This window comes from Aythya fuligula, chromosome 1 (assembly GCF_009819795.1).
Source record: "Aythya fuligula isolate bAytFul2 chromosome 1, bAytFul2.pri, whole genome shotgun sequence".
NCBI lineage: Eukaryota > Metazoa > Chordata > Aves > Anseriformes > Anatidae > Aythya > Aythya fuligula.
Window position 1 is genome coordinate 189804731 of NC_045559.1, and position 72089 is coordinate 189876819.

At 41.4% G+C, this 72089-nt stretch overlaps 2 protein-coding genes across 3 annotated transcripts; both read left to right on the plus strand.

Moving 5' to 3' along the window:
* The first annotated feature begins 1933 nt into the window (after positions 1-1933).
* EXPH5 (exophilin 5) lies at positions 1934-35222 on the plus strand. Of its 2 annotated transcripts, none has more exons than XM_032202557.1 (6): positions 1934-2063; positions 17993-18150; positions 20356-20500; positions 24970-25045; positions 26408-26534; positions 28392-35222. In XM_032202557.1, the coding sequence occupies exons 1-6, from the start codon at positions 1945-1947 to the stop codon at positions 33737-33739; spliced, it is 5973 nt and encodes a 1990-aa protein (XP_032058448.1). In that variant the 5' UTR covers positions 1934-1944; the 3' UTR covers positions 33740-35222. The 2 variants fall into 2 exon arrangements, with proteins under 2 accessions (XP_032058448.1, XP_032058455.1); XM_032202564.1 differs by having other exon boundaries at positions 24997-25045.
* A 4904-nt stretch (positions 35223-40126) lies between these two features.
* On the plus strand, positions 40127-55113 carry POGLUT3 (protein O-glucosyltransferase 3). The gene is made up of 8 exons (XM_032197896.1): positions 40127-40331; positions 45651-45848; positions 46882-47168; positions 47607-47823; positions 49229-49425; positions 50239-50433; positions 51461-51565; positions 52427-55113. Exons 1-8 carry the CDS (start codon positions 40127-40129, stop codon positions 52550-52552), a joined length of 1530 nt encoding a protein of 509 aa, XP_032053787.1. The 3' UTR covers positions 52553-55113.
* Positions 55114-72089: the final 16976 nt, after the last annotated feature.

Consider the following 72089-nt stretch of genomic DNA (forward strand, 5'->3'; position numbering starts at 1 on the left):
TGCATTGAAAATATTGTATGCTAACATACAACTTGGTGATTTGAAAAAAAAAAAAACAGATTGCTAGAAAAAAAAAAAAAAGATTTACAGAAACCTAAAAATATTGATTTCATTCTTTAACTTATTGTAGGATATATACAATTATAAAGTATGAAAATTTATGGGGGATGTGGACCCTTTCTTTATGAGGACTGTAGTGTTTTAATTTCTTAGTAAACCCATAAGAACACACATGTACTTTGTATGTACTCTGTATGTATGTATTTATGTATTTTAGAGGTTTGTATAAGAAGTAAAAAATAAAAATTTTATATATATATATAAAACATGACTTTTAAGGCAGCAGGAGGCATTGATGAGGCCCTGACTTGTGGCCCTGAAAAAATGCTCACACTAGTAACAGAAATCTTTTCAGACAATTAGCTTAAATCTGTTATTTTCAAACTGCCAGATTTGAGTCGAGTTCATTGCAGTGGATCTAGAGGAAAGTTATCATGGTCCTTCTCAGCCCTGCCAGTGTGATGCAGAATCACCATGAGCAATTGCTTCCCATACCCTGTAGGTGCCAGGTAGAAAGGGAGAGTGATGTCTAATCCTCTGCCTGGGAGACTTCCAGGAGAATGCCATGCACTCAGCTTCTTCTGCTGGAACATAGCCATGAAGGACACATGACGGAAAAAGTCTGCAACCTGATATTCCTTTTCTGTAGTTTCTTTCCAGCCCATAGGGAACTTCTGAAAGCAGAAAAGAAAATGCCAGATTGCAGGTATGATGGCTGAGTATGTAATGAAACAGTCACTCCACTGTGCTCAACACAACAGAACAGGGAGGACGGGATGTTTGCCCGAAGAGAGAAGATCTGTAAGCTGCTAATGCAGCAGTGATGACTGGGGTAACTCTTGCATCTTTTGAAATAACAGGTTTGGACTTTACCCAGAAGCGTGTCCTGTACCCTACTAAAAATCCTCTGCGTCTTTTTTCTGTGGGAGACACCTCCTCCCAACATCTTCTCAGCAGCATAATCCTTCACGCTCTCATTACGTTCATCAGTTGTCTCATAGCCTTGTTTTTGTTGTTTCGTTACCAGGAATCGGTAAACTCCTCTTTGGGCCAGACGAGTGATGCCAGAAGCTACACCAAAATCAGGAGCCTCCTGGAACCTGTTATTCCCGCTGTGCTCTGAGGTCCTTATTTCCACTTGCCCAACACGACTTCTAAGTGGGGAAGCATTCTTCGGCGGCCCCACGTCAGCCCGCTGTGGGGTGGGAAGGTGTCTGCACAGCTTGGCCCTGCTCCTGTTCATGCCATGCCCTATCCACCGCCTCAATTTTCCGTAGCAAGAAATGTGCCTGCTTTTGTGATCACATCTGTGGTTCGATCCCAAATAAAGCCCTTCTTTGACCAACGTATTTCAAAGGGCATTTCAGTACTAATATAATGGGTTTAGGTGGCAAGGGTCTGGTAGAGAGGGCAGTGGGGTGGGCTTTGTGAGCAGAGCCCAGCAGCTGCCCCAGGTCAGGGCAGATCCAGCTCCAGACAGCCCCAAAAGGGACCAGAGTTGAGCCATGAGCGATGCTGGCTGGGTGTCTGGGAGAGCAGACTGAAGGAAGGGCAAATCTTTTGTGCTCCAGCAGCTGGGAGAGAGGGCTGTGCATCTCCGCCACTTCTCCCCAAGGAGGGCGAACACCACAAACCCCTCGGCCGGGCCCCCGGCGCCTCACCGCTGCCTGGCGGAGCGGGGTTTATCGGGCCGGGGGAGGCTCTGGGGCCGCCTCTCCGCCTCTCCCCGCCCCGCTCCGCCTCCAGAGGGAACCGGGGGCGGCCTCCGGAGGGAAGCGGCGGTGGCGGCGGCCGGGCGCGGTGGTGCCCCGGCTCGGCCATGCCGCTGTGGCGCCGCGCTGCCAGGGGGCCGGCGCTGCCCCCCTGCCGGGGGTGAGCGGAGCCATGAGCGCGGCTTGCCGGGGGCCCGACCTCAGTTTTTTAAGCGAGGACGAAGCCAGGACGATTTTCCAGGTGCTGCAGAGGGACTCGGAGCTCCGGCGGGCGGAGAAGGACAGGGTCAGGTACAGCAGGCGGGGACGGGGCTGCGCTGCCCGGGGAGGGGGGACAGAGGGACCAGTCCCTGTGGGACCGGACTGGGCTCGTAGGGGTGGCTCTGAGCCACCTCTGCTGCTCCCCGGGGCTTCATGGCAGGGGATGAGGCCAGTTTGGGCTTTTACTCCGTCACTACTACAGGTAGGAAGGTGCGGGCTGAACGGCGGTGGCTGGGCAGCGGGAGCTGGGCGGGCTCCGGGGCTGAGCGCGGGGGGAGCCCAGCCCTTGGCTGAGGGACCTGCGGCCAAAAAAATGTGTTGGAAAATGGGTTATTTACCATTAGAGGTTATCATTTGCTTGAGGTACCCTGTGGGCAGCTTGCCTACAGGCAGTGTCCCCTCGGATTCACGTGAGCACTCCGAAGAAATCCTTCATGGTAGATATAGAAGGAATGTTAATGAGTAACGTTTCTGTCAAGTGGATTTTTGTACTCTGTGTTTTTTTAGTTTAGCTGGTGAAGCAATAGCCTGCTCTCGAATTAAAGGCTTTCACCTGCCACCGACTTTGTTCATCCATCTGTGTTCTTCCAACTTAGTTGGCAAAAAAAGTGATTTCTCTTCATGCAAAGGCTGTCAGAATAAGCTTATGGTATAAGAGAACATCTCTGGTGATGCTTTACGGACACAGAGTATACTTTAAATCCCAGCTGAAGAGATACTCAGAAGTTGGGAGAAGATAGGTGAAGTGTTTACCATCAAGGAGCCATGCTGAAATCTAGGTTAAACTCCTGGATCTGTCAAAGGCTTTGTATGTGTCCTTGGGCAAGTTTCTTAATCTCTTGAGCCTAATAAAAGTGCTTTCTTTCTCACTCCACTTGTCTACCTGGTCTTATTTAGACTGTAAGCTCTTAAGGCCAGGGGAGCCCCATCATGAGCAGACGGGTGGCAGCTCTGTGGTGTTGCTCTGTGCTACTATAATCTAAGTAATAACAGTGATGACCCTGGAGGGCCAAATCCTGCTGTTCTTATATGACCACAGTGAGCTTCAGAGGCTTGGAATAAAATTGCATTTGCTCCTCTTGGTCCCATATGACTCTATGACTGGGAGCCAAGAGGGCAGGCATTCTTATTACTGTTTTGATAATTAACTTTGTATGTATCTTTTGCAGTTCAAAGCTTTTAAAATAATGCCTGTGTGCTGTTGTAGCCCACTCCTGTGATGCTTTCTAAGTGTGATTTTGCAAATAGCTGATGCCATGAATCCAGTAAGGAGTTCAGGAGGTGATGTGCAATGGAAGAAGCAGTTTCATCAATACTATTTCTGTGTGTGAAGTCACTGAAGGGAGTTGTGCCCCCAGCTTTTCTTGGGCATGGTTAGAGCTGACCAGAACCAGGGAGCAAGTTAATGATAACCAACGGGCCCACTGGCCAAGTTAGTTCAGTGGCCATCTTTACTTACAGTATAGCATGTCCCTGTGTAGACCAAGCTGGTCTGGACTGATGGAGAGAATGAAGAGTTTGGTTGCAGACCGCAGGTCAAGTTCCAATGACCGCTTATGTGCGCTGTTTGGTGTCTGGTGAGTGAGCACACAGCTGTCTCCAGAAGTCTGAGAATATCAGTGAAAAATTGAGTTCCATTCTCAGATACAACTCACTGTGGAAGCAATAAATAAATAAATCAGAAACAGGCTTCTGTCTTTATACAGGCTACATTTGATGCTATGTAAGCAAAAACACTTAATTTTGAAAGACAAACGTTAGAAATAAGTTTGAGGTTCAGAAGATGGAGGCTGACATCTGGAATGGTTTATCTTGTCCAGCAAATTACAGCTGTGGTTCAGGGAAGTTGATTTTCACATACATTCAAATGTATTGCAGTGCACTGTAAAGTACCTACCAATTCCTCCTCAGGTGCATTGAGTTTTCAGCTGAATAACTGTGAGATTTCCAGGTGGAAATATATATTTATATATGTATATATTTTTAATATAAAAATATAAAATAAAAATATATTTTGTAAGAATATAAAAATAATTTTTTATAAAAAATATATTTTTTCTTGATGCTTACCTACACTGAAAGTTTGATAGGGCCACTGGATGTCTTTTTATCAAGATAGTCCAAGTCTCTGTGAAATGAGATGTATACTGGGGACGTGCTTTGGAAAAAGCCAGTCACTTTATTCAGCCCCATCTTCTCTTTTGTAGCCTTTGTATGGAGCATGAACGTGGTCTTTCCAGTCACTTGCGTGCATTCGTCTAGCTGTGGGCTCAGCCACAGAGCTGCACTTCGTGGTCTCTGCCCCCATTTCACTTGGCGCATCCCCAGCTCATCCTTTGGGTACCTCCAGCCCTTTCTCTGCTCCTTGGTGCTTGGCAGGCTTCACACCTTGGCGCCGGCAGGACCTCTCAGTTTTGCTTTTCCTTGTATACAGAAATGGCCTGTGACCTGTTGGACCTTCATTTGTTCTTGTTACTGAGGGCAAGCAGAGCTGATGCCGTTGGTTTTTTGCCCATTTTCTCCTTTCTAGTGCCCTCCCGTGGCCATGCTGAGCAATGCCTTTGAATTCAAGCCTTCAATTGCCTTTGAACAGCAAACAAACGTACCCAAGCTCCTTCTCCCACGAAACAGGTTCAGAGAAGCTGCAACAGTCAGCTTTGGTGCAACTCACATGACTGTACACTGCTATATACACTGAAAATAATACAGACAATAATTAGTACGTATTTCATAATTCAAAAAAAATGCACATTAGTTTTGGACTTAGGTAACACCCAGCTTCAGCATCCTTTGTTGTTCATCAAATCCAGTCTCACACATAATACCCACTTGGAGAAAATCTGTAAGTATCCGTGTGGGAGGAAAAAAAAAAAAGGAATATATGGTCTAAAAAATTTCTACAGGAAGTTCCAGCTGAATATGAGGGGGCACTTCTTTGCCGTGAGGGTAACAGAGCACTGGAGCACATTGCCCAGAGAGGTTGTGGAGTCTCTTTCTCTGGAGATATTCAAAACTTGCCTGGATGCCATCCTGTGCGATGTGCTCTGAGTGATCCTGCTCGGTAGGGAGGTCAGCCTAGGTGATCTTCAGAGGTCCCTTCCAAGCTTGGCCATGCTGTGATTCTGTAATAATAGTACTAAAAACAGAAGCCTAACTCAGTCACCAAATACTATTTAAATTAACTTGATTAGTGAAATTGATGACTTTGCAGATGCCTCTGGAAGCAGGTTCCTTCTCCCAGATATTCCAATCACAGTTAGATGCCTAGGGGAAGATAGGGAGGCATCCAGCTTGTTCAGAGGACAGTGCCATGTTCAGATGGGTCCCTAACAATTCGATTTCCATAAGGATAAAATGCTTGCTGTAGGTACAGGTAATGATACCACATGTCAGCTTTCAACAGACAATGAATTAGTCCTGAAAATCATGACATAAAAACAGATCTTATTTGATTTCTGGTTTCAAGGCTTCGGGGTACACCCTGATCAGGTTCTCAGGCTTTCTTCTACAGCTGCTGGGGACAGAAATTAAAAAATGTTTGACAGCTGATATTTGCATGGAAAGCCCCAGTTCCCAGAGGCTTAACAAACCTGTAGGTGCTTCTCCTTTCTGTCCTTTCTCCAAGAAGCTGATGGGCAGGGTAACCAGGGAGGATGCTTCCAGTCTCTTCAGGACAACCTTTCAGAGCCTGGCAGGTCAGAGAAGGACTGGCAGTCCCAACAGGAAGGCTCAGCAGCAGTGGGGCATGAAGCTGTAGTATTCAGAGGTGGAGCTGTTGCCTTTTATCTCCAGGGCAGCTCCTCCCTCTGCAGCGTGTGGAGAGGCAGGCAGTGCCAAAGCAGGTGTCCTTTCAGTCAGCTGTGGGGCTCCTGGTGATCTCTGACTGCTGAGGCTCGAGCTTGGTGTGGAGATGCTTCTCCCGTGCTGAAAGAGGGCAGGAAGTCAAGAGAAAAACAACCAAGACAAGAGGAGCACGGGGACATGGAGCCAGCTACTTAAAAGAGGCAGCAGGTAGGGGGTCTGTGGCTGTGGCATGGGGAGAGCTGGCTAGTACATTTGCAAGTGATCAAAAAAATGAATGGTTGGGAGTTACAGCACAAGAGAGGGTAAATAGAGAGTGGATTCAGGCGGGCAGAAGAGCTCTGAGTTCTTTAATTGTTAACTTTTAGGAGATTCATCAGTTTTGTATAATGGCTCCTACTATAACTACATACAGTGGCCTTCTGCCATTTTAATTTATTAATCCCTGAGAAAAAGGCAAGTACTATTACCTAAAAATGGGAAAATAACACTGAAAGTAACAGAGCATGAGTAAGTGAGCAGGGAATTGAACCGACTTCCCCGGTCAGCAGTTTACTAGCTAGATCGTGTTTCTAGAAAAAAACTACGCCTACATTGTGTGAGGAATGTTGTTTGCTTGTTTTTTAGTAGGAAGAATGGAAAAAAAAAATATTACCAGCCCTAGAAAGTATCTTGGGCATCAGCCACTGTTTATGAATGGGAATTGAAGGACAAAAAAAGAAAAAAAAGAAAAAGGAACTCTGGAGAGAAGAGAGCGCTTGTTCCTTTTTCTTTAATTTGTTTTGCTTATTTTCACGTTGTTCTATGCTTTTGCTTTTGTATTTGCTTTTGCAGCAAAGGGGAGGTTTGTTTTCATTTTATCCTCACATTTAAAGATGAAAGTAAAGTAAATTAATTGGGAGATACACTCAGCACTACTCACCACTCCTCTCTTGGTGACCCATTAACAGTGTATAAATCACGTGAATCCTCTCCATACTTTACTCTAGGCCGTCTCCACAACAAATCATGTGGACATAGTTATTTTTTTTACAGGAGCACAACTGTTCTCACTGCCTCGCAGTAGATCATTTACTGAGTTCATCCTTTGTTGCAACTAATTCTTCATTGTATTCTGTTGGCTGACGTTTACTCTCACAGATCTGACTATAGGTGACAAAACACTGCATAGGTAATGTATTTTTCCACTTTTTTTCTGTACTTATAACGTCAGATTGCAGCCATACTCAGCCCTGTTTTGGTGCTTCCATTATTTTGACTTGTTTACATTTTGAGAGGTCTGACAGTGCATTCTATAACCCCCAAAGTAATTTTGGCTTATGCACAGACCTGTTGACTCTTGCAGCCTCGTGAAGACTAAGAATAACTTCTTGTATGTTAGAGATTTAGATTAGGGGCCCAACTCCTTATAATGAGAACAAATTTTTAGAATCAAAGCACTCATAACCGGCATGGGTGAGGAGCAAGACACCAGGACACCAGCACTTGGGTACATTGCGGTTTCATTGGCGCACCCTCTGTGAACAAAGCATTAATAAAGAAATTCTTTCATAAGAGATACTCCACCCGGTACGTTTCAGGGCACGATTGCCTTATTGTGCCTTGTTTATGAAGGAGATGCTATTATTATTTACTCCTGATACTGTGCCACTGGCATGGTTAGTGGTTTGTAAAGACTTAGGAAAGCAGGTCCTTGAAGCCCTGAAGTGCTAATATGTTAAGTAAGTACAAAGAGAAGTAAAATGGCAGGAAGGACTGTGATTTAAAAGTCTCTTCTCGGTTTGGTAAACAATTACATGTCATAAATAGTCCCACCTTTGGACTCCCCTTGTTTGAGCGCAGGTTGTTGACCGTAACTGGAAGCAAATGGTTAATTTGCTTATCAGGATACCACCATAATTGTTCCTCACAGCTATTTTTGAATAATAAGCCCTTCACAGAGGGGCTCGAAGTAGAGGGCAATGACTTCATGTGAGCTGAGGAAGGGCAGGTGGATTACAGGCTGCTGTGGGGCTGCAGGGGAGCAGCTGCCATTTTCTGTTTCGGTTTTAGCCGCGTCGATCTGTTCTAGGTAACCTGATGTCTGTTAATACGTTTTACGTTTACAGAGCAGGCTCCACATAGCATTGCTGACAGATCTCTGGTCTTGTCTGTTCACAGTGAATTTATTTCAGTGTCACAACAGATTTCAGTGTTACGACAGCTGTGTGCTCCTTTGTGTTTCAGGGCCAGGGTTTTCTACAGCACGTGTGGTGGCATGTGATCCCAGGAAGGCTTTTAATGGTGTGTTGAGTTCGGAGGAGCCTGTCTGGTCCAGCACTTGTCTGTGTCTGCCTTCCTAATGCTGTCCCGGCACTACTCCCAGGGAGCTGGGGCAGCAGGAGCCGTGGGTCTCCCCACAGGGCCATCAGGGCAGGGCCTCACCACCATGGCCCTTCGCACCTCAGCCCCGTTGTCAGATAGGGCTGTCGTGACACAGCAGCACTTAGACCAGGCTGTGAAGTCGCAGCAGGGTCAGGATGAGGCCCGGTGATGCTGACTGGGATCAGGCAGGCCAGGGGTGATGGAGCTGAGGCCAGGTGGGGACATCAGCCAGGGGTCTGGACCCAGAGCAGCAGGGCCGTGGCCATGCACAGACAGCAGTGACACATCTGGGCCGTGGCTCGGGCATGGTGCAGAGTGACAGCTTCTGCTTAAAAGCAGCTCCCAGGGGAAGGAGAGACATAGTCTTTGCTGACGCCTCTGGCTTGCCTCACAAGAGCTTTCTCCAAGGCCACCAGCGCTGCTCTTCCCAAGCTGGCCCAGTGCCCAGGCTGTCAAGCCCACAGGAGCGGCAAGGACACACTCAGGGCTTTTCCACTTTTATGCCAGAGTTCAAACTAAAGTACGCATTTTTATGTGACAAGTTGCAAAAATGACAATTAAATTGATAATGATTATTTAGACTACTTGCTGATGGCCCTAGGGGTGCAAAAAAGAAGATACTTGCTGAAATGAATGAGATTCAAGTCCAGGGTTACCTTTAAGCTTGTGGGTAGATACTTTCTAAGTCCAAGCTTAATTAAGAAAGTTAAATTATTTTGGTTTGTCTACATAGATAAATTAAACCAGGCTATGATGGCAAGTGGATCGGGTCAGTTACAGCAGTGCACGCTAGTGCCAAACAGTCTGATCTCGTCAGTGATTTGTTTTGTTAATTCTTTTTTTTCAGTGGAGTTGTTAATCCTTCACCAGGCCACACACCTTGTAGGAAGTCCGTGCACTTCCCAGGTTTGAGCTTTCTAGCAGTAATGTTTGTGTCCTCAGCACCCTCTCTCTCTCCTCCGCAATTCAAGTCACCGGTGCTGCGGAAGGTAGCGCCAGTGAAATGTAACCTGTGCTGCCTGTCACGGCCATAAAGGGGATGAATATCAGTCTGCAGTGAGTAGTTTTGGAAGGAACTCAGAATTTTCAGGTGCTGACAGCTTCTACATACTGCGTCCCAACAGTTTGAGGTCCTTGCGCATATTTCAGGAATATTAAATTGGTAGTGCCAGGAAATGAAAACTGTTGCAGAGGAATAGGGCTGATACGTGTTCGTAGTGGCTGGATATCTCCCCTGGTATTGGCACAGCTGTGCTGCACTGATGTTTTTAGGTTGTATCTGTAGTCTGATGAAAGACTGCAGCACGTGTTGGAGTCACACCTAAGCAGGGGTTTTGGTGGGATTGTGCTTTCTGTGGTGAAGCCTGAGGAGCCGTAGTTTGATAGTTTTGGTTCCTGAGCTACATAACGTGAAGTCTGTTGTGGGTCCATCTAGATGTGTAGCACTTGCACTTCTCACAATACAGATTTCCTGTAAGAAATGTTGTATATAAAGCAGGGGAAAATCGGGACCTTTTGCTGAGGATTTGTTCATTTAGATGTTCACATAAAATGTGTTTCTGATCCTTTGTCACTAGACTGTTATATTAACACTATTAAATGTAATAGCTCTACTTAAATGCCTGCATTTAAAATTCCTACCTGGAACTATACTCTTTTGATGACTCTTACCTCAGAAATAACCAGGTATGTGTATTGGTATCATACTAACTGACCAAACACATCAAAATCACAAAATAAAAGCTAAGAGTAAATGATGGAAAACTGCAATATATTTGTACTTTATTGCATCTAAATTACACTCAGTTTAATTTGTGGTTGGAATAATCAACCGATTGCAATATTTCTACTTGCTGTGTCTTTGGATTTCTAGGTAAAGGGGCCTGAGTGCGGAGAGCTGCAGTCTGGCAGAGCTGCAGCAGCATGGCTGGTGGGCTCTGTGTTCTGTTTCTTTCTGTGTTGTGGACTTGAATGAACTTAAAATACATATTTATATGCATATATATGTCTATTAAAATTATATGTATGTATATATGGTTTATAGCATAATACTATGTATGTTTTTATAATATTTCTATCTCCTGAGATGTAATAAATTCAGAGCCACTATAGCAGGGGCTGTATAAGTATACTATATATATATATATGTATAATATATGTTTATTTCCAAATGAAAAATGTCCACTGTGTCAACTTTCAGAGTTTCTGTTCCTTCTTATGACTGCTTTCCTTAACTTAAAGCAACATAAACAAGGCTTTAGTTGTGTTACAGTAACACATAAACAGTGTACAACACCCTGACCTTCTGTATTACATCTGTTGACCAGAATCTTGCTTCAGATGTGTGTGAGACTCTGCACAATTACCTGAGGTTTCTAAGGTGTATTTTGAAAGCCTTAGGCTTCAAGCTTAGCCCTGTGCCATCGGATGTCTAAGGCTATCTGGAGTCTCTAAATTCTAGAGGTCTGTCCCAGTCCATTGGCCATCATACACAAGTCTGCTTGCAGTGATGGGACCTTCATCTTTACTTGAAACCAAGTTCCATTATTTAGCATTTTCATCTCTCCTGTTTCTTTTGCTTTATTTGCTTTATTTATTTTCTCCTATATTGTTAACTAGGAAATATTTTGCATACATAAAGTCATGCCACCAATATGAGAAACAGCATCTATATTGTGTGTCTTTGTAAGGCAGTTAAATTTATGGCTGACCTGCAGATTACTTGCATAGATGGCTGTCTCTACGCTATCAGTGTTTGTAAAAGGTCCCACAATCAGCTAGCAGCTCAACCCTGGAAGAGTAAATAGGTCTGCTGTTAATCATTACCTCCAGATGTACCAGAAGACCTGATTCCCAGCCTTGCAACCAATCTGCCCTTCCTACCCCAGCACTGTATTGGAGCAGATTTGTCTCAGATTTCCAGACATCCATTCCAGACCAGCCCCGCTCGTCTGGCTGTGCATGCTGACTACATTCATTAATGTAGTCAAAATGTTCAAAGACCTAAAATTCACTGCATATGGGGGACACCCGGTATACATCCGTATTTCTGTGCAAGGCTTCTGGGACAGAAATTTAGGAACCCAAAACTTACTCCTGTCACACAATGTTTTTGGATTGAGACTACATCTTTCCCTACAAACGAAACAGAAACTGCATGGACGATTATATCCATTGCACTGATTAGTGTCTATTAATGCTTATGGAAATTCCTATTAATAAAGTCATCTCATTAGAGATATTAATTACTACAATTCAGAAGCTATGTGACACACTAAGGAATGATAGGTAGCCTTCCTTCCCATTGCATCATGAATTTGTTTTGTTATTACCACATAATATTGGCAGGTAGCTTGTGAGTATTGACACCATAATAAAGTGACACCATAATAAAGTGACACCCTTTACCATGCCCATCTGATTCTGACAGGTCATTTACAAAAAGATTGTAAATCATCTGTGAAACATTCTTGCATTAGAGCTTCCACCTGCTTTGCACTCTATGTAGTGAAAATAGCAGAGAATCAGCCCAACCTGGAGACTTGCTGACAGCTGTGACATTACCAGTGGCTTTTGACCTCATTCACTCTTGTTGACCAAAGGACTAAAAGCTTTCATATTCTAAATATTTATAAACTCAGTGAAAAGTTGTATACTTACAGCCTCTTCTGTTTCTTCCAATAGGGCTAAAATTATTTTCACTGTAAACCCAGCACAGCTGCTTCAAAAAAAAAAAAAAAGATTTATTGTTAAAAGCAATGTTCTGAGCCTCTGCTAAAGCTTGACACGGATGATTAATACACCCTCAGTTCCCATGATCTATGTTCTCAGTGCTCGGTGCTTTAAAAAGTGAATGTTACGAAGACAGTCACTGAGCTCCAGATTTCTGAGCTTTAGCTGAGAACTGTTTCTGATGTGCCAGAGCAGAGGGAAGGTATGTGGTCAGCATGAGAATGCCTGTCCTTGCCCCTGTAACTGCCACTGGCAGCTCCTTACAAGATTTTGTAATTTTATGCTCCAGAGGAAGGTGTCACTGTGCTCTTGCCCAGGGAACAAAAGCTTCAAGCAGCATTGGACTCAGTGAAGGAAAACAGCAGCTAGAACAAAAGTCTGCAGTGTGTTCATTGTGTGTAGTGTCATGTTAGAAGAATGCTTTGCAGAAAAAAAAAAAAAAAAAAGGTAACTTGTAGCCATTGTACTTAGGGTGCTCAAGTTAGAGAATGTAGACACAAAAGACGTCGTGAGTTACGATGGGAGTCCAATTATAACATTCCATGCACGCTGATAATCTCAGTCTCCGTGGGTTGAGTGTAATCAATGTACACTTTGCCACTACTTTCAGCTTTCTTAGAGCAGGTGATCAGCTTTAATATAAGGAATAAAACCACTGAAAAAAGTGCTGCTCTTAATTTGTTTTGTCTCATGGATATGCTGGCACTTAAATGATAGGGGATGCTGCCGATTATTCCTTTGTTGAGAGTTCTGAAGCTTTGAGAAGTGCCACAAGACTTTTACAAATATAACAGTGAATTATAGAAGATTCCTGGGTCACATTTTGTGTGTTTGTTTGTTTGTTTTTCCTACCTTTTAATTAAAAAGAGAGGTAGAAATGGAAGGACTTTCCTATGAGCAGACAGGGTGGGACTTCAGTAAGGGCAGAAAAGGCTTTCTGCCTTTAATGCACGTATTCCTGGTCTGTAGCCATGACACTCGTAGCAAGACTTAATGTGTGGCTCAGGTATCTGTTGTCAGTAAAGTGTTGTGGGGACAAAATGACATGAGCTGTTTGCAGCTATCTGCTTAAGTAACCTTACTTATGTCTACAGGGCTTCTGCCTCCTAAAATGTACAGTTTGGGAAGAAAAGCTAGAGAGCTTATTTCCCTTTTCACTTTCTCCTCACTTCCTTCTGGTTTTGCAAGTTTTCAGAGTCTCAATATTTAGGGATAATTCTGAGCTGTCAACTTGATGCATCGGGCAAAGTGGGACTGAAAACATATCCCACGTAGTTCAATGTCAGGCTGATTTCCCCTGTCCTGAAGGTGAACCTTTCCTGGCGCTTCCAGTTACTCCGCTCCATCCAGCAGTGTCACCACTAGGTGACTCCCCAGCAGCCTGTTGAACACGGTGAAAGTCAAGCCATTAGATTTGTTGGAATTTGGGGCATGGTTAGAAAGAGATGCCAAACCAACGCACTCTGCTCTTCCTTGTTGTGGCATGAACCTTTGCCCTTACTTATTTTTGGTTTTATTGGTCAGATACTCAGACTAATACGTTTTCTGAAGGCAACTTAGTGTGTTAACGGGCTGAACAAAATCAATACATAATTTAAAAAAATAGCAGCAGTAATGTTAATGAAAAATATGAAGACTTAGTAAGAAAACAAGTATTTGGGAAGAAGAAAAAATGCAATCTGGTTGATTTGCATTGACCCAGCAGGTTAGATTCCAGCGTTATTGCCAATGCAGCATTTTGTTAATCAAATGAGAGGAGGCCTTGGTTTTCCAGGGAAGGCTTAATTCTACAAATACAAAGGCCAAATGAAAAACAAGTGGCTTTTCAGCTTGGACTTTTTCCACTGCCTTGTAGTGTGTGCAACCAAAACATTGGAGTCAGTTTACCTCTCTGATTCACGTACTTGTGTATACTGTTTTACATATAATAATGAAGATGACTTGCTTTATTGACATTAACCAAACAGAAAACAGTAAGAAAGAAAAATAAACAAAAGATTGCTTTAACGTGAGTAAAAAAATACCAGCTACAGAGAATGAATAATGCCTTGGAAAATGAGCCGACTGTCTGTCTGACATGCTAGGAAAAAGCATCTGAGCTCTCCAGCCTTGTTTCTCTTCCTGAGAGGATTAACCGGATACAGAAGCTTCACTGGCACTGTAGAAAACAGAATATTGTGGGGGTTTTTTTGCTATTAGATGTGATACGGTGGATAATAGTTTACATATTTATTTACTTCAGCTGTGGTGGTCTGGTGTTGTCAGAAATACTTCTCTCTCTATTATTTAAATAAGATGGCAACCTGAAAGAAGGCCTTTAAATAATGTTTTTGTCAAAGCGAAATATAAGAAAATGTTCTTGCATATGCTTTATAGAATGTTATCCATTGCTGTGATAACAGACAGTTTTCCAGAAAATGAACTGGCCGTGCAAATGATAAAGATGCACAGTTCGTCTGTGTGGCATAATGCATGGAGCAGTGGGAAGGTGGGAAAGTTGAAGCAAAATGCTGGGAAAGAACTGGTTCTTCAGGCACTGTTTTTCAGCATCTTACCCTTTTCTTGCTGACAAAGTGAGGAATATAAACAAAGTAAAGACACAAGCTTCTTTTAGGTGGCTGTTTTTGCAGATTAATTGCCCTGATGTAGCTGTTACCTAATGCTTTCGGCACAGGTTTTATGTGCAGTCCTTTCAGCTTTGCCTTCCCAGACAGTGAGGGCTTTGATCTGATGAGCAAACCCCGCTCTGCTTCCCGGCCGGCCTGGCGCAATTCCTCGTGCTCAGTTCTCTCGTGAGGTGTGTGCTAAGAGCTGCGTAGTGCCAAATCCTGCTTCTACTGAAACCAGCAGCTTATACTTTGACGAAAGTGGGATTGAGTTCCCTGGTCCCTGCAAACAGCAGAAATGCCCCCAGATCTCCTATTTGACAACCCAGTTTGCCTTCCGCATTTGTCGTCTGCTCTGTGTTCAATATGAAGATGATAAAGAAAATACTTTTCCTCTTACAGCAGCAATTAAAGCTCCTTATTATCCTAGCAGGAAGTGACGGGGAGGCTGCAGATCTTTTGACAATATTTGTGATAACCCACATGAAAGCCTAATGCATACAACCATATAGGTTAGCTTTTCCCTGGAGGAGTCTGTGCAAGAAATACTGGGACGTGCTTATGCCAAGAAGGAAGAGATGTTTGGAAAAACACCGCGAAGGAATTGCTCCCAAGTGATTCACTAGTTTAGATGTGTAGGATAATTGATGGGAAAAGTTGAAGAGGTACAGTCTGCGAAGCCGTGCTGGATCGCTGCCTGCCCTGGTTTGTGGCACAGGCTCCGTGTGTGCCAGGAGCGGAGCTGCCTTTAATCCTGCAGCAGCTGATGGTGGTTGTGCCTGGCACAACAGGGCTGCCCCCTCCCAGGGGGAAGTGGCTCAGAGTGCCCAGGAAAAGAAAGGAGGAAGAAGGATGGATGGAGCAGACAGGGAAGTAGGATTAATGTATTTGGTTTAGAGGGTATTTAGGTGTTTTGACACTCCTACGGAGCAGTGTCTCAATATATAATTTGCAATCCAAGTAACAATAGCACTGCCTCAAAGGCAAGTTCATTGCAACGCTGACTGCAGATACCATCTTCTGGTGTAATTGTTTCTCGAGACGGGCTTCCCTTGTAGTTCACAGCCATCCTTCGTTGGTACCGTGAGGGGGCATGCAGACGTGACAGAGCAGGTATGTAGTGAAATGATGTGGTTTGGCCAGGAGCCACTGCAAATGAGAAATATTTAATGGTTGTATGATACTGCAGTTACAAATATATAAATATTATTCCATACTCACATAACTGTATATATATAGGGTTCCACATGGGGGTGTGCATCTGCGTGTAAGTACAAATACGCACAAGCAATTCAAAGGATTTAGTTCATGAGCTGGGGATGGCAGCACAATTCAAAAGCAGCACATGCACACATAATGAGTAGAGATAATGCCAAACATGTACTGGTAAAGATTTACAATGTTTAAATGTTAATGTCAGGGTTTGAGCAAATTTTTAAATATATTTTTCAGTCTCAGGCACGTTCATGCAATGCCTATATGGTAGATGCTAGAGTAAGTGTTTTTTACAAATCTTTTATTCTATCCACAGGGCACACATTTTAAGCAAATAGATACTTGTATATAAATGATGTAGGAATTCCCCACAGTGAGTACGTTGGAGAACTCACCTGGGAGAGCAATCCTGGAAGGTTGTGCAGGGAACGCGGGTGTGTTTTTGGCTGTTACCGTGAGGTGTCACCCTGCTAAACGCCATCGCACCCATCCGGCCTGCACCGGGCTGGTGTTCTCCGAGCAGCCAGATCCCACAGCTATACGGACATACAAGCTATCTGCCCTAAATTATTTCATTCCTGCTTAGGTTGGCAAGGAAAACAGTTAATTCGGGTTGTGTTAAAGGACCGCAGGAGGCGGTCCAAGCCTTCAGCAGCAGGGCCGCGCGCCCCTTCTGCAGGCGATGGCCCTGGCTGCAGCCGCCCCACAGGCCTGGCTGCTCCTCAGGCCCCAGGTCCCCTTTGCTAAGGCAGCCTGAGTGAGGTCATGGAGTTGGCACATGAAAGCACTTTGTTCATCTCCTCCTCCGAGAGCACTTTGCTCATCTCCTCCTGCTGGTTTGTGTTACTGCGAGGCTGTTCTCCGTGCTGCAGATGGCGTTCGTTGTGCTTAACCATTCCCACAGCGCGGCAGTATCTGTGGTGATTAACATTTTTGCCTTTGTAAGAAGTTTATTTGAAATGTCAAGCGCTCCTGCATGAGTCTGTTGATCTTCTTCAAGAGAAATACTCATTTAGCAAAAATGTGGCTTTCCTGCCCTCCTATTCTTCAGAGGCTGCCGGATGAACAGTAGGTGCTAGTGTGGACAACGCAGTCTGTATCGATTCCAGATGGACATACATCCATTTCCAGGCTAGACAATTAATTTAAGTTTGTTTTGTGAAGTAATGTTGTTTCAATGACAGAAAGGGAGTTTTTATTTAAGTTGCTAACTGATAAATGTACGTTCACTGAAAGAATAAACATATGTCTCTGTTCCTGGACATGGGTTTTACCACAGCTTAAGACAGAAGATTTACATGAGCGCCTCGGTAAAACATGGGTATTACATCTCCAGGCTGTGCACCAAGTCTTGCTGTGTTGCCACCAGAGTAGGCTGGGGTGTGGATCTCCCACATTTAAATTTGTACTTCAGGCACTTGTGTGATGTAATTTGAACACAAGTAAGTTGCGCTATCCGGACTTCTTTGGAAGTGTACATTATTCTTTTATGTCCATATAAACAGTACAATCCTGTGACCTCTTGGTATGAAAACTGAACCTGCTGCTAAGCAGCTTCTTCATTTGATGCCACATGTGTGTACCTTGTTCAGTCCTCCCGTCTGCTTGGTAGATCATCCATAATCATTGTTAGCTGCTTACATACATATTAAACACAGGCAGGATCACTATGCAGCAAGGAAAGAGGAAAATGTGATAAACTCGTTGGACATGTTGCGTGTATACCTATTAGCTGAATGCAGTATTTATTTTGTCTCTTTACAGAGAAAGCGTGTGGTGGGCCCCAGTGAGCTTCCTTGTGAAAGTCGGAATAATCTCATTACTGCTACTGCTTAAATGAGTGGATAAATATTTTAAGAATTGCTTTGTTACAGTATTATTTATTTTAATTCGATTATTGCCTGAACCTAATCTTACTTTCAATTAGTTTTATAATGCTTATGAATTATTACCTCATTTTGCAAGGAAGAAGGATGTGCTTTGAGGCAGAGAATAATGCAAGCATATGAGTAGTCCAGTTAAGCTAGTCACACAATCTCATTGTTAAGCTGGAGAGCTCTGCTCTCACAGGTCTTTCATGTGATTGCTCTGAATGTACCACGTCCCACTGCATTTTCTTTTCAGACATACTATATGTAGAAATATACTTTAAATACTTAAACAAGAGTATCTACTAATATACCTGCAGTATCTCAAATGGCTTAAAAATAAATTGTATTGATTTTTTTTTTTCCTTTCTAGAAAACTTCTGGAGAGAAAGAAGTCTGAAACAGGTCTGCAAGGGGTGACTGGAGAATGGTTTGAAGAAATACAAAGAAAAAAATTTCAGAATAACACTGATGTCAATACAATGCTAAAGCCACCATTAGAGCATCAGCTAAGGAACAGCAAAAAGACCAGTAAGTTGCATTTTCCCAGTTCCTTACCTATATGATAATGGTCACCAAACCAACGTCTTAGAGCATTTCAGAATTTAGTGGATAAGGAGTTTCTGACACGGCATTGAGTTTTTTCTCACGTCAAAGTTTTGCCAAAAGTACGTTTTCAAAATGAGCATGAGTCTTTAAGCAGATTCTGTTAAAAGTAGAGGTGTGAGTCACGATAGAAAATCCACAATATTCTCATTCCATAATTGCTTTTACTACAGTGAATGTAGTGGTGGTTTCCCAGTTGATTTTGTACAAAATTCGTTTCAGCCTTACCTAGTTTTCTTAAAGAAACTAAAAGTATCTAAATGACATTTGGAATAAGTAGGTAGTCTGGGTTTGGGTTAGAGACTGTATTGGCAAACAACTTTTCCTGGTAGCACTGGGTAGAAGGCACACTAGTGCTGATTATCAGGGCAGGGGACACAGCCCGGAAAGCTGGGCTGGCTGAGAAGCAATGGCTAGAGATCTCATTTCACAGGTGGTGTTGCCCATCCAAAATGAACATGCACAAAAACCATGGTAACTCTACCAAACACAGCATCTGTGTTGCCGTGTTGCCTTTTTCATCTTCCCTCCAGGTAGTTTTCATGCATGATGTATGCTTTTATTCCATTCGCATTTGTGCACATTTTTCACTGAGCTCTTCTATCTGAGCCTCGTAGCAAGTAGAAGAACCACTTGAAAAGAACTGTATTTCAAAAGAAAAGTGAAAGACTACAAAATTTTGTGAAACTACAGCCCTCCACAGAACCTCTCTCTTTCCTTTCTCCCTAGATACCTCTCTCTTTCCTGCCTGTTTACACCCCAGCATCCCTGGTAGTCCACAGCTATCTACTATTTTTCTCTTTCAGAGGTGGTCTAATTGATGCATTAGCTAACTCAGCTCTGTGTGATTGTTCAATGGTATTTAACTTTGAAAGCTGCTCTTTTTATTTCAGATCTGAAGAAGGGGTTGTGTGCCTCAAAGGTTTCTCTGGTATTTCCAACTGTATGAGTTGGTTTAACAAAAGGTACTACTTCTACCCGCGGGTCTTGCTCTGCCTACATCCTTAGACAATCCTGGCTGTGGCAGAGTGCTGATAGGACTCTCCTGATGTCACCTTCATTGTCAAGTCAGACAATGACACCAAGAGGTTAAGCTCTGAAAGGGGTAAAGGATGCAGCATTTCATAACATGTGATTGTCACTGAAGTGAAAACAATTACACGTGGGATTTAAGTCATGTGAAATATTCATTTCATGTTGGACTTGATCCAAAATACTGCCTCATGCTGTTTTTATCGGCGACATTTTGCTTCCATTTCTGTTTTTGCTTTCTCCAGTGGTCATTGGATAAGCCATTTTCAGGGTGTTGTGTTGTTTCAGACATGATGTTTTAAACAGGAAAAAAAAAAAAAAAAAAGCAGTGAATCCTGAGTGAGTCTTTGTTTCCTTATGTCCTGTAGTTTCCTGTGGAATATTTTAGTAGCAAACCCTGCAGTTCCTTTCCCTAACCTGCGAGCAATTCCCAGTGATTGCCAGCTGCTTCCACAGGCAGCCTGGGTTTATTCCCAATGGCTTGCTACAGTTGAAGAAATCAAATCATATCCTTCCCAGAGAAATCATTCATGATATATGGCACTTAAAACAGCAGTTCTGATAGGCAGTTTGCAGCAGAAGATGTACACTGGTGCCTTGGAGTGGCCCAAGAAATCCCATCACAAGGAATTGCATGATACACAATACTGAAGTCCTGTTAGGTAGTCACACCGCAGTCCTTTAAACCATTGTACATTCAAGGTTCTAATATTTATATTTCTTGTAAAAGCAGAAAGAAAGTGACTAATGATTGTGTTTGCCTCAATTTTCAAATGTTTACCTTTATTTTAAAATGTTTCTGGTTTTCAAATTGTTGAGTGCTGATTACTTTCTGAAAAGCAGCCTCCTTTATCTCACATGTGCCACCCAAAAAAAAGAGTACTTTTTGAAACTTTAGACCTGTTCATCTTTCTCTTAGCCTTCCAGTTAGGCATTAGAAAGCAGCATGTCACATACTCTGTCCAAAAATGTAAAAAATTGGATTTTACTGGTATAAAAGGTAAGCGAAAGAATTGTGAAAGCATAATGTTTAATGTACACTTTAATACTGCTTTTAATAAGAATGTGAAGCAAATCAATTTTTTATAATATTTTTAGATCACAAAGAATTTAAAATGTCATCCCACACAAATCCTCAAGCACAAAAGAACACTTCCGCTTCCTTTCTGGGATTCAGATCACCTTTTGCTTGGCTTTTCTCCTTTAGAAAATCAAGGAAAAAACAGATTCAGAAGCAACCACGGTAAGCTATGATAAGAACATATGTTATTTCTAACTTTAAAAAGTGTGTAAATTGTTCTGTATTTTGTTTAGAAGAATTAATTTAATTTAAAATTAATTTTTCTGTCTCTTGCCTTTCACCTTACCAGGAAGGTTGCCATTTTACTTGGTAACGTAATGAGAGATTATCTGTTGTGTGTCAGAAGAGTGAGGATTAAGTGTCAAGTAATAGCTACAGTCTCTTGGCTGAATCTGTTCTGTTCAGGTTTTGCATAGAGGTTTTAGCTGTATTACAGCCCCTAGACTTAGCAGTGGCTGCATTCTGCTTGATTCCTCTGCAGGAGGAGAAGATGTAAGGTGCATGGGGATCTGGTGCCCTGTAGCAGTGATATAACAGGGAAGCATCGGTTTCCCAGGCCGTGGCAGGGAACATGGGCCGCAGGCAGCTCTACTGCAGCAGTTCCCACTGTTTCTAGCCCAGAGGCAGCTTAGAGCTGGGCCTGGAGCTCAGCTGTAGCCAGCCAAACCGGGCGGCTCCCGATGCTTTTGTCTTGGGTGCTGCGTCAGGGCTTTGGTTCCAACTGGAGCGGTACCAAGGATGGGCTCATCCGCAGCACGGGAGCTGTGGTGTTGGAAGAGCATCCTTCTCCCTCACCGTCCACAGGGATAAAGCTACTGCTGAGAGGGTAGAGGGGCTGCACTCAGGCTTGACAGGCTGACTGTTATCTCCTAATTTTGTCCAGTGTGGCACAAAATGCTGATTTTCATGCTGTTTGAGGGTGTTGGGCTGGTTTTCTGGTCCCTGCCTGGGGCTCCTGGGTGTCACTGAGTGGCACTGAGACAAGGAACAGCTCCAGTGAACAAAGAGAGGAAGCACAAACCTCTGAAGAAATGGTGATTAGTGGGATAACGAGGTTTTGTGGCACAGCAGCTTGCAATTGCAGAGTGTTTGTATCAAAGCAAGATGTGTGAGGAGAGGTTCCAATAGAGGCAGCAAGTTTAACTTCGTGGCTGTTTGCTGGTAACAGTTCTTCTACATAGCAATGCAGCACAGGGAAAACAAACAAGCAAACCACCATTTGCAGAGTTCTAACACTGACACCTGTCTGTGAGATCTGCTCCCTCCTTCGTCCTTTGTCCCGTGACAGGGTAATGCCCCGTATGCTGGGACATGGCGCAAGGCTGCGGGCACGCAGGGCACCGGGCCAGCGAGTCCCTTGCCAAGAGGCACCTTGGTATTGGAGAGTCAGATCTCCAGGGCTCTTCGTACTGGCTTGCTGCAAGGCAGCTGAAAAAGGTGTAGGCTTTGCTCTAGAGCATAGGCATTGGAGCGATTTTTTACTTAAAAAACAAACAAACAAAAAACAATTCATACATGCTCATTTCATCATCCCTTGTAACAGGTATTTACCTCACTTTTCTACAGAAAATCTATCCTATCTTCGATTCCTATGCCTTTGGTTTTTTCAAGCGCACAGCTTGAAAAATAAACAAGTCCGTCCTGACGTGTAACTGAGCTGATTGCCACATTTTCTAGTCACGCCTCTCTGTCGAAAACTTCCCCCACCCTCTTTTAGGTGTTGCCGTGGCATGTGGTTTGCTTGATGCATAGACAAAGCACTGAAATAATCTGCCTCTCACCAGGTAGAGTTATTCTGGAGAGTTAGTGAAGTGCAGTAGGAGGCAGCAGTGTAAATCCTGTAAATAAGTCTACCTGGCAGAAGTTTTTAACTAGCTAGGCATCAATGGCTGTTTAGAGGGTCCTTTTTGTGCTGGAAAGACATTTTCCTCAGCTGTGGTGGTGTTCTGCTGTGAGAATAAATTATGGATGCTGCAAAACAGAATATGCGTATGTGGAGATACAGGAGATGCTAATAAAAGGTTTGTAACTGGAGTTTGAAGGTAACCAAATGTTTGATGTGTTTCAGAAATGATCGATGTTCTTGAATTTGTTATTACTCTTTTCTGATCTGTAAGCTTTATTCATTCTGGAAGAGAAATGCTATTTAATCGTGTTTTCAGCATGTTGGTGTTACGTGTCTGCTGCTTAGCTGGCTTCTAAGGTAATACTGATAAGGATAGTATAGAAGAAAACGGATTGCAATCTGACATTAGACAACTTGAATGTGGCCTGGGGAAGACAGGTGCCGCAATGAAAATAGCAATTTGCAGCAGATTTCAGGTCATGGTCTTACATTATCGTTATCAGTTGAGATAGTAGTAGTCATACGTATTTTTAATCTTACACTCTCTTGTTGCAAACTAGATACATATGTATATGTAAGTGAAAATGTTTAACGAATAACCTCTTGCTTTTCTGAAGTAAATAGTGGTTTTTCTGATGGCAAATGTTTTTGAGCTTGAGAAAGTTTAACTCCTTGGCTTACTATGGGTAATAGATAATGTTTACATGTGTGTGTGCCTGTGTGTATGTGAACTAATGTAAACATTGCTTAAAAACCTTAACCAAAAGAGAAACTTCCTAAAATTACTTTTTCCTAAAATGTAACGATGTTTCTCTGGAACGAAATAAAACTTTAATTTTTGGAACGCCGAAAAACTTGAAAGAGTGAAAAAAAAAAATGAGGCAGGTAAGGAGGTGGAGAGATTGGTATGGGGAAAAGATTAAAATAACCTTGTCTGTGTAAGTTGCAGGGAGGAAAATAAATCAGGATACAATGACCAGTTATTTCTCAAAGAACAGTGACAACAAAGACGTGGAGGAATTTAGAATAATGCCAGAGGTGCAAATGAAAATTTAATTTTTGTCTAGACTATCAGAAGATATTTCTCACTGAAGAGTCTGCTTCGTGTAAGCTTCATTGCGTGGAGCAATTAATTCTGCACCAGGCACAGCACCAAGCAGGGAGAACAGTAGGGAGCAGCTTTGCACAGTAAAGCTGAAGAAGAGAGCTTCTAGCAAAGCTTTTGCATTTTTGTTATGCATATAATGAAAATTGAGATAACTCGCTAAAGCACAGGTTTTCATTGAACTTGGTTTGCAGGAAATCATCATAAAAATTCTGAAACACGAGTTTAATTCTTAATCCGTGGTAGAAGCATTAAAATATATTCAATGTCATTTTAGTATAAAACAAGAGTTGCATATACCTCTGAGTCCTGATTCTGTAAACCTTATTCACAGGGAGTGGTAACCCTCTGAATTAATGGCTGTTCATGTTCAGTACTACCGAGAAAAACTAGGAAATTCAGATTCAGAGAGCCTGACCTGATGCGAAGCCCGCTGAGGTCACCAGGCTCGTTTCCATTGGTTTCAGTTGGACCCCATGGCAGAGAGGAATCTTGGTTTTAAAGTTCACAATTACAGAAGCAAAAACAAATTGCACCTTTCAACTGTTCTTCCCTGCCTGCAAGCACATTGCAAACAAATGACAAAGCACTTCAGGAGGAAAGGCTTGGCCACAAAGAACCTGCCAACAAGCCGGTTTCTACTTGCTGCTGAAGCACAATAAAATAGTCTGCCTGAGCACAAGAAGGTTTTAAGAGCCTAAGAACAAGATCATTCAAAAAGACTCAGAGACAAACAGGAATGAGCAGAACCTTCTTCCCCCCCTTTTCTTTCTCTTGAGAACTTCCTGGGAAAAAGCCTTTCTGAGACAAGGAAGGACTGGCAATAAGCACAGATGGAGCACGATTTCCTTCAGGGCTTTTGAAGGGTTTGGGTTTGCTTATCTGTAAAATAAGTGTTTGTAGACCGGAATGGACTAAGTGAAGTCAAATATTGTTCTTGTTCCTTTAGTTTCTGTATCTATTTATATGTCTGCAAGTGACCCAGGAGAGCAGCATGCCTGTGATGTGCAGTGCTTCTTGGCTCACTCTGACAGCTGCATTACTCACAAACACTCCAGCCAAACCCCTGCAGTCCTGTGTAGCTTAGGAAAACAGACAAGCTTTCTATTCTAGTATGTCTTAAAAAATGATAAATAAAGGCTGTTTTGGATGGGTAGCAGCAAATTCCAAATTTACACCGAAACCAGTCTGCTGTCTCACCTCCTTCGCAGGGACACAGCACAGCTCTGCGTGCATGTAGGGAAATATGGCAGAGAAAAGCAGTAGAGTTTCAGATAAAAAACAGTTACCAATATATACATGGTTAACTCCAGGTATTCATAGTACCTGCTACATTACTGTTCTTTGGAAAAGGAAGTTATAATATCCTATTGTAATGCTGGATTTAAACAATGACTTTATGGCTGTTGTAAGCATTAAGATATCGGTAGGTTGAGATCATACTTGGCTGTGCAGGTAAAATATTTGCAAATTGACAAGGCCAAACCAAATGGTAAATTTCTCCAGCATTTTTGCATTTTTTGGTTAGCAGGATTTTTTTTTTTTTTTGGGGGGGGGGGGGAGGGGGAGAAGGGATTCATCATAGGGAAGACTTTTTTTCAAATGCCTTTTGGTAGTTGTTAAAAACAAACTGCTGGTTATTTACTACTGCATAAAATGATTTCATGTTCCGTTTCCAAGCCAACATTTGAACCCTCCTCCTCACAGATATGACAATTCTGCTAGCACAGCTCCGAAAGTGGAAGAAATGGCAATGGTAAGTGTCTTACCAACTTTATTTGCAACAATGTGTAAATCACAGCTCTTTTCAAATACTAATCCCCTTCATCTAGGCTGTTGATATCTCTTTTTTAATAATATTCTTGCAATTCTTGTTTTAAACAGTGAGTAAAACATGCTGTGAACCTGTTGAAGGCAGTGAAATGAGCTTGCCCTGTTAACTATAAAAGTCAAAAACTTTTCTAGGTAATACTGAATCTAGCTCTGATCAGTTTTCAGTTCTTTCCTAATAATGAGACTACTGCATGAATAATGCCCAAACTCTTCACATCTTTTGGCAATTGTAACCAAAGTACAAACAGATAAAACCTCACTTTGAATAGTTTATTTACTTTTTTTTTTTTCCTTCATTTGTACAAGAATGAAAAACAGTAGGTGACATGGGCAGGCTGTAAGCTAAAGCATGCTCCTGCAATGTTTCCATGCACAGAATTCCCATGTATATGTGAATTTTGACAGTAGAAAATTAACTTTTGGTTGAATGTTCTGTATTAGAAGCATAAGCTTAGTTCAAGTATGAAAAACAAATGTCTATCTGATGTAATTTATGTGTACTCTGTTGAAATAAACAGATTTCCTCCAAGGATTATATTTGTTATTTTAATTACTTTATTGCCCTGTATTACTAACATGTGTTTTGTCCCCTTCAATGGTATGGTATAACCACAGAGGGGACTAAGAAGGTGTACAGTATATAATCAAAGCTATAGAGGAGGTAAATTGGACACCACCCTTCTCTCATACTTCAAAAACAAAGGGATAATCTTTATTAATATGTGACTGAGACAGAGATCTCATCAGGATTCACAGAATCCTGGCTATTATACAAATACACTGCTGTAGCTGGGTAATTTTTATGAAAAACATGGGGAAGGGTCTCAGCCAAAATAAAGCAGCAGAGGGTGTGAACCTCTCCAGGTTGGCGTGTAAGCTAAACTCAGACAGATGGGGAGTAAAACAGTGTTTTTCCTGCTGCTGAAGGCATCACAGCCCCTCAAAGTGCTGGCTTAGCTGTAGTACTGAAACTGTCTAATAGATCAGATGTGGGAAGAGAAAATGCTGCAATATGAAAATTGACTGTGACAATTACTCAGTTTCTGTTGGGAGTTCTTGTGTAGATTTTAAAATGTGCTAGTCAAGGAAAAAATGCTTTGGAAAACTTAAATGAAGAGATACTGTACAGTGAGGATGCAAATGGAAAAAAATGAGTAAACTACACCTGTTACTATAAGGTTATTATAACCAACGTGTCCAACACGTGCTACAGCATGAGGACCTGATGAGCAAATCTACTTATATGCATAGATCTAAAATCACGTTGCCTTACTCTTTTTAACAGGCTGAAATGTGTAATTCCCTGATGTCAACTGATGCAACTGGTCATTCTTTTGATGTAAAACAAGATGAAATGATGGAAAAAAGCACACAGGAGTGGAATGAACAGCTAGAGAAGGAGTTTTTCAGTGGTAAGTGCATGTGCTTACTTTGTTCTGATACTATTGCTGTCAGAAGTGACTATGGTGAATAGTTCCTTCTGCTAAAGCTTAAGCTGCAAAGATATGGCTTATTTCTGGTGCAGTGGGTACTTTTTGCTGGCTTTGTCCATCTGCTCTGATGTAGACTTTAAGATGTGTCACTGGTTCCTCTTAGAGCACGTGTCTATCTCTTGCTGATCCAGTCCAGAAGAATCACATCTGAAAAGCGTGCATCTCGCTCTGCTTTATTCTGGCAGGAGCCTATATTCTTTCTCTAGATCTAGACACATAGTTATGGGAGAAGTATTTCACAGCAGTTTCCTGCATGCATAATTTTGATAATGAATTACTGGGCCTGCTTTTATGAATTGTAAGGCCTCAAGCCACAGAAGCGAGAGGCATTATGGCCTTCAGTTACCTTTCTGGGAGCCCTCACAGAGCCAGTCTCATGTTGCTGTTTCTTTTTTTCTGACTGCTGAGAAGCGAAGCAGGATCAGGCCCAGATGATGGGTGTGCTGCCACACAAAATTACAAGAGGTCAGAGCTGGGATTGAAAGCATGATCAGGAAGCAGTGGGTGAGTTGGCAGTGCTGGAAGCAGGGAGCACTGCATGGTGGACGGTGGTTCTTCAGAAACCCACATGCCCATCGTCACTTTTGGGTATCAGTCATAACTGCGCACATTTGCCCACTGGCAGAAAAACTCTTCATAGGTTGGCTGATGCCCTCAAAATAGAAGACTCAGAAACAACTCCTCTTTTTTCTTGTGCTAATGTGAGTATCTCAAAACTCTTCTCTCTTCTGTGCTGAAGAGAAACTTAGAAAACCAGAACAATTCAGAATCTGTTCTCACTTTTTATTCCACCCATACATACCCAGCAATGTTTTCTTAGTGATCTGGTATGATCAGCCCAGATTTGTTTGGATTGATCAGTCAGTCTTTTTTTTATTTAACTGGGTTAGGAAATGCTGTAACAAAACTGCCAGATCCATTTGTGGTTCTGTCTTGTGTGTGCTATTTTCAAAATACAGAAAGAATACAGTTAGCAAATGCGTAATTATTTTTTTTTTTTGCCAATAAAAATGCTGTAAATACATTGCTGTTACTTAGTCTTATGACTGAATATCTTGGTTAGCTGAGCTGCACAGTGTTTAATTCCAGTTCTTGAGAGTGTCTATAACTACAGCTTTGTTGCTAGAATGAATCATAGGTTCTTAACTATTTTCTTACCCTTTTTCAACCAGAAAATGCCATTTTCAGTGTCCATTTTAGAATAATAAGCAATAATTTATTGAAGAACTTATTTTCCAAATGAAACAAACAGTGGACTTGTGAGACTACTGAATATGCTTGTTTGATGATTTGCAGATTTTTGTGTTTTCTTACAGTTAGATCGTAACTGTATGTTGTGATCACACGAGGGTCCATGTTTGCTTACAAGCATAGGGAATTCCTTTCAGGGATTTTTTGTTTACAGGTTATATTTGGGAAGTTTGCCCTTCCCCCCCTCTTCTCCCTCCTCCCATGAGGAAGCTAGTGAAGAAGAATTCAGTCTTCAAATCGTTCTGTTTCTCTTCTAAACAGCATAAAGACCGACATTTACATAAAAACCATTTCTGAGATCAGTCATGGAGCAGAGCATTTTTTTTTGTTGTAGTCATAATGGGTGGCCACTGAAAGGTCCTGTGGATGAGGAATGTGTGGTTTGGAAGAGGTTTTGCATGTTGAGAAATTGACTTCTTTCAAAACCCGTCCTAATTATTAACGTAGTACAATTTTAACGAAAACAGTCAGAAGATTATTAAAGAAAACAAAACCGAGTATCTTTATTTTTTTTCCCCTGTGCAGTTCTAAGTGATCTGGATGACCAGCTGGCCCAGGAACAATCCCAAGATCTGCTGGACAGGCCGGTTTCTACCAGCAGTGCTTCAAATGTGCAATACAACAGAGGTGCCTTCCCTACTTCAAAGAGACAGACTGCTAGTAGAGGGCAACACAGAAATGACTGGAGTGACATGCCTAGCACATTTTTCCCAGATGGACTGAGAACAATAAGAGCCAGAGATGAACACAAGATTTTCATTAGACCAAGGAAACTGCACAGTGCGTATATGAACTGGCAACAAACCTTTCAAGATGATTATAAATACGGTGATCCAGTTGATGGCAATCCTCATCTGCTAAGCAGCGGGCTGTCTACTGTGTCTTTTGGGCGATCTTCAGAAGGTAGCTTATATCCTCCTTCCGTAACACAGAACAGTGGATTTAGGCACAAGAGTTACATGAACAGGGATACAGCTGGCAGGAGTTACTCTGTGTGTTCCCTTCGGAGATGCCCGTCATCAGTATCTTCTGAACAGCTCTCAGCGTCTGGTTTACAACATCCATTGGCAAGGGAGAGCAACAATGGTTTTGTACCAAGGTTTGGTCGACAAAACCCAAAGAGAATTCCTTTATCTTCTATCGTATGGAACAATGCACCAGACTCTCCTGGACAAACATCAGCTCAAGAAAAAATGTTTAGAACCCAATCCCTGATGGAGTTTCATGCCACAGACCACGGTAGATATCCTAGCTCTTTGCAAGAAAACAAGAAATACACATGTTACCACTCAAAGCACCAGTACAGAAGATCTATTTCAAGTAGTAATTGCTTTAGTAGAGTTAGTTGCCCTGACAGAGCTACTTCTCCATTGTCCTTTGATAACTGGGAAAATTATCCATTATACCAATCAGAAAATAATCTCTCCAGGTCATACCATAGAGATAATTCTCACAGCAAGTTGTATGCAAACCAAAAAAATTCTTATGGAAGGAGAGACAGTTATCCTTGGACAGATTTTCCTCAATACCACAGTGATGATGTGTTTCTTTCTCCTGATGCCAGCTTTGAAGTGATTATGGCTAATTTAAATGACCAGCAATGGACTCACACAAGGAATGCCAAGTTTTCTTCACAGCACCTGCAGAACGATTTTCACATGTGTTCTCCAGAAAATACAAATTACAAAACAATAACAAGAAGTGCAAGCAGAACTTTTTCAGAATTCACTGAGGGCTGTCAGCCTTGGCTAAGTTGTAACTCTTCGGTTTCTTCAGCTATTATCAGAAGCGATGAATCAGTCTTACCTAATCTGAAGGACCAAACAAAACCTATAGGACTGAAAAGGAATTCAGTCATTGTTACCCAAAGAAGCACTAAGGCAGACTTCACACAACTAGAAAATGTTGAAGGTATGAAACTGCCAGATGAAGTGGATGTTCAAGACATGCCGTTACGGTCTGTTTCTCAACAAGCAGATACAAGCTACATCAACGCCCAGAGTTTTCCCTCAAATAACTCTGCATTTGCCATGTTGCAGGGTGATGCATCTCTCATTAACTCACTGAGATCAAAGAGACTAACCCAAGCCAGTGCCAGAACAGATACTGCAAAAATGGATGCATCAAACGGCGATAAAAGAAATGTACAAATGAAGGAAAATGATCGCCCACTCAACAGTGTATTCAGTCAGCATCCCTGTCTTCTGCCAGCTGATGAGAGCAGAAAGGAACCTTTTCTTCCGAGTCAGAAGGAATGGAAACATAATCTGCATTACATGAGAAAAAGAGAAGGCATCAAGCAGGATAACCGGTGTGCAGAAGCAGTTAACCATGCTCCTCCAAAGGGATTTTCCTCACTGCTAAATGTTGCTTCTGCTCCATCCACCGAAAAATTAGAAAACTGTCAAGGCACGTCCTGGCCTCCTGACTGTTCATCTAGTTCCTCACCAAGCTTTCCACAAGCACTTTCTCATAAAGACAATTCTAAATGTTTAGGAACGCTAACTAACTCTTCAGCAAGTTGCACAGTTACTGAATCTCATGCAGGAGGTGAACAAACAGCTCAAGTGAGCAGAATTGGTGTTACCAAGAAGATTTCACAGCAAACACCACAAAGTACAAGCACTTTAGTTACTAAGGACTATAGTGGACAATTCAATGCTAGTTCTCCACAACACAGAAGTTCTGGAAGTATTTATACACATGGAGACCCCGAGACCTCTGAACATAGTTTAAATTATTTTTGCCTTGAAAAAGAAAGTGGGAAAATAAGGAATGATTCATTTGGAACTGAAAAGCTTCACAAGCAAGACAGCTTACTGAGACATACCAGTAGCTGCAGCATTACTGGCTCCCCTAGCAGAAGCAACTTTAAGTCTTCTGATCCACTTGTTATTTATTACACTTTACCTAGAAAATCAGCCAGCATTGCTGGTAGTATTATGTCAGATACACCCATCTCTTTCACTAGAGAAAATAGAAGAAGTACGTATGATTGCTTAAGGTCTGAAATCCCAAGTGGAGCTGATGCCTTTTGTTCTAGTCAAAGAGATGTGTCTTGTTTAGAATCAAAGCGCTCCTTTTTAACCTCAGCACCATTAAATGCTGCTACAAGTAACAGAGATAGAGATTACCCCAATCCTTTAACCAGAAGTCCTAATGATTCAGTAAGTGGCAGCACGTCAGTTGAACTAAGTGATAGATGTAGACATCTAAGCAGAAGAGAATCCTCTGTGTTTTCGGACTGTAAGGAAGGGGGAAACGGTTTGCAGAAATATAAAACTACAAGCACGTTTACAGTTTGTGTTGATGAAGATCACGTCAAGTATCATGAGCTAGTTTCAATTTATTACACGTTGCCACGGAGGCATTCAAAAGCATTTTGTAACCTCTTCAGGGATAATGCAGAGGATGCAGATTTACCTCTTTCTGATGACAATTCTCAGACACCAAGAATACGAAGCAAGAAGAACGAAGGTCATGTGAGTTTAGCAAATGTTTTTTTCCCCAGTACTTTAGAAAAAGAGGTGCCTTGCTATTCTTCTGACCAAGTATCTTCAGCTCTGGTCACGCCTCAGAACTTAGAAACTGCTGTTAATAGTAAAGAAGAGAATTCGCACTTCCCTCCTGGCTCTGAGAGGGTATGTACTGCGAAGTCAGTGAGTACGGTCAATAACAGGAAGGGTAGTTCAGCAGACCTTTCAGTAACAGGCAGCATCCTTCCTGATGTGGTGACAAAAGACATTTCTTTCGGTGGTCCACAACCCATTGCAATAGCGGCTAACTCAGGTAAGGCCCTTTCTGATGCTTCAAACAACCAAAGTACGAAAACACGTCTGAAAGAAAAGGACATTCCTCCTACAGCTGCACCACTAACATCCACTTTATCAACCCCTCCCAAACCAGACAGACTTTTAGACAACTCTTTTTATTCTACTTCAACAAATAAAAATGGTGTACAGAAGGGAAGCTCTGCAAACTGCTATCAGCCTGCTACTGTAAGTACAAATAAAAATCGGAACAGTTTACTCCTCCACACGAGGGAGAAGAGTTCTCGTGGAAGGATCAGTAACACGGAGCGTGCTGACGGGCCACTGCCTCCCAGGGAGGACACAGACAGGGACAGTACCAAAGTCAAACAGGGAATAAATTTACTACACCGAACCACCCCCCTGTATAATAACAAATGCAGTGGACTGCAGTTAAGAGCTGATACATCAACAAGTAATGCAAATGATTTAAACTCTTCTAGCAAAATGCTGTCAGAGTCTCAGAACAAAGCATTTGAGGTAAGCACAACTTCCAGTGCTGATCGATCACTTCAGCTAGACAAAACGATCAGCACAGATAAAGATGAGTTAAAGAACTCAAAAATTAAAAAAGAACAAAACTCGGAGAGTACTCAGGTGGGTAAAGACTGTAGTGGTTTGCAGGAATCAGAAAAGCCCAGTGAGGGTAGCGTGAACGTTAACAGTAAAGATAAAGTCAGCGGGGCTTCACAAGACCAAAAATTAACACAGAGTGCAGAAAACGAGAGCAAGCTTCTCTCTGACTGCACAAGAGACAAAGTCAAAGATATAGAAAAAAGGAAAAACAGAGCCTCCATTAAAAATAAACTGGCAGCTGTTTGCAAAACCAGCCGAAAATTTTCAAGTAAAAATTTACCCCCCAAACCACACATAAGTAATATTTTTTCACAGAATGATGGGAATGCCGTGTCTTTAGAGGCCAGCATGTCCCCTGACTCGCTGGTTTCAGCAGATTGCCATCAGTCATCTCCCCAGTCTGAGAATGAAAATCAGAATCACAGTCCAGACCCTGACAGGAATACACAAATACAGAAAACAGCTGAGAATAGTAAGAGTGAAAATGTGAATGATCCTTCTTCGCTAGTTAACAACTTAAATTGGAAGTCTTTTGCAAGCTTATACGCCCAGAAGGAAGCCATCAGTCCCAAAAAGACTACAATGAAAGTAGAAAATAGGCCAAATCTTTCAACCCTATTTACAGATAAAGCGGTAGCCACAAGAAATAAGAATGCCCAAACGCTTGATTTGGGGTTAGAAAACAGAAGCCAGCCCACCTCACTCAGTGCTACTACACCAGACCCAGTGGTTGGTGAGAAAAAAAGAGCTACCAGCAGTGCTTGCAGTCCTCCCCTGCCACTCTTAACTGACAAAAACTCAAACACATTTGTAAATAATTGCTTGCAGACGGACATATGTCCAAAGCAAAATCTGACTTCTCAGACCGCTCTTGGCGAGCATCAAAACACCGCCCAGTACAATAGCTTAAAAAACGCCAACTTGCAGAGCTATCTGGTGTGCAAGAATCGAGCAAAAAATCAACGAGAGCGTCACCTTTCTGAGGGTATTTGTGCTCAAGATTCCTGTGAGACCTTTGCCTCTGGAAGCGATATTCTGCCAAAGGACAGCATACATGGGAAGAGGTTTAAATCTTCCTCAGAGCTGTTGTCTTGTGACGAAAATGAGAACTGGGCGTCAGATGATGAGAAATGCTACAGCACTAGGAATTTGATGTATCCTTCCGTTGAATTTGGTATATTTGGCAAAGAACAGCAGCTGGCCTTCCTGGAAAACATCAAGAGGTCCCTCACAGAAGGGCGATTATGGAGACCTTGTCTTCTTAACAACCCTGGTGCTCTCCGAGATGGAGAGACCCCTTCCATAAACAGGGCTGCGCTTTTCAGCTCGAGTTCTGCTGGGAGCAAAATATCATCAGCTGCCTCATCCCCCCGAGAGCTGACGGACATCTATCAGGAAGACCCAGCTACTTACTCAGACTCGGACTCTGATACTACCACAGACGATGAATATTACCTAGATGAGATAGATAAGGAATCAGAGCTGTGACAGCCTGTGGTACGAAGATGGCAAGATAGCTCGGTCGTTTTGGGGCAGGCAAAAACATGTAAAATACTTTGAGCCAGTTCTTGTGCTGCTATAGATGGGCAATCTTAAGTTTCAAAGAGGTTGGTAGTTTATGTTAGCTGAACGTTTGAGTTTTGTATTAAATATGTGGCTTCACTATTGTTGGTTTTTCCTGGCAGGGGGGAAAAAAAATCCATCCCCAAATATTACCTTCTGTAGGTAAACAACTATAGGGCTTTGGGCAGCATAGGGCTAGAGATGGCTTTCCTCTGAGTCAGCAAGCAGTGGCTCAGGCTGCTGCCAGCTGGGTAGAACAGTGCTAAAATAGATAAAATCTTGCTCTAGCTACATCTTCATACAAGTTGTAATAGGAAACCAACAGGTTACGTTGCTGATAAATGTTTCTCCAACTCTCATTTACCAGACCAAGTATCGTAATGCTGATCCATCCCACCTAACACCCACGCGAAATGAAAATAACTCTCTTTTTACAGCATATTTTGTAGGAATGCTCTTCTTCTGTATTCTAGGGAGGCATTGCAGCGATGTCCTGGTGGCACTTGCTGTGCCAGGCAGTGGCCGTGTCGCGTGAGGTGGGTTCCATGCCAGGAATTTTCTCCTCAATGAGCTTTGTGTGCTACAGGAGAGCTGCTAACGCGCTTGAGCAAGGGGCGTAGCACTGCTTAGTGTAATAGGAATTTTCACTGTTGGAGAACTGTGAAATTGCCATGGATGTTAACACAGATGAGCATGGAAATTGCTTTTCAAACGTGCGTGCGGGGAGATTCACAACCAACACAGCTTTGGCTACGGTTGAGATGAATTGCCAGGCATCTGCCTTTGACTTGGAACAGATTAAGTTGGATTAATAACCCAGCACTTTAAACCATGCAAAATGTAAAAGGATTTACCCTATTTCCTATACAAACCTTGTAGTTGAATCCTAAGTTCTCCTAGCAGTGGTAAGATGAGCTGAGTGGTGCAACCTGTGGCTGCCCCGTGTGGGGCACCTCTCGCAGCGGGCGCTGGGCTGGGCCGCCGCTGCACAGGTTGGTATTTTTATCCCACGAAGCAGGTGAAACTGGTGAAAAGTGCTCTTTGCCCTTTGCTAAATTACCACCTCTTTCTGGCATTTTCCCACCATTCCCACTGTCACCATGGAACTTTCTATCCTTTGAAATGAAGCACCGCAATTGTTTTCCTGCGGCTTTTCTTTGGCCACATTAATGAATGTTGTGTTATTACTCAGTAGCCAAAACTCATCCCTGGCCATTAAGTTTCTAACTAAGCTTTGATCCGTTTTTATATGAAATAGCAAGCCAGAAGATAGTATTTTTAAATAATTATACGTTTGTTTCTATTTTAATAATTTCACATGTGATCTAAAATGTTGATCCATATTTTTGATACACTTTTTAATTCAATAAAACTTCTGTAGGAAATAAATTTCTTATATTTTTGTAACTGGAAGGACGATATACTGATATTTTAAAATAATATATTTTATCAAAGCAAGCAGTGCTTGTCTCACCAAATACTCCACAAGAAACTAAAAGATGAAAAGATAGTAGGTAACTGGTATCCTTATCTTTTGTACTGTAAACTTCGTTAAAGAAGTGGGTCTAATTCAAATCTATACTGATAGATAAGTATTATTACTTTATACTAAGATAATTTGTCTTGTACATAAAAGGACTAATATAAACTATGTATTTATGGTCAGAATTGATCTCCAAAACATGTCTGTCTTGGAAGAATGTAAGCGTATGCTGACATATGCAATAGTGGAAGGAAATAACTACCCTGTAACTGTAATCTTGTAAAATGTGGTATTCTAAGGAGAAATTACGTTTTTTCTGTAAATGGTTCTATGTGTTTGGGATCCTGTAGAGTAAGCCAATAAAGCCAGCTGAGTACCAGCGAGGAATTTGTGTTGTACATTTCTGCAAAATATGTTAATCTAAAAACTGGGAATACCAGCCTCCGTAAGTTAAAGGATAATAAAATAAATGTTTACAAGGGAAATAAATGGTCATACAGATTTGCTTGACTTGAAGGGGATGGTTTAGAACATGTTTATTTGTAAGTATTTTCTACCTGTTAATAGAAGTTGGATTAAATTCTCACCCTGTTGGTGTAAAAAAAGTTTTCTCGTTTGCTTTGCTGTGTACCTACAGCAAACCAGGCAGCTTGATTTAATGTAAACAAACCAAAAAACAGCTTCTGGTAATAAATCAGTTGTGCATGACTGCAGCCTGTTGAGGATCCGTGATTTAATATTGACACTGAATGATGGTATTCTCGAAACCAGTTCAGTGAAAACAGGGAGAAAAATCCTTTGAGTAGCAATCAGCTCCGTTGAGTTCAGCAGAGCCAGATTTTGATACCTTCGCTCTTTCAAGCTTTTTCTTTGGCAAAAGTATATTATATAAATGCTCATAATTTATAGGATTTTCATACCTGAAGTTACTTGTTTGCAATAAACTGCATTCAAATGAACAAATGCATTGGTACTGTTTATTTTTTTCCCTTACTGAGAACATCACAGACAATTTATCCAAAAATAAATAATTAAATAAATAAAACACACAAAATACAGCATTTTAGTATTGCTGCCAGGGTGTTGCTGGGCAGTGCTGTCAGGAGCTCCAATAGCGGAGGTTTACAAGGGGGTATCCACCTTTGGTCCATCACACAGCTCTAGGCAAAGGTAGCTTGGTCCTGCCTTGCACACACGAAGGACGTGCCCAGCTGAGCTATGGGCACCCTGTGCCTGCCACGGTGCTGGCTCATGGCCCTCAGCAGCTCTTGATCCTGTCAGTTACCAGTGCTGCTGCCTTTAGTTTTCTGCCATTTGATGAGTGAGTCTCTGGTACGAGTAGTTTTCCATCACCAGGAAACCTGCATCTTTACAAATCTTTACAGGAGACATGCACCTTGAGGAGACGATACTCCACACGGGGCCAAGGGTAGTAGTTGATGCGTAGTTTTACAAGGCAATGAGATCCACGTGAAAATCACTCTGGCCAGAATTAGACCTTGGTGAAGACTGGCTGCCACGTGCAGTGTGATGGTGCGAGACTCACCACTCACTTTGAACCTTAATTACTACAGCCAGTGGATGTGGCACCTGAGCTCAGTAACACCATCCCTCAGCCTGCTTTCATAAGGAAACAGTTTATGTGCAAAGGCTGTGTTTGTGTCTTTATCTCAGTACACCCATTAGGTCGTTTATATCCCCATCTGACCCGTGAACGTAATAACCGAGCTCTGGACACTTGCAGGAAGGGGCAGCATGCTCCTAGTGTCATCACAGGAGTGCTCAGGGGACAAGGGAGGTCAGGTGCTCTCTGGTCCATCTTCATCACAGCAAGGGTGGAGACTGCACCACCTCTCTGGGCAGCCTGTGCCTGACTGTCTTCATGGGGAAAAAAAACCTCTATATCCAGGCTGAATGTCTCATTTCAGCTTATGCCTGTTTGTTCCTGTCCTTCTGCCCAGTGCCACTGTGAAGAGCCTGTGAAAGTGCTGTTAGGCCCCCCCAGAGCTGCCCTGGCTCCAGGGTGAACAAGCAAAGTTCCTCCAGGCTCCCCTCACAAGGCAGGTGCTCCAGCCTCACCATCTCAGTGGCCTCACCTGAATTTGATCCAAATTGTTGGATCTTGCACTGAGGAGCCCAAAACTGGATGCAGCATCCAGATGTGCTCCAACAAGTGCAGGATCGAGGGGCACAACCAATTCCCTCAGCCTCTCTTCACACAGCCCAGGCAGCCATTGCTGCCAGGACCCGCTGCTGGCCCATGTCCTGCTCACCGCCCCCTGAGACCCCAGGGCCCTTCCCCCAGAGCTGCTCCCGGTCAGTCACTCCTGGCCTGTACCAGCACAGGGGTGTCTCCTTCCCAGTCAAGGTGTCCACAGGCACCAGGAGGCCCTGACCCCCTCCTCCAGGACCTCCCCTCACCCTTCCCACAGGCCAGGACCATGTTTGAGGCCACCCAGGGCCATCAGTCCCCGTCACAGTGACACCACGGGGTATCGATCTCCAGTTCACCACAGCCCTGTGGAGCCTGGCCGTCTGTGGTGCCAGCCCAGCTTCAGCCAGTCCCTGTCCCCAAAGCCCTACAGCCATCCTGGGGCTGTCTGACCCCGTCTCTCCTCAGATTGACGTCCCCACCTGACCTCAGCACTGCCCTGTCCCCGTGAGCTTGCCAGGTGAAGTGACCCTGGGGACAAGCACCGGGGAGGCCATGGCCTTGTGCTCCCCAGCCCCCAGGGAGCAGCTCGTCCTTGCTGCTCCCCAACACCCAGGTGTGGGACTTTGTCAAATGTCATGGCCGGTTCCTCCAGCCCGCCCAGGTGCCTCGTGATGGCAGCCCTGCCCTTGAGCATACCAACTGGTCCCCCAGTTTGGCGTCACCTGCAGACTCACTGATGGAGCACTCCATCATCTCATCCCAGCCCAGGTCCCTGTGGCACTGCCCTCGTTACCAGCCGCCGGGTAGAGACGAACCATTAACTACCACCTTCTTAGCCCAGCCAAGCACCCAGCCAGTTTTTAACCCAACTGGTTGTCTGCCCATCCAGACCATAACATCCCAACCTGGATATAAGACTGTTGTGGGAGACCCTGACGTCTGTGCTAAATTCACGTTAAATTACATGTGCTGCCCTCCCCTCATCCACAGTCATTTTATCGCAGAAGGCCACCAGGTTGGCCAGGCACGCTTGGCCCTTGGTCAGCCCACAGTGACTGCTCCCAGTCAGCTTCTTCTCCTTCCAGTGCCCAGAAGTGTGCTCCAAACTGGTGGAGAGGGAGAGGAAAGCAGCTCTCAGTGATCCCTTCGCTGAAAGCGGCAGGCAGTGAGGTAGTGGTTGGCCAGTAAGCAAATACGTAACTCCAAATTAACGCTATACATGTTTTCTCTTGCCTGTTGGGAGTATCATATATGGCATGTTGGTGGAAATCTGTGGTAATTTGAGGTGAGGGAATTTAGGAGACTAAAGGCAAAAGCAGGGAGGAAACCAGACTTGATGATTCCTTTCAAAGAACCTGTTTTTCATGGTCTGTATTCACGGAGCCTTGAAGTTCATGTTATTTATATATAAAACATGCAACATTCATTCATGCTCTCAACGTTTTGCATCTGAAAAATCCAAGCTTTCATGGAAGTATCATTTAATCTTCTTTCAGCCTTGTAAGCCTCCACGTCTACTGTCATCCTGAACTACTTCCTAGTAGCAACAAAGGCACTTGTGATAAAAATGATACAACTTCAGGAGACAAATCATTGGGGTTTTCCCCTCTGTATTCATTATCCATCAGGTTAGATCTATGAAATTACTTTGTTTTGCAAAACTTTCCATTTTCTAGAGAACAACATCGTGACCCTTCCTTCCCCTTCACCGGGCTTTCCAGCCCTAACAAGACCCAACTGCAAGACACAGACAGCAGGAGCCAAGGGCATGCTCCAGCTCCTGACTGTGGGTACGTGCCCGAGCCTCACCGGGATGTGGGGCTGAGCCTCCTCAGCACTGGGACATGGGGCTGAGCCTTCTCAGCACCGGGACATGGGGCTGAGCCTTCTCAGCACCGGGATATGGGGCTGAGCCTCCTCAGCACCCTGCCTCCTCCCCGGGACGGGCAGGCGAGCTCGGCATCAGGGAGCAAGATGCCCCCACGTCCCAGCAGGGTCCCCAGTCTGTCCTTTGGTTTGAATGTGGTCCCTACATGCAAGATCCTGGAAACAACAAGGGGGAACTTAAAATTGTGTTTGCATTTTTATTTCACAGCAGTCTCTATATGGACTGATTCGTGCAGTTGTGATTAAGAGAAATACTTTTTTTTTTTTTCTCTTTAAATTCAATACCAGCTGTTTAGCTGGTGCAACATCACGAAACACAGGCACTGTATTGCAGTGCCAGCTGTTCATTTGACTGCTAAAGCACAGGCTGGAGGGAAACACGGGGGCTATTTCTGCTGCCGCCTGGCCTGCAGGGCGCTCGCAGCCCACGAGGACCACCTCAGGCCCGGGAACACGAGGCCGGAGCAGGCGGCAGCAGGACGGGGCCGGCGGCCATTCCCCCCGGCTCTCTGGCAGCGCACCAACACCTTCGGCGCTTCAGAGCCGCCCGCTCCCCGCCAGGGCAGCCCCGGGCCGGGCGTTTGCAGCCGGGGGCCGGCACCGCCCTGAGGCGCGGGGCGCGCCCGGCTCCAGCCCCGGCCCCGGCCCCCTCGGGCCGCCCCGCGGGGCGGGGAGCGGGCGGCGGCCGCCCCGGGGAGCGGGCGCTGGGGCCCGCCCGGCCGCGCAGGCCCGGAGGAGGCCGTGGACCGGCCCGGCCCGGCTCGGCTCGGCTCGGCTCGGCGGGGCCATGGCGAGCCGGGGCTGCGGGCTGCTGCGGCTGCTGCTGGGCGCCGCTCTGCCGCTGCTGAGCTCCGCCGAGGCGGCCGCCGTCAGCCCCGAGCGGAGCCTGGCGTGGGGCCCCGGGCTGGAAGCGGGGCTCGCCCTGCCCGTGCGCTACTTCCACCTCCAGGCGGTCAGCGCGGCCGGACACAACTTCACCCGCTCGCCCCCAGGTACCGTGCTCGGGCTCCGGGGCAGGGGGCGGGCTGCAAGCCCTGCCCCGGGGGCAGCGGGGCTCCTCCCTTTCCCCTATCCCCTTCCCTTTCCCCATTTGCTTCCCCTTTCCCCTTTCTCCTTCTCCTCTTCCTCCTCCCTGCCTGCTCTGTGCACCCATCCCTGGCAGCCCCTTCCCTCAGCCCCCTGCCCTGAACTCTTCTCCCTCTCTGCACGCCTCCAGCTCGCTTCGCATCCCGGTCCCGCAGCGCTCCGTTATCCTGCTGCTGCCCCGTTAAACGGGAATAGTTTTCACCTCCTGTTCATTCAGCGCCAGCACAAAACATCCCCGGACACTTCTCCTGAGGGTGGGCATGGGGTTGTGCTCCTGCAGCCCCGCGCTGCGCTGCCTGGCTGCTGGTTTCTGCCGCCAGCCAGTCGCACACCCTCTGTACAAATAGTTGCAGTTTAGGATAAAAAGAACTTCTGTGCCTCAGATTTCATCCTGAAGGCAGCGATGAGCAAGCTGCCCAGCAGAGATGTGAGACAGAGCCCCGCACGCCTCAGTGCTGGACCTGCTCCAGCCTCTGTTGCAATGCTGTGCCGGGCTGCAGCGCAGCTTGCAGCAGTGCAGCTGCACCCTTGCTGCCCGCTCTGAGGCCGATTTCAGCCACAGAGGGAGGATCCTCAGGTTGGAGCAACAGGTGGCTAAAGGTAAAAGGGGTGAAGCTCAGCAGGATTCTCTGTGCGAGTTTAAATGCTCCCAGATAAGCTGATAGGAAGTGGGTACTGCAAACCTAGTTTTGCCCTCAGTGCGTACACGTATGTCTGTGTTTATGTTAATAAATAAAATGCCCTTGGGGAAGTTTTCAGGTCGTGATGCCATCTGGCATGGAGTGGCCTCCATTCGCTCTGTGGCGTTTATAGCCTCTTGACCCAGGCGGTGCACGCAGGATGCCCGTGGGGAACGGCTGCTGGCTCGGCCCAGGCTAGCTCCTGAGCTGTGCCAGGAATTATTTAGGAGAGTGCCAAGGATCATTTAACAACTTAGCGGTACAGTTGATCACATTCCAGTGCACGAGCACTGTTCAATTTATTCCTATAAACACAGGCTATAAATTCCAGTTCTCAAATGGTTTTAAATGTTAAAATGTTCAGATTCCACTTGTAAAATGGCAGTAAGAATTACAATTAATAATATTCACCGAGGCATTTATTTCCAATATAAACTAAATACATCTCAAAATATCCCTACTGGGATAGCTAAATAATTCCACGTTACCATCTCCATCACACCAACAAGAATACTGCAATCAGAGTGCTGCAGTTCAGGCTTCCCATTTGTAAAATGAGTGCTAAGCTATTAAGCTGTGTTTTGTGTGGATCAGAATCTCAATCAAGTAGCTCAGTACACAACATGGCACTTATATAGGGTAATTAGTAGATCTTAAATCCAGATGAGTTTTCTGAGTATCAAGTCTAATTACCAGCACTAATGTGCACCATTGCACACCGAACAATAATGTCACCCTACAGCCTGCAGCTCTGACCGTCTTTTCAGGAAGATGCCAAATGATGCAGAATTCACTCCTTCCCTAGGAAAAAAAAAAAAAAAAAGAAAAAAAAAATCAAAATATTAAAGAATCACTGCTGAAAATACAGAACTTATTTTTAATATAAAGTGCATAATTTTTTCTTTGGATTCTTGGATCCCCTTATCCTTCTTTCCTGCTAGGCTTTCCCCTACACTAAACTGTGTCCCCATGTCTTTATATGAATTCTGTGCTATTCACAGGAACCCATGTTGTCAAGTGCTAAGTGAACCTATTTTGTTCAACTGCCTCTTTATTGACTATACTGCCAGTTTCCATCTGAAGAAGCAACCAGCAATGATTTCAATAAAATCATTGAGGGGAAAAAAAACAATTTGTTTTCAGATCTTCTCTTTCATTTTCTGCTTGCATTTCAGAAAAGGGGTGTCTGTTTTCTTTTGTTTTTCTCTAGCAATTTTCATAAACAAATACCTTCTTAACTTTTTCTCCCTTTCCTTCTCTGTATTTGTCACTTTTTATCAATGCATGGAATACTGCGTTTGCAAGCTATACAAGAGAAAAAAAAATACATAAAGCAAGTTTCACCAGGTGGTTTTCTTGAAGTATCCCATTTTGACTGTCTGTATTTTAGTCTCTCTTCAGAATAGGAACATTATTATTTTCCTTAAAATGCTGTCCCAGACAGGTTTTCATGGTAAAACAAATTTTACACCTGGGTACATTGCCCTTTATATTTAATAAAACTGCTCCCAAGTCTTAGTACAGGGGATGAAGCATTTCCAGTGTCATCCTAATTAGCATTAATTCATTTCCTGTGCAAGCCAAGAGAAGTGTAATTCCGTCTTCCTAAAAGGAAGAACAAAAATTAAGTCTTTTTTGTCTTCTGAAGAAGTCCTTCCTTGTTACCATCTCAGCTGCCTTATATTCAAGGATCACCTCTCCTAGCTCAGGAATGATCCATCCCTACAAGCAGGAAATCGAACAAGGGTGGCAGGAGACCTGCACGGATGAACAGGGAGCTTCTGCTGAAGCGTGCATGTGGTGGAAGGCAGGGCAGGTGACCGAGGAGGAGTACAGAGATGCTTTCTGATTGTGCAGAGATGCGGTTAGGGAATCCAAAGCTCATCTGGAACTGGATCTGGTGAGGGATATGAATGACATCAAAAAGTTGCACCAGGGGAGTTTTAGGTTGGATGTTAGGAAAAACTTCTTTACCGAGAGGGTTGTGAGGCATTGGAATGGGCTGCCCAGGGAAGTGGTGGAGTCACCATCCCTGGAAGTCTTTAAAAGACGTTTAGATGTAGAGCTCAGTGATGTGGTTTAGTGGAGGACTTGTTAGTGTTAGGTCAGAGGTTGGACTCGATGATCTTGAGGTCTCTTTCAACCTAGAAATTCTGAGCTGGCTGATGTTATTGCGAGGCCACTTTTGATGATCTTTGAAAGATCGTGGCAAACAGGAGAGGTTCCTGAAGACTAGAAGAACAGTCAAAATCCATCTGAACACAAGAAATAGTTCTTGGTTTTGTTCTTGTTTTTACTGTGGGCCATCAAACATTGGAGCAGATCCCAGAGAGGTTGTGGATCCTCCATCCATGGAGATACTCGGAACCCAGCTGGGCACGGTGCTGGGCAGCCTGCCCTAGCTGACCCTGCCTGAGCAGGGGCGTTGGGCCAGATGATCTCGAGAAGTCCCCTCCAAACTCAACATCTGTTATTCTCATTATTCTGTGTTTTTGTTATCATGTGTTGCCTGGTGCAACATAATGTTGCACAGAGCAAAGCAGAGCTGAAGGATATATTTGGAAAGAACCTGACTGCCCACTGAAGAGTTCTGGATATCTCAGTCATGGACAGTTTGGAATCCGGCTACACGATTCAGGCAGATTCACGTAGGAGCAAATCATCATAAAGTTATTGAGTGTGCACACGAATAAAGCTCCATTATTTCCTGCAGCACACAAGGGTTGTCCACTCGCCACAGAGCATCTACACCCGGTACTCGAAGTCCTTAGAGAGCTGCAGCTTCAGAGCGTTGGAGTCACTCTGACTTACCGACCATTTCCCAAAGAAAAAAAAAAAAGGAGCATATCTGCATGTTGTGGGATTCCTGAAAGCTACCCTGGGCTGGTACAGAGCTGTACTGGTACTTGCCCAAGGAAATTTCACACTGCGTAGCTTCACTGCTAGTGTATCTTCAGCCTAGCACCTAGGCAAGCAGGGAGGTGTCCGCTCATCGTTCCTCTGAAAAGGACACGCCACATATCTGGAGCAACCTTAACACTCCTCTGTTTCTCAGAAGCCAGAAGTGCACTTTTGGAAGTCCCGCTGGGCAGATAAATGAGGGCTTTTCATGGCAGATCTGCCAGCTACCAAAAACACAATATTCCACATTCCTCAGCAGTGGGAGTGCTGCTTGCCTCAGTGACATTCCAGGAAAGACTGAAAGCTTACTTCATAATGATTTTATTTCCTCAGTATGCTCTTCAATGAAGATATTCTGACTTGGTTTTTGGTGTGTTTTGCTGGCAAGGACTTTTGAATGGTAAGAAAACGGAGGGATGATTACAAATAATCCACATTTTGTGTTTGTACATTTGAATACAAAGCAGAAAAGGGGGAGTGATCAGCCTCACGAGATTCTTCTGCTTGCAGACATTGCTCCTATGCTTATTTACAGCGGGACCCTCTCTGACAGCAATATCTGGGTGGATCTGTGTCGCTCATGGTGACTGCTCTGAAGGGGCAGGGCATCTGGTGGCAGGCAATGCACAGCTGGGTTCCTGCCTGCTCTGGAGACTTGCACCTTAACTGGCTTCATCCGATCTCAAGATCCAGTGTTCTGAGGAAGACAGAAATGTCATTACGTGACTGCTCGTTCACTATCGGTTTTGTATTTGTGGGTGTAAATTATGTTAAGATGCAGATTGTACAGAAACAAGCGTAACATCTCAGGCTTTTAGTGCTGTTGGGACATGCTCAGATTGTAGTAATATATTGATTTTACCTGGAATTTGTCAGTTTAATTGTATTTGTTTGCTTTGCAAACAATCAAATTTCTGAGAATAAACTGTCCAGCTCTTTTTTGAGGGATAAAGTTAACTATGACCATGTGTGACAGAAGTAAGGAAATAAAACAGGTTTATGTTTATGTACACTCATCTTGTCCACAAAATGTTCCATGCCCAGTTAAAAAGTCACAGGGTATTAATGATGAAAGCACAGGTCAGGCAGATGACCAGGAAACATCTCCACCATCACTCTCTTATCCCTGCTTTTCAGTAGCTGGAACCTTAAATGTGCAAGTCGGTCAGCTGCAGCCCAAAGATGAGCAATTTGTATCCGACTGCTGCATGCTGCAACTGCCTTTCTGCAAGCTGGCAAGTGTTCTTTTGTCTTTTTTTTTTTTTAACTTCGTTTTCTGTCTCTCTTATTCTAGAGGAAATGCTAGTTGCCCAAAGCATTAACAGGAAAACAGAAGATTAAAGCAAATTTTTGCTTCAAAATATTGTTAGCTTTTCTTTTGATGTTGTAGTCATTAATTAACTTTTTATCACTGTCTACAATTTTCCATTTATTGGGCATGTGATGATCAAGAAAAATTGCTAGGATGGCACTACATGGCTGGAAATGAATTTTTCCAACATGGTATAATTAAAAAAAATCCAGTGCGGCATTAAATGAAATTCCATGGATTTCATCCAGTAGAGTTTGCTCTCACCTTTAATTCATACATGTGATTCTAATAGCTCGAAGTGCTTTTATCTGTTTTTATTTTCCTCTTTTCAGGACGAACACAGTTTAAAGTGGTAATTAAAGCACTTTCTCCAAAAGAGATCACCAGAATTCATACTCCTCTCCCTTTGGATAGAAACGACGGCACGTTTCTCATGCGGTATCGGATGTATGGCAGTGTCAAAAAAGGGCTAAAAATTGAGATACTTTATGGCGATAAGCATGTTGCTCAGTCTCCTTATATCTTGAAAGGTACGTTGTTCTTCTGATCTAATGCAATGTGTGATGGTAGCTACAGAAATGCTGTGGACTAATTTACTGCGAGAGGTGGGAGATTAGAGGTTCGGTTGCTCTTGTTCATACAGTCTCATCACAAACTTCCCCTCATGCAGAGCAGTAAGCAGAGACAATCCCTGTACATTGCCAAGTTACAGGACGCAGACACATAGGCAGGGAGATTACAGCCTCTGATCTTAAGGTCCTGTGTCTGAATATATCCTCTGCCCTCGTGCATACAGGAGCAGATTTCTTCAGATTTTGTAAGAGGAATAAGAGAGGCTTAGTACTTCTACTTTTTTCAAGCAGGTATTCACTTAAAAATAACATCGTTATTTTTAACCAGAATTTGGTTATGTTTTATTTTTGTAAAGCATCATAAATACAAACTTAGAAATGCTTTCAAACTGAAATAAAACTGTCCTGTGTTGTCAAGGCAGCAGTTTGTCTTGTTTTTGCTGGTGTACATTTACCAGCAACCTTGATAATATGGCACAGGGCAGCACCTGTGTTGAGTAGAGTCCGTAAAGGCTTTTCTCGTGCTGTGAGAGGCTCTTGTTTAAGCCTGCTGCTTCAAAAGAACAGTAAGAATAGTTGATGATTTATGACAGACAGTACCTTATAGCAGAGCTAAAGACTGTTGTATCAAAGTCCTGAATTAGGCTAAAATTGAAAATAATACCTGTGCTTTACTAGTTATGGACATTAGACCAATTCTAAACATTCTCTGTGGTTGTCAGGTAGCACAACAGTGGAGCTTCATTTTGCAGATGAATTTTGCCCTCAACAAGTAACAACATGTCTCGTATTATTATTTCTGAAAAGAATGATGCAGTTTTCTCAATTACATTGCTTTCCCCCAGATTGATGATTTCCCAGGAAACTTCAGAAAACTTAGAAAAAAAATGTCAAGCCACTCTAATTTCTAGATTTATATGCCTGTGTGTTTGGGGAATTATGATTGGTGTAGAATCACAAATACTGACTCTCAGTGTTTCATTTTCTGCAGGACCAGTTTATCACGAATATTGTGACTGTCCTGAGGAAGACCCTGAGGTCTGGCAGAACACTCTCTCTTGTCCATCCCAAGAACCTCAGATTACAAAGGACTTCCTTTCCTTTCCCACCATTGACCTTCAGCGAATGCTTAAAGAAATCCCATCAAAGTTCAGTCAGACAAGAGGTGCTATTGTACATTACACTATTCTCAATAATCGCATCTACCGTCGTTCCTTAGGGAAGTACACAGACTTCAAAATGTTCTCCGATGAGATGTTACTGTCACTGGCAAGAAAGGTATCAGTTTTGACCATTTACTTAAAACTATTAAGTCTTATTCCAGTATGGCTGTGCTGCATTCGCTGTTGTATCTCCAGATTTGTAGTTGCTGCAATGAGATATTATTTTTTTTTTTCCATTAAGATGACAGTATCTGTTTAGGGATCATACTAGACTTAATGTGTGGGATTGGTAGAAAAGCTGCAGAAGCTGAAGCTCAAGCTGGCAAGCTTCCTGGCCTCTGTAAGTGTTCCCTTCAGATCTACTTGCAGGACAGAAACTTGAAATCAGTATCTTAATATCAGCTAAATCTGTAACATGTATTCGTAGGCTTGTTGATTCTAAGGTAGGTTGATTCAGTAAGTTTGTTGTTTCATAAGAGAACTGAGGATTATACTTCACTTAAGAATGGCAAATGATTACCTTTGTGTTATGCTTTCTTGGGTATACTTTTAGGTTCATCTTCCAGATGTGGAGTTTTATCTTAATGTTGGAGATTGGCCAGTTGAGTATCGAAAAGTTAATGATACGCCTGGCCCTATACCTATAATTTCATGGTGTGGCTCTGTGGATTCAAGAGACATAGTCCTTCCAACGTATGATGTAACCCACTCAACTCTTGAAACCCTACGTGGTGTCACAAATGATCTCCTTTCTATTCAGGGAAATACAGGTAAGTTAGAGATGGTGAATTTTAAGAAAGAAATTGTCATTCCATTGGAGTAAGCTGTGTTTAAATAATGTGTGTTACAGTTTACACGACACATGAAATGCCATAGGACATCTCGTAATACAAGCAGTTTGGTCTTTACAGAGTCTACACACTTTCAACACTGCTAAAAGGAGGTGTTTAATACAGGGTTAGAGCCAAAATTTAAGAAATTCAGTTCACAATAATGGTGAATTTTAACTTAAATTCAGAAGATAGCTACCATCCAGAAGATAGCTACCATGACATTTCAAATATATATATATAATTAGAAGGCCTGTCCCCTCAGTAAAGGGATTGAATATGCTCCTTCTAATAAAATAGTAATCCTTTTTTCTGACAGTGATGTGGCCCAATGTTCCACTTTCATAAAAATTAATTTGAATCCTGAAAGTAGCAAACTGGAACTATGATGTAGTCTCTTTCAACTGAAAAAAATATTGTTTGTATAAGAAATACCTCGTAGTGGGATCTTCTGAATGGTTTTTCTAGCTTCAAAGGAAGAGTCAGTTTTACTGACAGGTGTGTTTTTCCCCCAGGATATTCATGAATAGGATCAGGCAGGTGACACGCACAATACCTAAGGAGTAAAATTTCAGCGAGTAGGTGTTTCTTTTTACTTGAATAGTTGACAGTTTCTCCTTGCTTTATTACTTTGTTTTTAAATTTACCATCTTAATTACATTATCAGTTTGAAGCAGTCTGTGTTTACTTGTTTAGTGCAGCTGCTTTTCCGGTTAGGATACAATTAAGGTCCTACTCCAACTTGGTATGTCCATTAAGGAAATTTCCAGCAGAAGGATGAAGAAGGACACATATTTAACATTTTTAAAAGAAAGAAGTAAGCAGAGATGAAGTCTTTCTGGCTCTAGCTAAGTATCCTGAGGACACAGTATAGCATTTTTTTTCCTTTATAGGTTATCATTAAGTGACTTCTCAAAGACCTGAATAAATTGCTGTGTAACACAAGTGGATTTTTCTAAAGAAAGTTTCGTTATTGTGGCAGTCTTTAAGGGCAGAGAATTACTTTAATTACTATTTTACTCATATAAATAATTTGAATACAATTTCTTATACAACTTTCAAGATATTTTAGGTTATTTGAATGTAAAATTGATGAGTGCAAAAGCAATTTTCTATTTTTCTTTTTAAAAGTTGCTCAGTTTCTCATCCCAAAATTCAAGGCAGAACTGGGAGTCTAAACCCTGTGATTAATAAGTGTTTATGGGTTAATTATAAGAAATCACGTCTGTTTTACCATGTCTCTGAGAGTAATACCACTTTCATAGCAAGTTCCTATTATTTGCACGAAAGGTATCATGTATATTTCATGACTGTTCGCTTTTATCTTATCACTTAATGCTCATAGGCCCATTCTGGGAAAACAAAACTGAGCAAGCTTTATTTAGAGGTCGAGACAGCAGAGAAGAACGTCTCTATCTTGTCAAGTTATCCAGGAAAAATCCAGAACTACTTGATGCTGGAATAACAGGATATTTCTTCTTCAGAGAAAAAGAAAAAGAGCTGGGAAAGGTTCCGCTGATGGGCTTCTTTGACTTCTTTAAGGTAGCATGAAGATTACAATCCTGGATTAATTTTGCTGCCAAGTGCTTACCAACTAAAATAACAAGGCTTGATTTTGCTAATTCCATTCAGTAAACAAAAGAGTCATGCTACACTGTGAACCCTGGTCCATGGGGAGCTAGACCACCCATAATCAAAGTTGTAGTGTGACACATTAAAGAAAGCCACTACAATTTTTCATGGATTCCCTTTGAGAGAATTCATGGAAGTTCTTTTTTAAGGGATTGAAAAATGTGGTTGCTCACCATCTTTTTTTTTTTTTTTTTACTTGGGGAAAATATGAAAACAATGGACAAAACTTGGGTATAAAGAGGACAGAGTCTTGTAAAAAGTAATTGTAACAATGGCAGCTGAAGCTCTATTCCAGAGAATAATATATTGGAAATGCTGTATAAGCCAAGAGTATCTGGCAGAGCACTGTATTCATGGTTGCTTTTAGTTTACTGTGTTAGATTGTTCTATATAGTTTTCAGTGAGAATAAATTTACTCTTTTGAAGCATAGATTAGTTTTGATTTCTTCATAGCTCTACCCCTTGTTCTGTCACAGGACACTTTAGGATAATAGTGCCCAGCAGGAATTTCAGCTTCTTCGCTGTCAGTCTTGGGCTGAAAACAAATAATTTTTCCACTATGTTATCCTAACACCACTAAACTACACCTGCTTGACACTAAAACTGGTTTGAAAACTAATTAAAAAATTATGAATAGTCTGTGAAAATAATTTTTTATATAATCAGTGTTGCTATTCTGTTTCAAAATGTTTCACGTTTTTTCCCTCTTATCTTCATTTGTAGTACAAGTACCAAGTGAATGTTGATGGGACCGTAGCAGCTTACAGGTTTCCATACCTCATGCTGGGTGACAGCCTAGTACTGAAGCAAGATTCCCAGTACTATGAACATTTTTATTCTGTATTAAAACCATGGAAGCATTATGTTCCAGTTAAGAGAAGCTTGGAAGACTTGCTAGAAAAAATAAAATGGGCTAAGGTAAGTTCCATTGCAAATTCATTATATAAAAATGTTTAAAAAAAAATCTTAGTGCTCTCTTTTTGTATTTCCACATACATATTTTGCATAAACTCTCTGCTGAGATCTTGGGATAAAGGAAGTACATTTTGCTGTATTAGAGGGAAAGGCCTTAATTCAAGTAACCATCTCTATTCAGGGAAATAGTTGAGAATTAATTTTAGGTATGTGCAGTAGTGTTTTCATGAGTCAGAGCATTAGTATACTGACTAATGCAGGTAATTTTCAAAGAAATGCCCAGAATCCTAGGTACTACTTAATTATTCTATCACTTTTTTCAGGTCCTGACTAGAACAGAAGTCATTGCATGTCTGTCTGAATGTACAAAAAATCACTGCTCTATATAATCTCAGGATAAGAGAGGCTGGCATGCTGTGTGACTGCAAATACCATTTGTGTTTTAAGCTTAACTGTAAGTTTAAAAACATAGGAAAAGATTCTGTTTTGACAGTTCTGTAGTTCTTCATAAAGAATCAGATGAGAATACTAAAAGCTCTGAGATACAGACCTAAAAATTTTGAGAGTAAGTACATGAATTCACGTGCTCATGCTGGCATTACCTATACAACTTTTTAATGTCAATCAGTTATTTTTAAAAGGAAAACACTGGGTTGCATTGCATAGAAAAGGACAACAGCTGCAGCTCTGTCTTCTGTGTAACTAAGTATGTGTGGGAGTTGTCAGGGCTGCTTTTGAAGAGGCTTTGACTTGGCCAAAACAGTGGAGTAACAATACTTAGTTTTTGAAATTGTACAGTTACCCGTGAAAGCTGTTACTGATAGCCCTGAGCTACTAACTGAAACCACAAAAGCAATCCAGTATTTCAAAAAAAAAATTGAAATTTAAACAGTGTGCCTTTGCAGCGTACCAGCAATTGTAAAAGTTCAGATTTGAATAGCCCCTTTGATAAACATACCTAGGCCAGCAAGGGTTCAAGTAACTCACTGATTGCTCTGCTATTCATTCCTGTCTCCTCTCAATTTTCCAGGAAAATGATGAAGAAGCACAAAAAATTGCTAGAGAAGGACAGTTAATGGCAAGAGAATTACTTCAACCTCACAGGCTTTACTGCTACTATTACAAAGTGCTGCAGGTTAGTATAATAAAGCATTTTATTACTTTTCCTCAACTGCTACAGCTACTGATGATACCCATTTCATACTCAGTCCTTACATCAGTAGCAGACGTTGTTTATATTACTCACAGGAGATCAGTGTAAAGATCTTTGCTAAAACTTGTTTCATCATTAGAGAGGCAGCCTGACATAACAGTTGCTTTACAGAATGAGAGATTTATATCTTTTTTTTCCCCCATCCCCACAGTCAGACCTGTTCTTGGTGTCACTTGGTATATGACATAGAGGTAGGAGATCATCTGCACATAACTTACCTTATTTTTCCCTTCATATTTATCCACTCATTAGCTACTCTGCTGTATTTACGTAACAATGAATACCTGGAAAAGAAATTCTGGAAATACAGTTTGCAGAGTGGGGAAGGGTGACGCAGGCCAAATAGTCATTGCTTCCCTAGGAGATGCAAGTCTCTAGTGAAACTTGAGCTGCTCTTCTCTGAAAGTACTCGTTTCTTTTTCCTCCCTTGCTGTACAGAGGTAGAGCTTGGCCTCAGCAGTCACAGGTTGACACAAAGTTTGACATAGCTCAGTGTACCAAAATGACATTATTATCTGCATAACGTGGTTAGAGGCACAAATAACGACAATATTCAGATTGACATTAATCATAGCACATGGGAAAACATTAAAGGAGGCTTTCAGAGGCAATGTAGCCTATTACTAGGCGTGTTATAAAGACATCTTGTAAACAGGTTGTAAACAATGACATAAGGAGCCTGGATAAAGGGAAGCTGGTAAGTGGAAGGGAGGAGGGAAATTCTGTTTCATGAATTATACCTTGGTGCTTTCAGCATTCTTAAATGTTGTTTACATATTTCAGAAATATGCCGAACGCCAAGCCAGCAAACCTGAAATACGGGATGGAATGGATCTTGTACCTCAGCCTGATGACAGAGACTCAGTATGCAGCTGCCACAGGAAAAAGCCTTTAAGGGAAGATCTATAACTGTACCGGATGGACAAAATCACCCTCTTACAATGCAAGAATTTAAATAGGATTTAAGCTGTGAAACCGAAGACACTTATGCACTAGCAGACATTCTTAGTTATGCATTGTATTTACATATCCTTTTTCACACTGACTCTGATCTGCAACGTCGGTTCCCACAGTTTTGTCTCCGTGGCCACCACCAGACAGATGCTGAGCCTGTACTGGGGAGCATCTGGGGGACTGGTTGGATGTACTGCATCACCAGGAAGATAAGTGCAGTGCTGCGCACCTTCCTGCTGGGACCCAGTTACCAAATTTTATGAGGAACCAGTCATCCAAAAGATCTGCCATGAGTCAGGGCAAGTTACTCTAAAGGAGCATTTGCAACATACTAAACAGTGTTATGATTTCTTCATAAAGTTTACCTCAGTGTGAGATTGTTTCTTGTATACAAAACAATTTTCTAACTAGACAAAGAAAATTGGTATTTGAGATTTACAGGTATCAAATCAGGTGTTGCATTGAGATCATTCCGTGGTGTATGACATAACAATAGAGAACATGATTTAATCTTTGTTAATTTGAGAGGGAAATGGAGAGGAGAGGGAAAGATGAGAATAATATTTCTGCAAGCACCATGGCTGAGTATCACCAAAATTAAAGTCTGCTTTAGAACAGACTGCGTAGCTTTCACAATCATGGTGCTTTGAGTGCCAAGACATCTCTCTGAAGGCCTGTTCCTTGCTCCTGACCATGTCTTTGAATATAGGTACAGATCCACAAAAGGACTTAGGAACTTCGGGTGAGGGCCAGGTAAAATATTGGTATCTCGTTTCAACAGCTACAGTCTACAGTATTCTGGCCTACTTGAGTATTCATGCATCTGAAATTTATTAGTGAAGTTTTAGACTACCTAGGTTTTACTTCTGTGTAAGGCTAAAGATGTCACCATCTTTTTCACTTGGGTTCATGAACTACTTGTCCTGTGTTTAAGCCTCCACAGTGAGCTTATCCATTTTCTGAATTTAGATCAACCCTACCTAATCTACTGAGAGCGCTGAGTTGAGTAGCCAGCAGATCAGCCATCACAGTTCTGGTAGAAAAACTTATGCTGCATTTTGTGTCTTAATAGTAGGGGTTGGGGGCAATACTGAGCAACAAAACAACTTGGTTCTCCTTGGTTTGTTTCAAAGCCATATTTCCAGAGTGCCTTAGCTCCAGACTGGAGACAAATTCTTCAGGTCTTGCACTGAAGTTGTGAAGCCATGAAGCTAATGATACAAAATAAACAGGGCCAGAAGGAGTTGGCAACAGCAATGTAGTGTGTCTTTGGGTGGGTTCAAGGAAAAATCCTAGTCTTGGATGCTGCTCCCAGTGTCTCTGCTGATTTTTACCCAAGACACTGTCTACTTCAAAACATATAAACTGTCCTGGAAGGAGAGACCAATGCCAAATCTTCCCTCCCACATCATGAAGAGTTAACTGGCCACCACCTAACATCTGGCGTCCAGATTCAAAGCCAGCTTTCAGATTTCTGGTTAAAGTCCATTCAAAGTTGACACCTTACTTAAACTAAGATTAACTTTGAAATTGAAGGCACTGACAAGCAGCAAAAGCAGACAGCAAAACAAATCCATATGAAATAAACCATGAGTTCAATTGGGCTGAAACCATCCAGGCAAGGTAAGTGTTGACATCCACCTGCATCACCAAACTCACTGCTCGCCTCACTCCTAAGTTCTCTTCCAGGAGGCAAACACAAAGATATTTGGTGTTGACACAATGACAAAACTGCAGAAAGATTTTCAGAATGCCTCAGCTTTCTAACTTTATGTGGCATCTGTGTTCTACTCAGCTACACTCAGATAATGTCTTTCCTGAATACCTAATTCTCCCTGTGCAAAAAAGAGTGGAAACATTTTAAGACTGTGGACTCATCTAATTGCTGAGGTGTCCGAAGTTCAGTGCTGCATACCTCATGTAGGTTTCATTCCTGCAAGTAACGCTCCAAGTAACACTGCAAGTTATTCTCATAAAATACATTAAAAAAAAAAAAAATCTAGAACTGGAAGAAAGACTGGATTTTCAGCATGCTAAATATGGAAAGAACCTCAGGTCTCTAAAGAGATTAATGCATCTGTCTCTCAGTCATTTATTACGTTATACTGGTTAAGAAAAAACCTGAAACATCTTGTCCTACCTGTCAACCTCTTTGTTCTAGTTCTAACACTAATATAAATAGTGGTTGTATTTTTATTTGGCATGACAATCAGACCTAAGACTTCAGACTATAAATACATGTTCCATTTCATCTGACATAAACTTTTCTACATCAGAATTCAGAAGCACAATTCCATTGCTGACACTGACACTTAAAACTGGGTAACGTGCTCCTCATCCCTTCTCTGTGTGCAGCCAGTTTTACTGTATGATATTATCTTACATTATCCATTATATTATCTGCATTTTGTATTCATCAGGATTTATGCAATGTTGTGCTCAGCAAAGGCAATTAAGCATACCAGATGGTTGAAACAACATTTTTGACCTTGCACACATATTTCAAAGCAAAAGTCCAAAAATGATGTTTGTATTAAAAAAAAAAAAAAAAAAAAGTGATAGAACAGGGTAGGCATGATACATATCACAGAATCACAAAACTGTAGGGGTTGGAAGGGACCTCAAGAGATCATCGGGTCCAACCCCCTGCCAAAGCAGGTTCCCTAGAGCAGGCTGCCCAGGCAGGCATCCAGATGGGCCTTGAATATCTCCAGAGAAGGAGACTCCGTAACCACCCTGGGCAGCCTGTTCCAATGCTCCGTCACCCTCACTGTGAAGAAGTTCTCTCACATGTTGGTACAGAACTTCCTGGGCTCCATTTTGTGGCCATTGCCCCTTGTCCTGTCCCCACAAACCACTGAAGAGAGGCTGGCCAAATCCCTCTGTCTCCCACCCCTCAGGTATTTATACACATTGATGAGATCCCCTCTCAGTCTTCTCTTCTCCAGGCTGAACAGACCCAGGTCTCTCAGCCTTTCCTCATCGGGAAGATGCTCCAGGCCCCATATCATCTTTGTGGTCCTCCGCTGGATATGTTAGGGTTCTTTTCAAATACCCGTGTTGGAAAACTTGCCTGGCTTGAAACATAAGTCTTTTAAACTGGAAGAAGAATCAGATAACTTTTATATAGTCATGAATATAAATAAATAGGAATATTTCACCTGTCCTTTTTTCCTTCAAAGAAAGGGGAAAAAATCTTCGAAATTCTCTGCCAAAACCAACTTGCTTTAGTAATAAGCATCCCTTCAAAGCAAAGACTAGTTTGTCACAGAAAGCATCTGTGCAGATGCCTTCATGGCTTAGAGGCAAGAAACACCCTGAGGAATATTCGTCTTCCCGCCAAAATCAGAAAACAGAAGAGCCATGGCAGAACTGCCATGAAAGGCGCTTAGTCATTTGGGAAAATCTGGTTCGGTTTATAACTACAGATCTCCCAAAGATAAAAGAAGGGAAGGCAAAGCCTGTCCCATTTCCACTGGTGGTACTATATTGCAATGTAAATCGTAATGATGAGCAATCGTAACAATTGCCCCTCCAGGCCAGAAAAGATGTCAGATCTATTTTAGTTTGATGACAGAATGATACTCACTGGCCTGGTGTGTTAGAGGAATTGCTAAATATTCAGTAAAACCTGTCTGTACAAGCAAAGTGCAATGCACATATTGCACAGCGTTAAGCTGCATAAGTACACTAGGGTTTTATTATTCTCCAGCAGTTCTTGAACAGCACTGAGTAAACCTCTAGTACACCTAGCTGTTGGTGGTAATTACAAAAATTAATATATATATATATTTTAAAGTTGATGGAAATTAAATATATATATTGTACCACAGCATTGACTTTTGCTGCAGTATTTTCAGCTTTTAAAGCACACAATAGGATTTAATATCGAGAATAAAGTCTTTGTCCTGCTTTTGTCAACAGTAGTCAGTTTTAACACACCATCACAAAACTATCGCTGATGACAGGCACAGGCTTATTTGCTTGAAACAGCACGTCCTAGAGTCCAGGGCCAACATTTTCATGCACAGGCATCTATGTAGATGTGGTCTGACTTCCCCAAGTGGTGGTCATGCAGAGCCTTCAGTTGAGTTCACTGAGGTTTCTTATTTTCAGATCTCTTTAAACTTAACAGTAGTTTCATACAGTGAATACTCCAGAAAATTCAACCTTTTTTGCTGTCATATCTATATATATACTATGTCCTAATATATTTAGACACCCACATTTGGAAATAATAACCCAGCATCAATTTCATCTCGAAATAAGAACCAGTAAATCATTATACGTTGACCGTAACAGAGAGATAAATTCACCACATTTTTAGACTTTGTTTTCTGAGATTTGCCTCGAGATAACTAATATATTAGTTTCATGACAGTATTGTTCCAGATCCGCCTTGTAGATTCGTAATTTAAAAACCCTATAATCAAAGCTTGCCTGATGGAATGTTAGATTCAAGCATCCATCCTGGGAAGCCTACGCCCGGCATTTATTACATTAGAAAGTAAATTATTTAGTTAGGGAGGAGAGCTGACAGGGAAAACATACATCACCTGTTTGAGCATGTTTAAGAAGCTTGCAAAGAAATGATAATAAGGAAAAGAAGCATTACATAAACCTAGGATATTATCAGCTCCTTTACAGCGTCGGGTTTTCAGAAGTGTTCTGTAAGGGCAGTGATGAAGTGCAGTATTTTGGATAAATATATTATTGTTTCAGTTCACAAGATTTAGCCACTAGAATCTTCTTGTCTGTGAATATTTTATAGCATTTTTATGAGGCTATATGAGTAGTAATGCTTAGCTTTTCTTTAGCATTGCTGATAGTGTAAGAAAAACTATACTGCAGAGGGTTACAGTAATTATTGTAAAATAATTTTGTATTTTGCTGTAAGAATAACAGAAAGGGGATTATTTTGCATGTCTGTTTGAAGACACTGGGAACATCTTTAGCACATGCCTTAATCCAGTTCTGTCACGTGAGTGGTGATAAGCAAGAGATGTGTTAGCAAGAGTGGCCAGCAGGTTAAGGGAGATGTTTCTTCCTCTCTACTTGGCAGATGTGAGACTTCAGCTGGAGTACTATATTCAACACTGGACTCCCCGGTACAAGTAATATATTGATATAATGAAGCAGTTACAGCCACAGACCACCAAGATGATAAAGGGGTTGGGGCACATGGTATATGAGAAGAAGCTGAAAGACAGGGTTAGTTCAGCCTTAAAAACAGAAGGCAAGGGAAAGATTGCCTTCCTGAACTCCAGAGGGAGTGTGTAGAGAAAATGAAGCCAGAATCTTCTGAGGTACACAGCAGGAAGCATACAAATCAAGACACAAGCTGCAACATGGGAAATTCCAATTAGGTAAGGAAAAAAGTCTTCACACTGGTATCTCCAAGGAGATAGGGGTTGACCTACATGACCTCCAGATGTCCCTTTCAACCTAAATCATTCAATAACTACATTTCAGTCATACACCAAACATTTATCTAGCCACCTAACAGGAGGATAAAAACACCCAGCTCTTGCGTGTCTCCAAGAGGCAAAGTTGCCTTCCTCTGCTGAGACTTTTGACACTATTCATGTTTATGTCTCCCTTGATAATATTGACTATGTTATGCAGATATTTTAATGTTGGTTTACAATACTATATAAAATTACATTCCAATATTATATATTGTTAGTGTGTATTATCACAATATACCATATTCATGTAGTACTCAGAAGATTCAATGGAAATAGGATAAATTGATTTGGCATTATATTACAGATTGCAAGACCTGACCTTTCAATGAGCTGATTATAGACTTTACACACAGGAAACAATTCCAAAAGATTTTGAGCACAGTTCTGAACATTCAAAGCAATTAATTTTATGCAAACTAAATATTCAGGTAGACATATGGTTAGACATATGCTTAAATGCCAAAGTATTCAGTGCAGGCCACTGGTGATTGAGCATGATGCTCCTCCTACTCCCAACACTACAAAAAAATCAATCCAGATGCATCTGTGCCACGCATTCATCGTATAACATACTCAAGAAAGTTCAGCAGAATACCAGAGGGACCTATGTGAAGTAGGATGGACCTTCACATGGTTACCTTCCTGCTAAAAACCCACGGAATAAATTATTCTAGATGGAACACATGTGAAAGATGACCTATTCAAGCTATCCTTGTAAGACCATAGTCTCCACTACAACTTATGCCACTCAAGAAACCTTTGTTTAGCATGAACAGACCTTGTTGCTTACCTTCAGGTCAACAGTAACCATGCTTCCAGCTTCTTTTTCTCCCCAAATGTCCAGCCAAGCTGTTACACCACTCCTCACCATAGACAGGCCACCGTATGACTGGATGGCCAGCATAAACCAAAATGGTTGCTACCAAGCGACCATCCTTCAGCTCCAACGCCTGATTTGATCTTGCCTGCTGCTCACACCAAATTTTTCTCTATTGCAACAGGAGGAGATTTGAATGTTACATTAACATGGAAATCTGTTGACAGAGCGAAAATGGCTTAGAGTGAAAGTTGGTTTTGTTTCCAAGAGATGATGTTTTTACTCCTGTGGTCAAAACCATGAGCTATTACTTCAAGGAAAAAGATAATTTTGTCAGTACCATTCATTTAATTTAATGGTTTGTTGTTGTTGGTGTTTTAAAAACACCAATAATACCGCAAGTCAAGCCAACAACAATAACAACAACAACAAAATCTGCTGGTAAAAGTTGTTCCATCTTTTAAGGAAAGATGATTGATACAGATACTTTGGCACATACTCTGCAGTGAAGACATGAAGGAAACTTGACAAGAAAAATAAGTTCAAAGGGATCCTACAGGGATACTCCACAGTGTACAGTAACAATGAAGACCAAAATTAAATAACTCACAACAGTGAAATTAAGAGTTGAGGTTATAAAATAAAATTTTATCTCCTAAAACATAAGACACAAAAGAGTCAAGGAAACATCTTTTCTCTGACATAACCACTCAAGCAAAATCCTACATGGAGATTTAACTCATTCCAGCAGGTGTCCTTAAGATGGTTTCCTTATGCTATTTGGTAAGGTGATTTATTTTAAAAATGACAGGAGTGTATGTTCCTGATGCAAGGTGCATCTCTGCCAATAAATTCTGCTTTTTTCTGCCCTATGAACATAGCTACTTTAATGTGGACCCACCATCCAACTCCAACATGCCTTTTCACACCACTACTCCATAGAACCACAGAATCATAGAACGGCTTGGGTCGGAAGGGCCCTTAAAGATCTCTAGTTCCAACCCCCCGCCATGGGTAGGGACACGTCCCACTAGATCAGGCTGCCCTGATCTTATTTACATGCTTTGACATTTCCTCTATTCTCTAAGATTCTCTTGTGTCTGTTAGGTAATCAACTGTCACAGCTGACTCAAAAGTTCCTGTAACTGAAAATAAAGAGAAGGTGTAAACTTAAAATACCTTATTTGTACTCAGTGATGGCTATCTTTTCTCTTAAAAAAAAAAAAAAAAAGTCTTTTAAAGGCAGTACTGATCATGTAGATATGACTTCATGATGTATTGTAAATACTTGGCAATACTTAAATGCAAGTAGTACATATATAAGATGAAGAATAATTCCAAGCATTTCTTATGAAATAGTTTCTAACTTCTAATTACCATCAAGAAAAGAAATGTTCCTATGATAAAATGCTGTATCAAATAAAATATCTTTCCAAAGATCCAGAAAAACTGCATTTTTTTGCTGACCATTAACAAGACTATATGTATAATGAATCGTTTGCTGGAATTAAGACAATGCCTATCGCTATTTATTCATCTGCAAGATAATTTATTTCACTCTAGTCACAGAAACACATAGTAGCTATTGGATCTTCTATTTCAAAATGACCAGACCCACAAAAAAATGGTTCTTCCCTGTAAAGCTTAATACGATCAACTCAATCAGGCATTGTATCCAATGAAGATGCCAATCTGAATAAAGTCTTCTCCAGGGACATTTACTATCATATGCCTGTTCACAAACCAAAGTGAAACAAGATCTTTGTGAAGTCCTTCATGAACACACTGCTGTAAGTATCATTACCAAACTCAGCCATTTACTGCAATCTGATGATTGCACTGCCATTGTGAGCAGTAGGTGTTTTCTCTGTTCCAGTCACAAGATGAAGTACTCCAAAGCCAAACAATTATTCTGCTCGTAAGTTATCACCTTCAACCTTCTCCAGCAACTCTGGTCCACTATCAAATGTGTTTGCCATAGTTATTTAATATAAGTTACACCCTGCTTTGATGACATGCACTAGTGTGTAATAGTTGCCAAACTGGATCTGTTAAGTAGGTTACTAGGTGCAGTTGACATCAGTTCCTTGATGGATTATCTTGTTAAGGAAGCTATTATAAAATCACTTGTGATGAGAAACACAAATGATACTCACATAGAAAGGCCAAATTCTGATCCCATTAGAGTAAATGGCATAGAATTTTTTGCCCAGTGCATTCATAATTGTAATAAAAAAGAAGGTCTACAAAGTTACCCACTCCAATGAAAACAGTGAGTGGAAAGAACTCACTATTCAAAGAAAAATGGAAAAGTAGCTTTAATATCTTTGTGTTTGAGATGCAGGGCAGCTTCTGGCTGGGCAACTTCCTATTTCTAGTGCAAGGAAGGTATGATATGCAGGTTAATAAATGGTTAAAGTCTCTTTTCTGTAACTCAAACATTTCACTCTTATAAAATAAATGTATTCTGATAGTGTCCAAAGTGGTTTGCCTGAGAAAGAAGACTGGAAGAAGCAAACTAGGGCTCTCTTTCATGCCAGGAAGTTTGTAATTCAATTGAATCAAAACCTATAAAGTTTCTCCTCTTTCCTTGCTTGAAAAATCCTCAATTCATGAAGAATACATTTTTCACTGACTGCTGAGACAGACTTTCATTTGGGAATATGAGCAAAGAAACAAATCCTGAGTGGTATGTGGTCAAATTAGCATTCCTGCTTCACAGGAACACTTGCTCCTGGCATGGGGCTAGCAGATACTCTCTGTTAGTATCTTAAGACCTAATAACCACGACACCTCTTGTGGCAGTTCCCTATTCCCAAGCAGAATTCACTCACAGAAAAGAAACTAGCCCCTGTATTTTCAGCTAGGTCAGCATTTAGTACGGTCTCCGTTCTTCCTATGAGCAATGTCATATATTTATTATATCTTTATAGCTACACATTTGTATAATAATGTACATACCTTTGTCTTCTTCTTAAATTGTCAAACTAATACTTTTGCCTTTGCATTTTAATTTAATATGAAATTACACATAATTACTTTCTCTAATAAATTTTAATTTGAAGTACTGTTGAAGATGAAGGCCTCTGGCAAGATCTGGCTCTTCAAACTGGCCTGAGCACCTTTCAAAAGCTATCTTGTGCATAAGCACACTCGGGCCTATTTTCAAACAGAATTCTATTACTGGCACAGCTTTTTGATCGCTGTTTCAAAGTCTTTGTCTTTCAAACCAAGTTGTAATGACATCAGTAAATCTAGGGTGGGTTCTTCTTGTCTTCTTCATTTAAGGATTTTGAATGTCATTACATAAAAGACAGAAATTTTCCTGAGATTATCTCCTGGCTTAATCAGAGTATGTATTTGTTCCTTCTCTTTTGTCTAACTGATTGTTACAGTGCTAACTGTATTTTAAAGATTTATTTTAAAATAACTTACTTGTGTTTTGCACTCAATTAATAATGCAGGATAATATGCTGTGTGATAAGAAGGATTAATAAACCAAAATAAAGTCTCCAGTTTCTCCAATTGATTTTAAAATCTCCATTACATGGAACAATGTGAATTCAGAAGTCATCTATCAGGTCTTGAAATTATTGACAAAGAAAGTCAAAGTTGTACATGAGTTCCTACAATACCCATCTGATCACAGGACAAATTGGGCTATCCAGAAATAAACGGACTCATTAGGTGAGCTGATAATCTTTGATTTATGAAACAGAGTTTCCACTTACTGAGCAAAATAATGGACATTGCATGGACGTACAAAGTGACGCATGTATCCATTTAAAAGGAGCTTGAACAAAAGATTCAGCTGTATGTCATCAAATATCATTGAAACCTATGGCAAAACTTACCTTCTTTTCAGTATTATTTCCTCCTTCTTATATTGCTGTTGAGAAATGTCTGGAAGAATACCAACCAGTGTTCCCATCTTGAATGTTTATGATTTGATGGTAATTTAAACTATTTGATCGTAATTTAAGCTATAGAATAATTGAACAATTATAATATAAAATATAGAATAATAGAAGCCACATACTAAATAATTATCAGAATTTTAAAAATAAAGACTAAAAAGCACCCTACTGCTACTTCTATTGACAAAAATGAATAAATAAATAAATCAGGAGAGTAAACAAAATCTGTAAATACTGCCATCTCACTTTGGGATATGCTTTAAAAGTTGGAAGGGGAACGGGCAACTTTGCTCGCCGTTATCACCCACCTATGTTCCCAATACACCCTTTTGCAGTCTGTCTTTTCAAGGGCTAATAACCATAGCTGTATTTCAGAGAGCTTTGTTTCCTGAAATAGGTATCTTTATTAAAAAGCTAGCTTTTAGGAACGAATTGCCTCGAGTCCCAGGGCCGACCCCCGCCGCGGCCCTTCCCGCCTTCGCGCAGCCCGAGGAGGACAAGATGGCTGCCCCGCGCCCTGCGTGCTGCCTGAGGGGAGCCCACCCTGATGGCGCTGCCTCCCCGGGGCTCGGGCTGTGAAACAGACTCCTGAAGCTCTTACCTCCCCTGCTGGAAACCGCCGTTCCTACAGGCTGTGGGTAATGGCAGGGAGGATTTGCCCAGCCACGAATCTTACATACCAGTTTTCTCATGTACGACTCTCTGAAACTCATGCTTTTGGGACAAATCAGCCATTTCATGGACTGGCTGTTTTAATTTTTGTGTATGGTAAAGTTACAATCACGTTGTAACAAGGAAGAAACGTGAGTGTGAAGGTAAAATGAATGTGTTGGCTAGAAATATGCCTCAAAGCCAGATATTTTGATGGATAGACAGGAAATGTCTCTAGACAGAAGGTTTAAGTATAGTTAATTAGCAACAAGAAATACTCTGCATGCAGGCCATCTAATTAGCATTTTTATTTTTATTTTTAACAGAGATGTTTACACAGAAACAACAACAAAAATAAACATACACACACACACACAAAACACACCGCAACCGCTTTTTCCTTCCTTTCCCTAAACTCTTCATGTGTTCCTTTTTCTCCCCTCATAATGAGGTTTAAGTATCGTCACTTACAAGTCTATTCTTCACTCCCTGAAAATGCATAATCTCAGAGCAATAATGGAAGTTGAGTTTATGCATCAAAAAGAGAAAAGATCGTAAGTAATCACTGCCTGTGATTAACCTTGCTGAAGCAGCAACATTGATAGCTTTTCCTTTTAACCAGAGTCTATCTTCGTGTTGCTCCAGAGATAACAGAAAGGATGTTCTCTTTTTATGAAAATAGTAATCGTAGTATTTAGACATCCAGAAGTCCCTTAAACTCATGTATTTTGTGCCCCAGATAATGCAGATTTGTTCATTACTGGGTATTTTCCTCATTCTAGTGTTTAGATCTTCCAGGAAACTCTTATTGATTTTCAGTCTAAGTTTTCGTTGTTGTTATTGCTTAGATTTATTTCTGGTTTTAACAGTACTTCTTTATTTTCCTTAGGTAGCTCTTTTCTGCCTTATATTAAGAAACTGTATCCCATTTACCTTTACAATACAATCTGTATTTTCTTTTTATCTTTCTGTCAATTTTAATCCTTTCTGCTGCTTTTCAGAAGAAATGCACTTCTGTTCTGATCAGTTTGTCTGATATAAGCCTCAGTCACCAGGTGTGACCACAGACAGGATCCGCACTGTGTCCAGGTCTGTTTACCACAGGTCAAATTTGATGAGAAAGTGTGATAGGATTTTGTATTCCTTTAGCTGGAAAGGTTACCCATGTTACTTTCTTTGGTTTTCACATGCAGGATTTGTGGATACCCACTTAATCTCTGAGGAAAAAAAAAAAAAAAAGAAAAAGAAAAAGAAAAAAAAAAAAAGAAAAACGAGAAGAAAATAAAAGCTCTTATGTTGATGTAGCTGAAACAGTAGAGCTGACGATGATACAGTTTGGGCAAGAAAATAAAAGATTTTGAGCACTGTCCTACCTCCTGAGTACAACATTACTGTCCCAATCTTGATGAGTGTCCAGTTTGATGAATGATGAACTCCTGGAATCAATCAGCTGCTGACAAAGACAGTGTCCCTTTCATTCATGGAAGAGCAGGTTCCGAAGTGGCTGTGCTTTACATGTCTTAATTAAGATAATAGTCTCAATTTTTCAGATAAAATATTACAATCAAAGAAGTTCTTACAGGAGCTTCAAAGTCTCTTATTGTCTGAGATTATTCTAGTTATTATTTATTCATGTTCCTACACTGTCCTGTTTCTTGGTAACAATTCAAAGACACTAAGGAAGTGGTTTACAAAGACACAGAAATGCAAGTCATGTGTGCATCCAAACTAGTTTGATTGTACATGTCACGGTGACTGCCTGTGGTAATGACCTGCTTCCAGTTGCAAAGGACCTTTAAAAAATAGGTCTATTATCTCAAAAGTCTTTTATATCAGTTTGTATTAACTTCTAACAATTACAGGTAGAGCAGGAATTAGAGCAACATATGTATGCAGTACATTTGTAGATGACAATGGGTTTGTGTAGGAAATACAAAAGGTCTATAATATTGTAATCAAAGATAATGTCATTATATATAGGAGAAAATCAGTTGAATTAACATTGTCAAAGAAATCCTATTTCCCCCAACCTTAAAGATAATCACAGAATTATGCTGCCATGTTCTGTTCAGCCTTGTGTCCACCTCTCCTACCCTTTCTGCTCTCTAATGATACACAAGTCCATTTTCAGGAGCAGCTCTTGTGAGAGGCTGCTCACAGGGCCCTGCTCACAGACCTGTTCCCTTCCAGTTTGTCTTCAGTTCTCTCTGCTTGTTTCCTCCCATACCCTTCTGGTTATATCCCAGACATATGCACAGATCAGCAGTGGGTTTTACTGTGCTTTTTGTACTCATCCACAACATGCGGTGAAGTACCCATGACAGGGGCTTCAGGTGGGAAGCACAGCCCTCACCAAGAGAAGAACGGTACTGTATTGCAGGAGGAAGATATATCTAGATATATCTTCAAGAGTCTTGAATAGTTAATGATGGCTAGAAAAAAAGATTTAAAGGAGGATCTGAATAATGATGGCCTGATCTTATTAAAAAAAAAAAAAAAAAAAAAAAAAAAAAAAAAAAAGATGTTGGGTAGGATTAAAACATTATTTTTAGGAGTAGATCTGTAAATACAAACTGGAAAAGAAGAGCTGTTTTACCCAGCATTTTTTTCAAGACAACTGTGATGATTGAGCGATTTAGATATTTCAATACAACAAAGAACTAGTAATTTTTAGAGGAACAAATCCTCATGTTCTGGTGAAGTGTGCTGACCCTTGGAGATAAAGGCTGTGCTTGTCTGTTACTGGTTTGTCACTGCTCAAGTTATGGAGTGCAGCACAAATTTGGATACTCAGCTTCCAACACTAGCTTGTGTTGTTTTCTGTTTGCCATAAGGTGTTATAAAAAAAGGCTCCTTACATTAATATAAATCAAACAGTATTTTTGATTGCCCCCAGTCTTTTCCGAGTCCCACAGTTAGAGATGCACTGTGGAGCTGAAAACAGCTGAAACTATGATCCAAGGGAAAACAAAGCTGAGCATCAAAGTGAAAACATAAACATCTGCCTTTCAGAAGCAAGTATAATGGACTGGAACTCATTTCTTGTAAGCCACTTGAAAGCTGTTTAATAATTATGTGAGTATTTATAGGCCAAGTTGACTTCCTTTGCTTATTCCTGAGAGGCTGTGGATGGTGTATTCTTTAAGCAGCTTTGTTTGCTTGCTAGAAACCTCATTATGTTTTGCATGTTTTCTAGTCTCTCTAGTAAAGGACCTAAACCTGATCAAGAGCCTGTTTCTGCAAGTACTACCAAGTAATTGAAATAGAGTATTCACAGCAGGAAACTGTTTCTGACTTAATTTCTCAGTAGGATGGGAGCAGTGTAGATCATTATTTTTCTTTTCGTAGGCAGAGTTGCTAGGTGTTGCAGCAGGCGCTTTCATCAAATCCAGCTAGGTGCTCTACGTGTCACTGTGCAGTACATGATACTCGCTGTGGTATTCATTCGGGATGCACAGAGTAGCCACTGAGTGAAATTTAAACATACATTTGCATAAATTCGATGTTTTCAGTCGAACAGATCACGGTGGATAGAACTAGGTTTCTGAATTCACAGTCTCTGCAGACCTGCGTACTTGTCAGTCTTACTGATTCAGAGATTTGTGATTGGCATGCTCTTACTAAGAGCACAGCTCTGGTTATTTTAAAGCTGTGTTTTTGTTTTTTGTTTTTCTGTTGATTTCAGTGGAGCCTCATTTTTACAGCAGACTTTTAGAGGCTAGACTTATTCCACCTGCCTTTAGTCACTTACCAGAGAGGTATCAGCAAGGAGCAAGGAGCATGTTAAGGTCCCCATTGTCATCTCCCTGTGGCCATTAATAGTTTAGCTGTTGTAAAACTGCTCTGGGGAAGTGCCTTTCTACCTCTGTTAGCTACAGAGTGAGCCTGTGGTGCACAGGCTTCTGACTTCAGTCAAATTTGAAAAACTATATGTAAATGCTTAAAAGTTCTTTAACTTGAAATGTCTTGGTATGCACATCTGCTTAGATTTAGGGATAAAATACTTTCTTCTTGATATTTGATATTTAAATAACTTGAAATAACATAATCTCTGAGCAGTGGCAGCCACCCCAGCCAACTCCCCCCATCTTTTATTGCTGAGCTTGATGCCACGTGGCATGGGACATCCCTCTGGTCAGCCTGGGTCAGCTGCTGGCTGTGTCCCCTCCCAGCTCCCTGTGCACCTTGTGCTGGCAGGGCAGCACCAGGAGCTGAACAGTCCTTGGCTCTGTGTGAGCACTGCTCTGCAACAACTAAAACTTCCCTGTGTTATCTACAGCTGCTATGAAGAAAATTAACTCTATCCCAGCGAAACCAGGACACTGTTTGACTTTATCCTTCTTATTTATTGTTGCTTTATGAATAAAAAATCATTAATATACCTCACGTCAATTGTACGCAATGCTAACGAAGCATTAGGCAGCATTACATAGGTTGCTGTTCAAGTTGTAGTGTAGAGGCTGGGGTGGGAAGTCAACTTATCATTTACAAGATGCTCCCCTTTAGGAGGAGTATGATGTAAGGAGAATGTATGTAGGTGGGAATTACAGACCCATCTGAATCCTCAATTACAAAGCAATTGCACCATGACAAAACATAAAAAGGAAAAATATTTTACTTACTTACATCCTATCACTTTAGTTGTGGTATATTTACCGTGGCATCTCATATTTTTATGCTTCTTTTCCAAAGGATGAGAGAAGCAGATGTGATTACCTTTCATCAGAATAATTTCCATCAAGGAAGATTGAGCCTTGGTAATACAAGATAACACAATGCATTTTTCAAAGACTCCTGTGATTTTCAACCTGCTCCCCATTTTTTCATGCCATTTCTCACCAAAGGTGTTCCAAAACACCCAGAGAGAATGCTCAGCTAAGAAGATAGCTGAAACTTTTCCATTTCTCTCTGCTTAGCAAGACAGGAATTGAATGATGGAATCAAGATTTCTGGTGTGTTTTCTGACACCAAAACAAATAGATCAGGGCATGGAGGTTGATTACAGCAATTTTGCCAAAAGATAGATTGAAACAAATGAGTGCAGTTACACAGTATACCACCTGGAAGTTCAACTGATTGAAATGCAGAGAAATGCAGAGGATCTGTTACTGTTTTGATCACCTGAAACACATACGGATGGCTCCTCTCTAGTCCAAGAAAGAAATACACTACAATTTTTCACATATATTGAACCCTTATCCAAGTTTGTTAGAAATTATCAATATTTTATGTATTTTGAAGAATACATCTATTTAGAAAAAGCAAGCTAATATTCTAATGTAACTATTTTTTTCATGAAACTTTCCTCCCAGTATTTCTTATAAAATATTCACTCCTAGACCTATTGCAGTCATGTTTGCCAAAAGCCCTGATGTTATACAGAACTGAAGAAGGTGCTGCAGGAGAAGATTTTTGGAAAAGATAGATGATGGCAGCAGCAGGTACAAGCATATAGAGAACAATGCTTGGAGGCTTCTTTCTGTCAGAGTAAGCAGATAAAGGCAAACTCTTTAACTCTTTTTTTTTTTTTTTTTTTTTTTTTTTTTTTCCTGATACATACATTCATCTTTTTCCTCACTGTTGCCCCATGCATCATCCAGGATTTAATTTCACCTATTCTGTGGAAAAAAAAAAAGATATCATGGATAAGATCCTTATTGTCAATTTAGTTAATCACTGAAGGTACACGCAAGAAACACTTAAAATGCTTTATTTATATCATATTCCTCTCAATTTATTCATCGAAAAATATCCTAAATAACAATGTATATAAATAGCTCTGAGTACTATCCTGCAAGACCTATGAAATAGATCTACTTGTAAAGTTGGAATGTTGTTGTGTTTTTTGTTGTTTTTTTTTTTAATCTGGCAGATTTCATAACTTTCCAAAGAAAAAATCCATTTACTATTTTGTGCAGTGAGCTAGAACTCCAGATAAAAGTAGTTGTGGAAAGGAAATGCAGTGTGCTGGGCTCATCATTGCCAGTCACAATGCGGTGTTTATTTCAGACGTTCACTGGTCATCATTCCAGACACAGGTGTTGTTCGTCTCTGAGAAAATAAGCAGACACTAGTCATTTTTATCATGATGCTCTCTAAGAAAACCGTTTTTTGTCACACTCAAGTCCCATACACAATCACTACCACCAATCCTGCTCTATAGCAATATGTAGCAAGACAATTGGCTGACTCCCAAGACCTTAACACTCCATTAAAGCACGTTTTGAAATATGCAACATGCAACCACCTGGGATTTCTGTACTTTATCTATAGTTTTGAATTACTCTGAGGATTAGCTAGATTTATTTAAAAATACAAAGTTTTATCAGCTTTGGGATGATGCAGTCACTTTCATGTATTGTCTTCTACTGTCAACATATGATTTGTTAATCAAGGTAATACAACCGCAGGTGTACTTACTAATTCTAGAATTACTTTGCTCTTGATTGCCCATTCTGAAGAAGAACAGGCTATCTCATAAAGGCAAATGAGGTTCTTTGAAGCACTTTTGTTCTATATGCACTTAGTACTTCCATTACCAGCAAACCTGTGTCACCTTGCACATGACAAGAAGATGTCACAAAGGCCAGGCATCCATTCCTAGGACTGATCTCACGAATCTTTCAGGAAAAACACCAGGTTCATATTATTCCACAAGGATAAATCACCTTTATACCATAAAAATAATGGAGCATCCCACAAAAGGGAACCCTAATTTTCTTTCTAATAATTTTTTTCAGTAAATTCAAATTAGTCAATAGAGAGACTTTGGAGGACCAATAGCAAAATAATGAGTTATTCATCAGCTGGATATGTTAAATGCATGGCAGTAGCCAGCATTCATCAAAGTAAATGACTTATTTTATTTACTGGACATGTGACAGCCTCCTCCTCCAGCTAAGAAATTAATGAAATTAATTTGGAGTCAATTAAATCACTTGATTACTGAGATGTTCATACCTCTAATAAAAATTGGACAATAGGGTGTATATATATATATATACACACACACATATATATATGTATATGTATGTATAATATTAGATCAATTTATTAAAATGATTTTACATAGATTTTTAAACATGATATAAATTTTAAAGTCTTCAAACATGCCTTTAATTAAGTGATGAGTAGTTCTTTTACAGCAGCAAGCTATAAGAAGAGCCCTCAGCTACATCTGTAATGCAGATGCTCTAATGAAAACAGGAAGCTCAAAGACAGGCAGAAAGGGCTTTGGGAATAATAATAACAAACAGATACTTTGAACCTGTTAGAACAAGCACAAAAATACTGTGGGAGTTAGAAGGAAAGGTTGACAAGGGCGGTAGGAACGGCGCAAACAGGGAGCCCACAAGCTCACTTCCCCATTTTACATAAAGTAAACCTTGCTAATTTGGACCTGAATGATGACAACCCTCTTGCTTTGTTATCACCATATATGCTGAGGAGAACCACAGTCTCAAAGGGCTGTGTTATCTTTCCCTGTGTAATGTCTGCCTTAACACAATACCTCATTTATTGTCATTGCCTTGCGAGACCTTGCATGTAAATGACAGAATTAAGATCAAATGATAAGAGGTAATTATAAACAGATGTGTGTCGCATGGTGGTTTGCACCCACAGTGGTTTTCACAGACCTAAATAAAACTTTAAAACTGGTTTTAATTACACCCATAGGACTGCTGTGTGCTGATAGGGCATCAGTTAGGCCTCAGTTTCTGTGTTTTGAGATAGCCAAGGGGCTCTTAGTGTGTATGATATACTTACGTGTTACGCAAGGTCTAGGTGTGTTAACATAAATTATCGACTGATTAGGGAAGTGAGTCAAAACAACAAAACAAAACAGAATCTAAGAGTCAGATTCTGTTCTCATTTACACTTACATAATTGAAAGTGATGTAATTCAATATGCATGCTGCTGTCTGGACAAAACCTCCAGTGACCTGTACTTAAAAGCCAAGTATAGTCTGATTTGATAAAAACTATTTTATGAAAAACATTTTTTAACAATAGAGCAATAGAAAGTAAAAAAAAAAAAAAAAAAAAAAAAAAAAAAAAAAAAGAGCAATGCCATCAGATTGTTTCTCATATTTACAGAAACTAGATAGTTAGATGTGGAATCTTAGGGAAAGTTAATTCTCTTCTATCGTCATTTCTGTAGCACAGAAAAGAACTGTCTCTGGCTTTGATTTAAAATATGTATATACATGTATATAAAGACTTGAAGCATGTATAGACATATTTATTTTAAATACCTAAATATCATGACTTTCATTTCCACTCTGTTTCCTAGACTTCCACTTTCTTAAGTTGCAACATTATCCATACAGATTGTCTCAGATTCTGCACCTTAACTGAGAAAGAAGAGAAACTCTTACTCCTTTTCCTGTAAGAGAGCATCCCATAAGACATTGCATCAAGACCAAATGTAGCACTACCAAGTTCACCTTTTCTCCAAGGAAGAAATTTTTCTAATTTATACAAATCCTATATGGTAAGTTTGCTACTATTCATTTGTATTTTGCTCTACTTCATTGCAATGTGAAGTATAGTTATAATTTCAGTGGTAGAAGCTGACTAAGCAAGTACTGCTTGACTGAAAAACCACATCAGCTGCTCAAGAGTGGACTCTGCTGTTT

What these genes read in the sequence shown, in the direction of transcription:
- EXPH5 (XM_032202557.1), top strand. Translation starts at nt 1,945, where the DNA reads ATGAGCGCGGCTTGCCGGGGGCCCGACCTCAGTTTTTTAAGCGAGGAC. An exon ending in GCGGAGAAGGACAGGGTCAG is followed by an intron (nt 2,064 to 17,992) that starts GTACAGCAGGCG and finishes TTTCCTTTCTAG; the next exon opens with AAAACTTCTGGAGAGAAAGA. An exon ending in AAGTGGAAGAAATGGCAATG is followed by an intron (nt 25,046 to 26,407) that starts GTAAGTGTCTTA and finishes TCTTTTTAACAG; the next exon opens with GCTGAAATGTGTAATTCCCT.
- POGLUT3 (XM_032197896.1), top strand. Translation starts at nt 40,127, where the DNA reads ATGGCGAGCCGGGGCTGCGGGCTGCTGCGGCTGCTGCTGGGCGCCGCT. An exon ending in GTCTCCTTATATCTTGAAAG is followed by an intron (nt 45,849 to 46,881) that starts GTACGTTGTTCT and finishes CATTTTCTGCAG; the next exon opens with GACCAGTTTATCACGAATAT. An exon ending in ACTATTACAAAGTGCTGCAG is followed by an intron (nt 51,566 to 52,426) that starts GTTAGTATAATA and finishes TACATATTTCAG; the next exon opens with AAATATGCCGAACGCCAAGC.